This window comes from Nomascus leucogenys, chromosome 12 (assembly GCF_006542625.1).
Source record: "Nomascus leucogenys isolate Asia chromosome 12, Asia_NLE_v1, whole genome shotgun sequence".
In the NCBI taxonomy this organism is placed as follows: Eukaryota; Metazoa; Chordata; class Mammalia; order Primates; family Hylobatidae; genus Nomascus; species Nomascus leucogenys.
The window spans coordinates 47,795,166-47,848,421 of NC_044392.1; the positions used below are offsets into that span (position 1 = coordinate 47,795,166).

The window sequence follows — 53,256 nt, forward strand, 5'->3', positions numbered from 1 at the left end:
CCTGAGGAGGTGGGGGACCAGCTTAATGCCAGAGCCCCCTGCCACTTACAGGCTGGGGTAATTTATAGGTCTAGGTGGGGGTCTGGGCAGTATGGCTAGCTCACCGGGAGGATATTGATAAGATGTTCCTATGATCAGGTGGTTTGGACCTTTTTCCGGTGGGATGTGATAGCCTGTTTCTTGGACCTTTGCCCCGCAGGATACAATAGGGATGTTCCTTCAGTTGAGCCTTTGCCCGGCAGGCTATGATAAGGATGCTCTTGTGCCTTGTGGTCAGGTGGTTAGGCAGGATGTTTCTCATGGCCTGAATCCACATGGAATGTTTCACTCTGACCAGGGTCTGCAAAATGGCAGGGGGCTTACAAAATGGTGCAGCTTGGACTAACACCCACCATCCTGTCGAATGGGTTTGCTGGGAGGATTTACTGTCAATTCTGTTAGCCTGATAAGGGAGGTTGCTTTCTCGGAGGCCACATACACAGACAGTGCTGGGAAGTGACCCATGCGTACCCCGAGAAATTTATCTGTTCAACCAAATTTCAAGTTGGCAATGATCATTCCTCATCTCGCCAAATTTTAAGACGAGGCCAGGCCGTGTAGGTTAAAACTGGAAAGCTGGAGAAAGCAGTGCGGCAGGGGAGGGGGGGGGTCTCCAGGAAGGCTCCCTGGCCAAGGAGGACTGTAGGATTCTGACTTACAGTCAGGACTGTTCCTGTTACAGTTGGCCCCAGTCTGAGGCCCAGGACAAAACTCTCACCCTGAGCACAGAGAATTGGTTTTCTGTTTCCCAAGCTTCCACACGGTGGCGCCACCGAGCACCCACCTCCCCTGGTCGTCGGGGGAGGTAGTACCACGTGGCTGGGTCCTTCGTGGTTCCTGCCCTTCTTTAGGTTGTGAGTCCCATGTCGGGCACCAATCTTGCACCTGTTAAAAAAAGAGATCTTCACCAAAAGCTTCTGAAAGGCAGAGGGCTTTTCTTACTTAATTTGTATTCTTTTCTCTCCAATGCTTACCAGAGGACACTGCATAAAATGGTGTATTGGGGATACAATTGTTAATCAAGTTAGTAGAAACAGGAAGAGATTAAAATAATTAAATCTTTAGTAATGGTGTGTTAAGTCAATCTTGATGTCTATACACATGGAATCCCTGTGATGATATGAAATGGATATTTGGTCTTTGTCCCTGTTCCTGACACTGAGCATCTGAAATCCTTGGAATCTCCTGAACCACAGGGGTGAGGGAGCATCTTTTGTTATTCATAACAATCCCCTTCCAGCCATACTGAGTGTGTGCTAATGAGGTGACTCTTGGTGGACCCCTAGATAGCTTCAGGATGGGGCTGGTTGCCAGAGGAAGCAACCATGTGATTAGAGGGCTGGAGCTTTCAGCCCCACGCTGGGCCTCCAGAGAGCGGCTGGGGAAGGACTTCAATCACCAGTGGCCAATTATTTAATCAACCATGCCTAAATAAAGTGACTGCCATAGAAACCCCAAACAATGGGGCTTAGAGAACTGTCGGGCTGCTGAGCGGTTGGGGTGCCAGAAGGATGGGCGCCTGGGGTGGGCCTGGAAGCTCCGTGCTGCCCCTCATAGATGGACCTGTGTGTCTCTTCCACGTGGCTTTTCCTCAGTTGTATTCTTTGTAATAAACCAGTAATCATGAGTAAAGTGCCTCCTGGAGTCCCGTGAACTCTCGTAGCAGATTATCTAACCTGAGGAGGGGGTTTGTAGGAACTTCCAATTTTAGCCAGTCAGAAGTATGGGCGGTCAGGTGCTGCGATTGGCATCTGAAATGGGGGCAGTTTTGTGGGGCTGAGGCTTCACCTTGTGGGGTGTGTGCTAACTCTGGGTAGTTAGGATCAGAACGGAATTGCACGATACCCCGATGGTGTTCAGAGTGTTGGAGAATTGGTTGGTGTGGGGATTTTAAAAAAAGGAAATATAACCCCCACACATTTGGCATCAAAACTCTTGTTAGTCAGAATGGTTCAGGAATTCCATATGATGTAGCTATTTGGAATCAATCACTCAAAAAATATTTAAGAATTGGGGAAATGTTTTAAACATAGTCCTAATTGAAAAAGCAGATGATAAAACAGCTGGGAAAGGGCAGGGCCGTGGCCCACAGGGTGGACGTGGAGTGGAGGTGGGGAGTGGGTTAATGTGACATGATTGCTCAGCATGAGACAAGGCCACGGAACTCAGGAAACAAAGCTTGTTTTGAGCAAGAGTCATGTCAGATTTTGACAGGAGGCAGGGCAGAGAGAAGATATCTTTACATAGGTGAAGCTGGCGTTCATGATAGTGTTCTCAGCCTTCACATTCACAGTCAATTAATTTTCAACAAGCCCGCCAAGCCAATTCAATGGAGAAAGAATAGTCTTTCCAACAAATGATGCTAGGACAAGTGGACAGCCACATGCAAAATAATGAAGCTGGACCCCTTCCTTCCTTCATACACACAAATTAACTCAAAATAGGTCACAGCCCTACACATAAGAGCTAAAACTAAAACTCTTAGAAGAAAATATAGAAGTAAATCTTCAAGACTGAGGTCTTGAATATCTTTGCATATGTTATTGAGGTTTTATGACTTTACTTTCCACAATTAGACCTACAATCCACTTGGAATTGTCATTTTGTCTGCTTGTGTGGTCTCGTTTCATGAGAATGAGCATCCAATTGATCCCATAAAATGTATTGAAAAGCTTGTGCTCAGCAGTGCCACTTTTGTCACAGAATAAATATACCATATATATATGTCAGGCCTCTGAGCCCAAGCTAAGCCATCATATCCCCTGTGACCTGCACGTACACATCCAGATGGCCTGTTCCTGCCTTAACTGATGACATTGTCTTGTGAAATTCCTTCTCCTGGCTCATCCTGGCTGAAAAGCTCCCCTACTGAGCACCTTGTGACCCCCACTCTGCCCGCCAGAGAACGACCCCCCTTTGACTGTAATTTTCCTTTACCTATCCAAATCCTATAAAACAGCCCCACCTCTATCTCCCTTCGCTGACTCTCTTTTCGGACTCAGCCCGCCTGCACCCAGGTGAAATAAACAGCCATGTTGCTCACACAAAGCCTGTTTGGTGGTCTCTTCACACGGACGCGCATGAAACCACACATGTGTGTCTTTTTCTCAGACCTCTATTTAGTTCTGTTGACAAATGTGACTGTCCTTGAACCAGCCCGGCAGTATCTTAGTTACTGGAGCTGTTATGATAAATCTTAACATCTAGTACTGTAGATCCTCCCATGTCTTTTCTTTTTCATGATTCTCTTGGCCATTCTTGGCCTGTCTATATACTTTTCAGAGTTAACTTGTCAATTTCTACAAAAATTCCAGCAAGGACTTTGGGATTGGGATTGCACTGAATCTACAGGTTACGTTTGGGAGAACTGTCAGCTTTACAATAGCATGTAAAGCTGCTATGAACATGGCATATCCCTTACTGAAAGCCTTTAAGTGGCTTCCCATCCTGCTTAAAGTCCAAATTTTGCAAAATCCTCATTGGCTTGTCCTCTGCCTGCCCCTCAGACCTCATCTCCTGTCTTTCTGGGCTCCATTTACACCACTCCAGCCCTTCTTTCTGCCCCACTGTCAGCCCAGGCTGGCTCCCACCTGAGCACCTCTATTCCAGCTCTTTGCTCTAACCATGGGGCCCTTCTCCTGCTCTCCCCAAGGTTGGATTCCCTGTTATTCGGGGACAAGGTAATGTAGTGGTTGAGAACGGGTATGTGGGGCCCATGGGCCTGGGGTGGAAACGCGCCTCTGCATTACTAGCTGTGTCCCCAGCATGCTCCTGTAATTGTCATTCCTTGGGCTTCTTCAGCAATTGTTAAGAAGATGAGATGAATGGGTGGATGTAAAGCCCATGGAGCAGTGCTCAGCAAAGAGGAAGAACTTAATACTGTTAATCATCTTCTCACTCTTCAGCAGCCTCCTGGTTCTGCAGAAGCAGCCTAGGGACTCCCTATGCTCGAATCCTATTCTTATTCTCTACACGGCAATAATGCACACTTTCTTTCTCCTTATCGCGTTTTCTGTGAGGATTCTAACGCATCTAGCAGCTCCCCCTTCAAGCACAGCCCATCTAACACACATTTCAGATACTCTTGAGGCTGTTGACTGGGATATCAGGTTGCTCTAATCCTAAAGATAAAAAAGGTCTGGAAAGAAGAAAATAGATATACGCTGGTGAGAACTGGCAAAAATCCTTCAATATTCCATCAGTATAACCCGATTCATCATCTCCAGTACCATATGAGATTTCTTTAATTTTTAAGGTAATTACTTGATCCTCTTCACCACCACCTCACTGCCCTCTTAGTCAGAAATTGAATATTATCCTTCTTGAAGTAGTTCCAATCCTTGAGGTGTCTAAAACCCTGGGTGCGGCCAGAGCGGGGATGGGGGTGCTTCAGGGCCAGTTTCAGGTAACCTCCTTTCTCAATTTCACCAGAAAGTGCTACTCCTTTGCTGTACTGGCTTCTGGATGTCACAGGACATTGTTTTCAGTGACTGGTCTGCACACTGGAAAGACATGAAGACTGTGTTTGTCAAGATCACCATCTTAGCCCTGGCCGTGGGTGGTTGGGTTGTGACATGGGAGATGCATGCTTGGCACCATGTTTATGGTTCTTTTCTAAGTACAGTACCCTGAAGTTTTGGCTAGATGTCTGTCTCCACCTACAGACTGCGAGTTTCTGGAAGGCAGAACGTTATTCAATTCATTTCCACCCCCTTTCTCCACAGCACCTAGCACAGTTGCACCGAGCACCTAACACGTGGCAAAATTCTGATAAACATTAAGGAAGAGTTGACATTAAAATGTATAAATAAAAGTAATTTAATGTCTAACAATAATGGATTCAAAAGACAAATTTTGATAAATGCAAACAGATGATCGCTATGTACTCGCTAAAAATCAGGCTAGCATTGATGAAGCATGTGAGATGTCCACAGCATAACATTAAGCAAAAAGTGCAGTCATAGCGCAGCTGTGCAAGGGATCATCACTGGGTATTGGCATGGTGTAGGGGGTTGTTTTGTCCCAGAGTGAACAAAAGGTAGGGTGAAAAGGAGTGCAGTCTGCCCCCCATCCCCAGCCAAAGGTCAGAAATGAAGTTTCTTCTGAACAACAAGCTGTTATCCAGCAATTGTCCAACAGTGAACCATATAGGTATACCAAATTTGTTAATTAGATAGTTTTAAGGTTTTGCTTTTATTTTTGTTTCTTGGTTATGGACATTGCAATGGTGGACATTTTCCTGATGATTGCTTTTAGTATCTGTTTAATTAATTGTTTTGAGAGAAATTGCCAGGGTAATGATGGCTGAACCAAAGAATTCAATACAATTTTTTGTGGCTCTAGCTTGGCAATGCTGAGAAATTCGAGCCATGTTTTTAGTTTAGAAACAGAAAAGTGTATTGATGAACCACTTGTTTGCTGGGGAAATCATTATGTTGAGTAGATGAAGGCTCACCCAGCAAACTGGAAAAGCTGTTGGCTTCAGTATCTACCTATGATTTTCTCTCCAACCTTCACGGATGCATAGATGGAGTCTCTGGTTTGATGACCTGCCCTTTGGCGTCCCCTTCTGGAAGATTCAATCATCAGCCTGTGCGGGCCCTCCCAAGGGAGCTGTGTGGGGTGAAATGGGGCCAAGTAGAAGGGGCCGGCTGGGAGAAGTCTTGTGTTGGGGTGAGTTGGTAGAGGGGACCCCACCTGTCATTCACTCAAGGGTCCAGGTAGCACCTGTAGGGATGTCGAGCCTGAAGGTCTGGCCCCCTCAGAGTAGGGTGACTTCCACATTGCAGTCGGTGATTTACTAATAAACAAATCTGGTTCTACCACTTCTCTTTCACCGCCCATCCATCACCCAACTGATTTAAAAAACCCTCTGTTAGCTTCCCCTCTTGTTTGTGTATCACAATCTTGCCCTGGCCATGGGTAGTGGGGGTCGTGAAGTGGGAGATGCATGTTTGGCACCAAGTCTTTGGTGCTTTTCTAAGTACAGTACCTTGGAGTTTTGGCTAGATGTCTGCCTCCACTGACAGACTATGAGCTGGATAGGATGAAGTCACAGCTGTAGCTTGGCACAGGGTCTTCCGGTCTTGTCTCCCTCCTGCCTCTCCAGCCTTGTTTCTTCTAACATCTCATTGTGCACCCTGTGGACTCCATCCCCTGAGCAGGCCACGCTGTTTTACACCCCCAGGCCTTTGCCTGTGCCATGTCCTCTGTCTAGAGTGCCTGGTCCTCCTTTCCTCCTTGCAACTCAAAATGTCTCTTCAAGTTGCAGCTGAAATATTACCTCCCTAAGGAAGTCCCCCTCAACTCCCCAGGCGGAAGGTGTTCCTTTCTGGGTGCCTGGAGCACCTGTCTGTGTCACTCAGTTGGCTTCCATGTGCCTAGTGACAGTGTGTGACTGTCCCCTCACACGTCCCCTGTGAGCTGGCCCTGTGTCTGATGCGTATTGCCTAGCAGAAGGCCTGGCACACTGTAGGTACTCAAGAATATTTGTTGAATGAATGAAGGAATGAATGTGCTTCATGACAGTGGAGTTTGGGGATTCGCTAATGGAGGGAGGACGCCCCCAGGGAGATGTAGTTAAGTGTGTGTCTGACCTCATCCAAGCCCTGGAGCTGAGAGGACAAGCTCTGAGGTAGGGAGACAGATAATGGGACCTTTTGTGATTCTTAGATGCTTCAGATCCTGCTCCAAGGGACGTGGGCCCCTGAAACTGGTTGTTAATCTTAGCAAGTTAAGTGTTGTGATGTCACCTCAGGAATGCAATTAAGGCTCATTCCTGCTCCTGAAGGACCTGTGAAGCATCACAACACTGGCTGCCATAATTGGAGGCGCTGAGGATGGGTGGCATGTGGGGCTTGGTGGTGGGTTCGCGGCTCACACGGGTGCCTCCTGCCTGAGCGCTGGGGAATCTCTGGGATCAACTACAGGCTGGATCTGTGGATTTGGATCCTCACCCCAACAGTGACAGGTCAGTGCCTCTTCCAAGAGAATTGTGGGGGTGAGGGTCTGTGTTGGGTCTGTGCAGCTTCTAAAAATCAGCGGTGGGGACAGCTTACCTGTTTTGGAGAACACGTACAGTGTGGATGGGCATCTCAACAGCACAATCGTGGCCCAAGACGGGTGTAGGACCTGAACTGAAAGCATGCCTTTGGGCTTGTTCCCAAAGACATGGGTTTGAACGAAGCTCCAAGTGAATCAGTTGTGTGATCTTGGGGAAATTACTTATCCTCTCTGGGTTTCATTTCCCCCTTAGGAAAATGGGGGTAAAGATGCCTACTTCCTATGGCCCGCATGAGGGTTACGTGGGATATGGGATAATTTGTATAAAGTGCTTACCTGGTGCCTGGCTGGCTCCATGAGCGGTGGAAGCAGCAGTTGTCCTGATTCCTATCTGCAGAGTCCAGGGAGCACCGCTGACCTGACAGGGTGATCTTGTCTCATCTCCACAGGAAGTGGGGAGTGGGAGGTCACAGGCATCAGAGCACCAGAGAGGAGCTGCACAGAGGCTCCGGGAGGGCCATGGGATGTGAGGGCTGAAGGGATGGTGCTGATGGCACGGGGACTCCCTTTGGAAAGGGTGGCACAGTGTGGTGGCAGCAGGAAGAGAGATGGGATCCATGTGCTGCCTGTGCATTCAACTGGGAAAGAAAACAATGGCTCAAGAGGAGGGCCCAGTTTTCTGCCTCGTGTGGTTATTCTAATATTCTGTTTGTCGCACAAGAGAGTTTATGGTAGTGCGGATTCTGCCTTTTTGAGGGTTTAAAAAGATTTCTCTTGGAAAGCAACACAAACACTGGCTTGCTTCAGAGTCTTTAGTTTCTCCTTATTCTTGACTTGAGGCATCTGCTAAATTGGGGTAGGTTGGAGGGAGGAGGATGCAGCTCCTGTGCCCAGGAAGCCCTCAGTCCCAGCGAACGGATAGAGTCCTGTCTTGAGAATTTTCAGGAAAGCTTCTTGCAGGGCAGCGACTTTGAGTCACGTTTGCAAGGGGTCAGATGAGTGCAGGGACCCTGGGGGCCTGAGACAGGGTGCGGGAATGTGGGCAGGTACAAGAGGGTGGAAAGTTCTTGGAGGAAGCACCATCTGTGGACTGGCTGGGACAAGGTGCTGTTCTCTTCTCCCAGATTCTCCATCCACTGCCCCTGGCTGCTGCACCCCTGCACCTCCAGGTCTGCCCGTCTGCCTGGGGCCAGGGCCCAGCAGTCATGACAGACACCCCAGTGGAGGAATCCCTCTTCCAAATCATCCACTGCTTCCACCAGTATGCAGCTCGGCAAGGCGATATGGAGACCCTGTCCCTGCAGGAGTTGCAGGCCCTGCTCATGGACAATGTGCCCCGCTTCATGGACAGCTTGGTGTGCAGGGTCTGGGATCAGGGTGGGGGGTGAAGTGGGGCCAGGGCACCGGTACAGGGTGGATTCTGGGGTGGCAAGTGAGTGTTGAAAGCAAATGCTGAAGTTATTACAGAGGGTGCTATCTCCCATGAGAATCTTTTTTTTTTTTTTTTTTTTTTTTTGGAGATGGAGCCTGACTCTGTCACCCAGGCTGGAATGCAGTGGCACAGTCTCTGCTCACTGCAACCTCCGCTTCCTAGGTTCAAGTGATTCTCGCGCCTCAGCCTCCTGAGTAGCTGGGATTATAGGCAGATGCCATCACGCCTGGCTGATTTTTGTATTTTTAGTAGAGATGGGGTTTCACCATGTTGGCAAGGCTGGTCTCGAACTCCTGGCCTCAAGCAATCCACCTGTCTCAGCCTCCCAAGGTGCCAGGATTACAGTTGTGAGCAACCGTGCCCGGCCCTGAGAATCTTCAATTCATGGGACGGCGGGATCTTTGGCCACAGTGTGGTGGCCCCAGCACAGCTGGGTTTCTTGTCCTTCCCTCTCGCAGAATTCCCTGCCTGGCCTCACTCCAGCCCAAACTTAGCTAATTTCCTGGAACTCAGTCCTAACCCCAAATCTGTTTATGCCTCGGCCCATCCTGCTTCCTGAGTATAGGCCCTCCACCTCCCCTTTGCCCACAGGCCCATCCAGGCAGCGCCTCTGCCCCTCAGCCCATGCCACCTTCCAAGCCCTTTGAGCTCAGCCCCATCTCCTGGGCTGCACAAGCCTGGCCCTCCTGCCCCCATGCCTGGGAGAAGGATAGCAGGGGCTGCGGTGGCCCCCCTAACCAGGGTGGGAGTATGGTGGGGTGGGGTTAGGAAACATTACTTCCCCTTCGACCTCTTGTCCCCAGAGTGTCTCAGACCTGGACAGGCCCAGCTCCCAAATCCAGGCTTAGACAGCCCTCAGGCCCTGCCCATCTTCTTTGTCATCAGACCTAGACCCATGATTACTGGGCTCCTTGGGGCCTGCAAGTGTGTCTGTGGGGTGCTGCTTTCTATCCATGCCCCGGGGTGTCTGGACTGTCATCTCCAGAGGACTTCTGGTCCATCCTCACTCAAGGCCACTCCATCCGCGAAAAGGCTCTTCTTCAGTCACTTCCCATCTCCCCAGCCTTGCCTCTGCTTACTGGAGTGTTACTCTGAGGGTTGTAGAGAGGGATGGAGCGAAGGGGAAGTGATTGTGGGTGGTCCTGTTTCCAGGAAACCTTGTCCTTTCCAGGGCAAACTGTACCAGGATGGCCCGGACCCTGCACTCATGGGGGTCACAGCCCCACCGGGGTACGGGGCCCTTGCGGGGACAGAACCTGGATACAGAAGGCAGCCCTGGGGAAGGTGGGCCGAGGTGAGGGAAGCTGGGAGAGCCTGTCCCAGGCAGGAAGCCTCCAGCTCCTCTCTGGGTAACTAGCTTTGTGGAACAGTTAAGATCACAGGAGCAGGTGGTGGGGGTGGGCCCTGAGGGGAGAGAGAGGCTGCAAACCTGTCCACAGCTGCTTCCCCCGGATGGTTTCTAGGGCTTCACACTGGTCCTCATGCCCACCAGCCAAATCTTGCTGAAAGCTGCCTCGCCCGCCCTGCCCAGTGCTCCCGATGCCCACCTTGTCTCTTACCGCTCTGTCCCCGTGCTGTGCTCTGGCCCTTGACTTTCTTCATGCTGTTCCTTCCACCTCAAATGCCTCTTTCCTCTCCTCTACCATCCCCATTTCTCAGGCCTCAGGGCCATATCTGGGCCACTTGCCTCGGAACAACCTGGACAGCTCTAGGGCTCCTGGCTTTGTCCTTTCCCTTGTTCTGCACTCTATGTGGGCCCAGCACGCAGGGGGTCAGAGGTTCGCGTGCTGTGCATCTGCCTGGGAATTGCTCCTGACGCAGGCAAATGCACAGGCATGCAAACCTCTGACCCCCTGGGCACCAGCCTTGCAGCAGCGCTGGGGATACAGACTCAAGGGCCAGGTTGACTCTGCTCTTGGGGAGCTCCCAGTGTGGAGGACGAAGGCACTGCCCTGCCTTGAGGAAGCCCTGGCTGGGGTGTTCCTCCAGAGGAGCCTCCAGTTCAGCTGTGAAGAGAAGTATAAACAGCTGCTGCCGGTGGATGCGAAGTCATCTGGGATGCCAGTGCTGCTTGGGCACTGCAGACAGTACACCATCAATGGTGCCCAGTTTACCTCCTTTGTCTGCACACATGCAGCTAGCTCCAGGCTCGGTTATGGGGGCACCCACTATGCCCCTGTCTCTTGAGCCTGACTTTGCAGGTTTTAGAGTCCTAGTCACTGACTATTGGAGTGAGGAGTCATTTCCTGTAAGCCCTTGCAGGCAAGGCCAGGCCACAGTTGCCCCATCCCCTCCCAGTGGGTGGTGGGGAGCCTGGCAGGTGGGCTGCATGCCTGGGTGGGTGGTTGATGCTCTGCCCACTTCTCAGGGCCGGAAGGAGCCGTACTATATCACAGACTTGTTCCAGGCCGCAGACAAGAACAAGGACAACCAGATCTGCTTCGACGAGTTCCTCTACATCTTGGGCAAGCTGGTGAAGGACTACCACCTGCAGTACCACCGGCAGCTGTGTGCCCGCTACTGTGCCCAACACAGCCTCTACTAGAGGGACCTCAGGCAGCCTCCTGCCCACCGGAGCTGGACCCAGGAGGAGGCGGGACCTGGCTATCAGGAGCTGAATGGAGAACAAAGCTGTGTGTGTCTATGTGTGTCCCTGTGTGTGTGTGCACATGTGTGTACATGTCTGTGGAAAGGACAGCAGTGTGAGAGAGAGTAAAGCAATTTCATACAGATTTCCAAGGATTTGTCAGTATATGGTTCTGGGCTTCACCTACAATCCAGAAAAAGATGTTTCGGTCCCAACCTGGGAAAGATCCATTTTAGATGAATGAAATAGCCCTTGCCTCCGGGGAGCCCCTGTCTGAGGGGAAGAAACAGCTTCTATCTCCAGGGAGCCCCTGTCTGAGGGGGAGACACAGGTTATTCCTCTAGGGAGTTTATATCGGATGGGGAGACATCACCTCTGATTCCAGGGGGCCCTATCTGATGGGGGACAGTCCCCACCCTCAGTGTTCAGCCTGAGAAGGAAGAGTCTCCTCTTTTGGGGAGACAGAGCGCAAGGCCTCGCCCGTGGTCACTCACTCACCCACCACACAGGTGGTAGCACGGGGGTGAGGGTAGGGGTGAACTAACATGCCGTTCCGACAGCATCCCTGCTCTGAAAGAGAGCCCCAAGAATCAGTGAGCAAGGGTGGGGCTGAGCCTGGGAAGAGACCAGGATCGGGAGGCAGGTGCATTTCTAGCAGAGGGAACACCAGTAGAAAATCATAAAGTATGTCTGGGAGCAACAGAAAGGTTGCTTGGAAATTGGTGTTCATGGAGAAAACAGTAGGAAGTCAGCTTGAATGGGTAGGTTAGGACCAGAGTCTGGAAGTCCCTGAAAACTAAGCACTGGAATTTGGACTTTATCCTTTCGGTAAGGGATGCTGAGTTGTTAAGTGTAGGGAAGGGGCGAGGGCCCTGGGACCAGCTCTGTGCTTCAGGAAACTAGTGGTAGGGGTTTGGGGTGGAGGAAGACAGATCAGACCTGCACAGCCTGGCTGGAGGCTGTGAAGAGGAGGTAAACAGCTTCATGAGGACGGAAGGGAGGGAGGAGGCATCAGAAAAGGCAGAATGTCAAAGCCCAGACCTGGGCGCAGACTGAGGGAGAGGAGGATCCAGAATGAGGTGGAGGTTTCAGGTGCTGGCGATTGGCATGGGAACTCGGTGCCTGGATGGGAGCCAGTCTGCAGGGAATATTGTGTGCTGGGTTTGCACATGCTGAGTCAGACACTGACAGGAGCTGAGCCAACAATCCAGCCTGGCAGAACCACAGACACCTGTTAAGGGAAGAGCAATGAGTAGAACCTGGGTGACAGTCAACCCAGGAAGGCTTCCTGGAGGAGAGAAGGGTTGGGTCTGTTTTCTTCTACAACATGATGATGGATGTGAAGGTTACTCCTGACCCAGGGCTATTCATGAACCACTGATCTGAGTCCTCCGGTGTCCCTGACCCCACCCACCTGAGACCTGTCCCTGCCCTTGCTCTGTTTCTTTTTCCTCTTCCTCTCCCCTGGGACCCTAAGAATCTAATGCAGAATCCCTCAGGGAGGGTCTCCTCTGCTTTCAGGAAATGCCAGAGCCCACTTTAGAGGGTTGTCTTTTCTGAGGGTTGGTCTGGGAACCGGTGTCCTGAGCTTACTGAGATAGAAATCATGGATTTTGAAAGAGTGATGGGAGGTGATATACCACCTGTGCACAGGACTGCAGGGTCACTTAAGAAAATTGGTCTGGTTCCCTCCCCACCTGGTCCTTTGCGCCAAACATGGTGGGTTGTCCCTGGAGCTGAGCTGGAGACCTTGTTTCTCATCAGTCACGCTCTGGGGCAGAATTTGCCCCTGCTGCTCCGGGCCTGGCCTGCTGTCCCTCCCATGCTTGCCATCAGCTTAGTTTGCCTTTCAGGACCTAGCTGGGCCCTCTCCTCCTCGGGAGATGTCTGCACCCCATTCCCCTTTGCGTTCTTTCCTGTGGAGGGGCATCTTCTGCCACACTGTGCTTGTTTCGTACTCTCCACCGAGACAGGACCTCAGTGTCCCCATAAACGCTCAGCAGGTGTGTGGGGAAGGAATGCAGAATTGGGGCCTGTGGGGCTGGAATTGATGACCTAGGTCTGTGCTCCTTTCCGCAGGCCCCTGGCTGTGTCTAGAGGCATGAAGATCATCGCCCGAGTTACTTGGGCCGCTCTTCTTGCAGGCCCAGGGGAGAAATACCTGTCTCACCTGAGAAGTGCTGGGCTCCACAGGCATTGAGTACAAAGCAGGGGCGCCCAGCCTGAGCCCTCCCTGCCCCTCTCCTGCCCCCTTCTGGGGGTGTCTTCACCAGCTCTGCCTGCTCTGTCCTCATTTCCTTGGCCTCAGGGATGGGCCTGTCAGGTCTGTTGGGAAACACCCAGGGACTGAGCCCTTTCCTGTAAGCATGACCAGGTTCCGCTCCCTCTGGGTTGCCCCATGTCCGCCAGGCTGCTTACAGCTTCTGCCTTTCCCCGGATGTGCTTACCCAAGTCCTGATACCTTTTGCTGCAAGTTCAGTTCAGCCTGGCTCCTGCTGTCCCCAAAGCACCCAAAGCTGTCCAGGGGCGCAGTTTTTGGGGAGGGGGCGACATTTCACGATCTTGCCGGTCAGCCTGTACATGATGTGGGAAGGAGGTCACCACTCAGGACTCCCTCACTGGACCTGGGGAAGGACCTGAAGTAATGCCCTGTGCCTCAGTTTCCCCATCTGTCAAATAGGGATAATTATACTTGTAATGTCCACATCACAAGGTTGCTGGGAATATCAAATGAGTCAGTGGATGCAAAATACTTTGAAAACATGATGTGGTGCTTTGAGGCAGGTGCTATTATGCCGGTCACATAGGATAGTACGTGGTGAATAATAGGTATTAACCAAGGGTGGATCCTTGGTTGAAAACTTGTCATGTCAGAAATGGAGTTGTTTTCCTAGATGGAGCTTGATTCATCTTTTGTCAAGGAAGTTAGACTGCATTTGTTTGATGAATTTATACCCTGCCTTCTTCCAGAAATGATTTAAGATGGCTGAGTGTGATAAAGGGAATTTCTGCCTTGGATAAGGGAAGGGCCAAACTTAATTTTGTATTCGTTTATCCCCTCAGTAAGTATTAATCGAACACATAGTAGGTGCCAGGCCCTAGGGTTGTGAAAAGAAATGTGATTTCTTTTCTAAAGGGTCTCCTGGTCCCAAAGAAAAGACAGAAAATAAACAAGTGAATCATAACATAGCAGGGCAAATGCTGTGATGGTTAAGGATTTGGGTAGCGTGGAGGAGAGAAGAATTAACTCTGCCCTGATGGGGTGAGGGCAGGTGGATCAGGGATGGACTTGGAGCAGATGATGCCTGAGCTGGATCAGGAATGGTGAGGAGGACACTATGGGGACAAAAGGCATTACAGGCAGGAATAGGAAGTGGATGCTGTCACATCACATCATGAGTCACTCAATCATTTGACGTGCTGAATTACTATGTCTCTCTGTGGGGCTCAGTTTCCTCATCTGTACAATGGGCATTATAATAGTACATACGTCATTGGATTAGTGTGAGAATTAAGTGATCAATGCAAATAAAGCACTTAGAATAGTTCCCGGACATGGGAAAAGCTCAGTGAGTGTTAACTAGTATTTTGCCATGATTTGCTGTGATCGGTGATTGTGGCTGCTGTTATTGTGTGTGCTGGGCACTGTGCTGGGTCCCCAGTGGCTCACATCCAGAGAGAGCTGGATTTATTTTGGAGGATGAAAGCCTCCCTGCTATGTTTATGCAATGGCTCAGGCCCTTGTGCAATGCAGAGGGACCCCAAGCAGCCTCCATCTCCCAGGGCACGGTGGATCCCCAGCTTCACAGAACAGGAGAGCTGTGGAGGAGTGTGGGCAGCAGGGTAGGAATGGATTTAGCCCTTGGCAGCAACACATGTCCCCACAAAACATTTTCTTCATCCATTCATGTGTTGAGGGACACTTGGATTGCTTCCACCTTTTGGCTCTTGTAAATAATGCTGCTATGAACATGAATGTACAAACATCTGTCTGAATCCCTGCATTCAAATCTTTTGCATATCTATCCAGGAGCAGAATGATGGATCATATGGTAATTCTGTGTTTATTTGAGGAACAAACTTGCAGTTTTCCATAACAGCTGCACTATTTTACATTCCCACTAACAGTGCATTAGGCTTCCGATTCTCTTTGCCCTCACCAACACTTGTTATTTTCTGGATTTTAAAAGAAGTCGTAGTCATCCTTGTGGGTGTCAGGTGGTATCTCATTGTCGTTTTGCTTCATGTTTTCCTAAAGATTAGTAATTTTCATGTGCTTATTGACCATTTGTATATCTTCTTTGGAGAAGTGTCTATTTGAGTCTTTTCCCCATTTTTTGATTGGTTTGTTTGTTTTTTGTTGTTGAGTTGTAGGGATTCTTTATATTCTGGATATTAATCCCTTATCAGATATTTGTTTTATAAATATTTTCTTTGTAATAACAGAAACACACCACAGTCTTCAGGGTTGGAAGCCAGTTAATCTGAGTAGCATTTTGTTAGTGGTGGGGAGAGGATTTCTTCCTCCTGAAATCCTGGGGAATTGGCCACCTCCTCTTCTCCTCTTAGGCATGAAGCACGTCTGGCTTCTCCAAAGAACTCTTCCCCTCCACTACCTCAGAGTTAGCTTCCTGTCTTCTGCCAGTGATCCTGGGGTCCCAGACACGATAATTAACCGAGAGAGGGTGAAAGGCTCCCTGCTGTGTTTATGCAATGGCTCATGCCCTTGTGCAGTGCTGAGGGACCCCAAGCAGCCTCCATCTCCCAGGGCAAGGTCCATCCCCAGCTTCACAGAACAGGAGAGCTGTGGAGGAGTGTGGGCAGCAGGGTAGGAATGGATATAGCCCTTGGCAACAACACATTTCCCCATAAAGCACCCACCCACCCAAAAGAACAATAACGATAGTTTTAGTTTTTAGTAATGAGAACAATAGTTTTCATTACTAAAAGCTATCAGCCAGGACAAGTGTTCTCTACCCTTTTGTGGTCTTTGGACACTTTGAAACTCTGATAGAAGCCATGGAGGAATGTTCTCATTGAGTGCATGCACTCAAAATGATGCATTCAACTTCAATTCAATTTCAGGAGTGTATAGACTGACCACCAATGCAGGGGATGAGCAATTGCAATAGTGGAGAGGGAATGGGAGTGGGAATCTGGCTGGATCAAGCAAGTGGATGCCAGCAGCCCAGAAAAAGAGCCCCCCTACCTGCTTTTTCCTTCTGGGCACTATTGGCCAGCAAATGCGTTCCTCTTTCCGCTTCTCCTACATCCCCACCCAAAATTTTCATTCTGCACAGTGATTGCCACATTCACCTCATTGAGAAACCAGAGACTGTAGCAACTCTGGCAGGGAGCAGCTGTCTCTGATGGCCTGAAGCTATGGGCAGCTGGCCAAGCCTAACCACTATAAAAAGGAGCTGCCTCTCAGCCCTGCATGTCTCTTGTCAGCTGTCTTTCAGAAGACCTGGTAAGTGGGACTGTCTGGGTTGGCCCCACACTTTGGGCTTCTCTTGGGGAGGGTCAGAGAAGTGGAGTAGCCTTCCTGAGAGAGGAGAGAGAAAGCTCAGGGAGGTCTGGAGCAAAGATACTCCTGGAGATGGGGAGTGAGGCAGGGATAAGGAAGGAGAGCATCCTCCAGCACCTTCCAGTGGGTAAGGGCACATTGTCTCCTAGGCTGGACCTTTCTTCAGCAGAGGGTGGGGTGGTAAGGAAAGTCTACAGGCCCCGTGTGTGTGCACATGCCTCTGTGTGAATGGACCCTTCCCCTTCCCACACCTGTATCCCTATCATCCCACCCTTCCACCAGAGCCATAGCCATCTGCTGGTTTGGTTATTTGGAGAGTGCAGGCCAGGACAAGGCCATCGCTTGGGGCATGAGTCCTCTGAGTACTGCCCTGGGCAGATGCAAATTCCCTGCCATGGGATTCCCCAGAGGGTTCTGTTTTTCAGGTGGGGCAAGTGCGTGGGCATCATGTTGACCGAGCTGGAGAAAGCCTTGAACTCCATCATCGATGTCTACCACAAGTATTCCCTGATAAAGGGGAATTACCATGCCGTCTACAGGGATGACCTGAAGAAATTGCTAGAGACCGAGTGTCCTCAGTATATCAGGGTGAGGAGGGGCTGGGTGTGGTGGGGGCTCTTTGCCTGGTCCTGGGGCTGCCCTGGGCCAGCGGTCCTCCCTGCCGCCCTTCATAGATGGCTATGCCTCGGCTCTCTCTGAGATCTTTAAACTCTGGCTTCTTCCTCCTCAATCTTGACAGAAAAAGGGTGCAGACGCCTGGTTCAAAGAGTTGGATATCAACACTGATGGTGCAGTTAACTTCCAGGAGTTTCTCATTCTGGTGGTAAAGATGGGCGTGGCAGCCCACAAAAAAAGCCACGAAGAAAGCCACAAAGATTAGCTGAGTTACTGGGCCCAGAGGCTGGGCCCCTGGACATGTACCTGCAGAAAAATAAAGTCATCAATACCTCACGCCTCTCTCGTTCATGCTTTTGTGAAATGAGGTTCCTCGGTGTGGAGGGAGGATTGGAAAACCCAAAGGAAGAAATCTATGTTATCCCACCTTACCTCTCACAAGCCTTTCCTGCTTTATCCCTCAGCTGGCCTCTGCCCCACATTCCCTTCCAGCCCCTCCATCTTGAGCCATTGGATTTGAGGCTTAAGGATTCCAAAAAGTCCATGACACTGTAGCTGATGATTTTACTAGTGGTTCTGAAATGGGTCAGGGATTTGGGAACAGGGTGGCATAAGAACAACTGATACTGTTCTCTAAGCTAAATTTTAGCTTCCAGCTAAATGTCTTAGGTGTGGCTCTTGGGAAATTAGGGAGATAGCTACATAGAAGTGTGTGTGTGTGTGTGTGTGTGTGTGTGTGTGTCTGTGTGTGTGTGTGAGAGAGAGAGAGAGACAGACAGAAAGAGAGAGCGAGAGAGGGAGAGAGGGAGAGGCTGATTCTGTGTGTGGTGTGATGTAGGTGGACAATGTTCAGAGTCCTCCATTAATAGGATAATCCCCACACCTGTCCCCATACCTGTAGTTTGTCCTTGGGGATTTTGAAAATTTTTCCTCCCTCTCCACTCCCAACCTCCCAACTCAATTAAATGATAAAGGAATAGGCAAATAGGAAAATAAATTAGTAAAACTTAAGTCAAAGAATAGGTTATTCATATGCTGCCCTATGGGATTCTATGCTTTGGTGATCAGAGAATTATCTAAAAAATACTTCCCAAGGGCTGGTACAAGGGGAAGGCCAGAAGATGAATGGTTCTTCTCTGAGATGGGCATTTTAAAAAAGAAGAAAATGAAGGGGAACCTTTTGACAAAAACGTCACCCCAAACTGGATTTTCATGCTGTGGTGTGGGGAATTTTCTGTTGTCCTCACTTAGGCGCTGGGGCAATGGCGTTAGTGATGGGCAAAAAGGTAGGAAGCTGTCGCCAGAATCACTAAACCAGAATTCTTAACTTGCCTGTCTATACATCTCTGAAATTGGGTTGAAGTTCTGTGCATCATTTTGAGTGATGCACTGAGAACATTCCTCCATGGCTTCCATCAGAGTCTCAAAAAGGCCCAATACCTCAAAAAGGTTAAGAACACTTGTCCTGCTTACTGGTTTTTAGTAACAAAAGGCAGAGTATTTCTCTCTGTCTCTCTCTCTCTCTCTTTTTTTTTTTTTCTTTTTGAGACACAGGGTCTTGCTCTGTCACCTGGACTAGAGTACAATGGCGTGATCATGGCTCACTGTAGCCTCGAACGCCTGGGCTCAAGTAATCCTCCCACCTCAGCCTCTTTAGTAGCTGGGACTACAGGCACGAGCCACTGCCCTTGGCTAATTTTTAAATTATTTTTTTTGTAGAGATGGAGACTTCCTATATTGTCCAGGCTAGTCTCAAACTCCTGGACTCAAGCGATCCTCCTACCTTGGCCTCCCAAAGTGCTGAGATTACAGGTGTGATCCACACCACACCTGGCCAAAAGTTGGAGTATTTTTATTGCTACTGTTGTGTTGGGTGGGTGGGTGGATGCTTTGTGGGGACATGTGTTGTTGCCAAGGGCTAAATCAGTTCCTACCCTGCTGCCCACGGTCCTCCACAGCTCTCCTGCTCTGTGAAGCTGAGGATACACCCTGGCCTGGAAGATGGAAGCTGCTTGATGTCCCTCTGCACTGCACAGGGGCCCCAGCCATTGCCTAAGCACAGTCTACGGTGGCTGAACAAAAGACCTTATTTCAATGGAAAAGATTTTCCGGTTTATTCCTCCACTAGGGAACCAGAACAATTTTGATTGGATCCAGAACCCAGCCCATTTTCTGTCCTCCTGCCTGGGGGAATTCAGTCTAAATTCAAATGGGCTGAAGAGGGGAGAAAAAGCTACCAACACTTATGGTGGGGTATGGTGGGCTCTGTGCACATGTGTGTGTGTGTGTCAGGGTGGGAGTGCAACCTATCCCAGTGCTTTTGATTCCCCTTGGAAGTGCACTGTTGGACTTGCTGTCAATTGATTCTCTGCGGGGGGAGTTACTAAATACAGCAGGGAGCCTTCCACCCTCTCTGGGATAATTATTGTGCTTGGAAACCCAGGATCATCAGCTGAAGAGAGGAAGCTAACTCTGGGGTAGCGGAGGGGAGGGGTTCTTTGGAGAAGCTAGACATGCTTCATGCCCAAGAGGAGAAGAGGAGGTGACCAATTCCCTAGGATTTCAGGAGGAGCAAACCCTTTTCCTACCATTAGCAAAATGCCACTCAGATTAACTGGTTTCCAGTGCTGAAGATTACTCAGTTCAGGTCACTGGGCTTTTTCTTGTAGTAGGCCTTAATCATATAAAATGTAAATGAACAGAGAAAGGTAATAGTTTAAGCCCTTATTCACCAATGTTTTTAATTACCAGTCAATTTTATTTGTTATCAGCTAACATATTAGTGAAAATGATTGGCAGCCAGCTGAAAGTTAAGATTGGGATCTAAGATGGGATGGGGAAATCTAGTCATCAGAATATGGAGATGGGCTTCTGCTGGGGCAAGGAGGAAGGCCTAGGCATTAAATTACTTTCTTCTCAGTTTTGCTGAAGGATATCTATCCATCCCCACAAGCCAGTGCTTCTGCTTAAGTCAGGAGTGTGGAACACACTCCACACTGCAGAAACTGAGATTATGGAGCTCTGAGAGACACCACAGTGATCTTGCTATAATTTTCTCCAACATATAGTGCAAAGGTGAGCAGCTGACCCGAATGTGGCCCAGGCTAAAAAAGGTGGGAAAGGTTCCAGAGTTCACCAAACCACATCTCAGGTCAACTCAATATTTAGGGGACCTCACAAGAGAAAAGATAGTAACAGGAGTACAAAAAAGGAGCAAGCACCCCGATTCTGCCTTTCAGCTATCCACATTGGTGGTGGTGGTGGTGGTGGTGGGGTGTGTGTGTGTGCGTCAGGGTGGTGAGGGGCAACCTATCCCAGGGCCTTTGATCCCCCTTGAAAGTGCACTATTGGACTTGCTGTCAATGGATTCTTTTGGGGAGAGTTACTATTCTCAGTTGTCTGCCATTACTTGGAAGTCTAATAAGTCTTCTTTTTCTGAGCCCACTAGAAGAGGAAGGTGGCCCATAGTGCCCTTTGGAGTTTTACCATAAGTGATGGGTACCGGTTGTGAAGAATTGGGTCAATAGTTGATTCTTGAGTGCACAGTTGGGCAGGGGAGGTGGCCCAGCTGTCACTGGCCATCTGGAGAAGAGAAGTGAGAGAGGAAGGCCTTGGAAGCTTCCCAGAGGACGCAGGCTTGGAGATGATGATTTACAAACAAGACCGTGCCCATTACCGAAACCACTGACTGGGCAGAATCAGACAGGACTTGTGGCCCAGAGCAAGGTGATTTTGTTTCCTGTTTCCCCAGCTGCAAAAGAAGAACAAGGGAGTGGGAAGTTTAGAAATAAGTAGTTTAGCAGGAAATCGCATGCAACATTTGAGCCCACGAAGGAGAGCTTGGCTCACCAATTGAAGCAGATCCGGCCACTATGATTTCTGGGTCCTATAAGGATGGCCTGTTTGACGTCTTGCTTCTCCTTCCAAGTTCTTCGCCCAAGTGTCCTGACTTCAGATGTGTTCCTGGTGGTTGTGACAAAAGTCTTAAAGGGCATGGAGAGAATCTGGACTTGGGCAGTTGGTCTACAGTGGCTGAGCAAAAGGCCTTATTCCAATGGAAAAGATTTTCCTGTTTATCCCTCCACTTGGGAACCAGAACAATTTTGATTGGGTCCAGAACCCAGCCCATTTTCTGCCCTCCTGCCTGGGGGAATTCAGTCTAAATTCAAATGGGCTGAAGAGGGGAGGGAAAGCTACCAGCACTTACTGGGCTCCGGCTATGTGTCAGTGTGAAAGAAAAAAAAAATCATCTCAAACCTGGAAAAAGGCAAACTAGTGATTGCTTATATTTTTGATCTCATGCTAGAGTCTGTCTGAATAAAAGCAGGTCCTTGCTACTAGACCTCATCTGACACTTTTGAGAAAAGTGATTGGAAAAGCATGTTTGATAGCAATTCATAATAGATGATGTAGACAGTTTACCTCTGCTGGATAGGGCAATATGGCTTTATAGGCTGGTCAAGACGTTAAACCCAAAACTGCTATGGTTTGTTTTTGTCACCCTATGAAAAGTCGAAAGACTTGTATCTAGTCTTGTGTCTAAATTAAGAATCTTAGACATTACTTTCTAACTGTCTTTCATATTCTTAATATCCTTCAAACCAGTTCAAAAAAGTCTTCCTTGCTGGTTCTCTCATTAATGAATTGAAACAAAAATTTTGACACAGGCCATTGATTTTGTTAATGATTTTGCTTTTTAGCTCAAGACATTGTGGTAACTTATCTCATTTCTCATAACAACCCTATGAGAGAGGTAACTACTATTTCCATTTTGTACATGAGTAGACTCAGAAACTTGACAAAGCTTATGAATCTGGCAAGTGGCAGAGGTAGAATCAGATCTCTACTGTCTCCAAGCAAGAGACCCCAATTAAAACATGAAGGTACTCTCTTGTAGCCGTTTTCCACCCTGGGTGTGGATGGGACAGCCATTCCTCCCCTGCCTGCCTGGCCTCTTTCTCCTCATCCCCTATAGGGTCTCTGCTGTCCAGAGTGAGGAGTAGGGAGAGGAGGTACCAGATGAGCTTCTCTCTTGGGCCACTCTTCGTTGCCCAGGACTTTACCTGGCACACCTCAGGGCCTGAAGGACTGGTAGTTTTTTCCTGGTGTGAGCAATCCTCTAGGCAAAGATAATCTCCCTACCTATAGAGCAAGAGGATTGGCATTTTGATTGCCCTAAACTCTTAGGGGTTGCCCCAGTAACAATTCTGTCTTCTTCCCTGGGCGGAGGAGTTTCCTTCCAGTCTTAGGAGATTTGGAAATTCTCCTGTGATCTAAAACACTGCTGAATCAGCCACCCATGTACTCAGGGCATCTCCATGCTGGAATAGTCCATCTGTGGCCTGTTGCCAATTTGACTGGGGCCCCAACAGCCATCGGTGGTTCTGATTGGAGAGTGATGGCCTCGTGCAGGTTACCTAGAACAAAGACATAAAATCAGACAGATTTTAAACATCGTCAATGGTATGGGAAAGCAGGCACATCATACAATTTACCTTGCCACCTAACTCATGGCTAAATCTGACACAGGCTTTGTACACTTGAACTATAGACTTTTATAATGACAGCTCCCTGACCAGAGTTACAAGTGCTCCCCTGGCTAGTATATTCCTTTGTGGGATATACTGCAGAATACCTGTCACCCTTAGATAGAGCATGCTGTTTTGGAATTTGTGGTCCTCAAGTGTTTGTGCAAAATGACACTCTAAGCTGGAAGGGCTTCTGACATCGCAGGGTTGCCTGACATACTCTGCCAGGAAGGCATTCTGATAGCTGATTCCATTTTGCTGTCTGTGTCCTCCTACCTGGCATAGGTGTACATGCCCTGGGAAAAATGGTACCCAACTTGTCACTGACTATGTCAGTGATAACTAATGCTACCACCTGGACTATTTAGGACCAGTGAGACTCACTGAACTCATTAGTTAAGCTGGTGATGAACACCTGAACAGCCTCTGATCATCTGCTGGCAGAGCAGAGTGGCCTTTGGTTGTTGCCAACACCTCCTGCAGTACCTGAGTGAACACCTCAGGGATTGTACAGACACAGGGGAAGGGATCCACAGGCAGACCCAGCCCTTTGGTTTCAAACAGTGAGGCCATCTGAAGGATCCTTCTTTGGCCTCTTTGTAAAAAAAAATTATTTTAGATTCAGGGTATACATGTGCAGGTTTGTTACATGGGTATATTGCATGATGCTGAGGCTTGGGCTGCTAATGATCTCATTGCCCAAATAGTGAACATAGTACCTGTTAGGTAGCTTTTCAACCCTGACGCCCCTCCTGCCCTCCCTCCTTTTGGAATCCCTGGTGTCTCCCACTCCCATCTTTATGTCTGTGTGTACTCAGTGTTTAGCTCTCACTTATAAGTGAGAAATTCTTGTCCTATGCCCACTTTCTAAGGGGGTTATTTGTTTTCTTCTTGTTAAGTTGTTTGAATTCCTTATAGATTCTGGGTATTAGCCCTTTGTCAGATGCACAGTTTGTGAATATTGTCTCCCATTCTGTAGATTGTCTGTTTACTCTGTTATTAGTTTCTTTCACTGTGTGGAAGCTTTTTAGTTTAGTTAGGTCCCGTATCAATTTTCATTTTTGTTGCATTGCTTTTGAGGACTTAATCATAAATTCTTTGCCTAGAACATGTCTAGAAGAGTATTTCCTAGGTTTTCTTCCAGGATTTTAATAGTTTAAGGTCTTAACATTTAAGTCTTTAATGCATCTTGAGTTAATTTTTGTATATGGTGAGAGGTAGGGGCCCAGTTTCATTCTTCTGCATATGGTTAGCCAGTTTCCCCAGCACCATTTATTGAATAAGATTTCCTTTCCCCATTGTTTATTTTTGCCAGCCTTGTTCAAGGTCAGTTGGTTGTAGGTATGTGGCTTTATTTCAGTGGTCTCCATGCTGTTCCATTGGTCTATGTGTCTATTTTTGTACCAATACCATGCTGTTTTGGTTACTGTAGCCTTGTAGTGTAGTTTGAAATTGGGTCATGTGGTACCTCTTGTTATATTCTTTTTTGCTTAAGATTGCTTTGGCTATTTGTGCTCTTTTTGCTTCTATATGAATTTTGGACTAGTTTTGTAAAGTTGTGTGAAAAATGACGTTGGTAATTTGATAGGAATAGCATTGAATCTATAGATTGCTTTGGGCAATGTGGACGTATTAACTATATCAATTCTTCCAATCCATGAGCATGGCATGCTTTTTCATTTGTTTGTGTCATCTATGATTTCTTGTAGCAGTGTTTTGTAGTTCTTTTTGTAGAGGTCTTTCACCTCACTGGTTAGATGTTTTCTTAGGTATTTTATTTCTTTTGTGTGGCTGTTGTAAATGGAATTGCATCTTTGATTTGATTCTCAGCTTGAATATTATTGGCATATAGAAATGCTACTGATTTTTCTATGTTGATTTTGTTTTCTGAGATTTGCTTAAGTTGTTTATCAGGTCTAGGAGTCTTTTGGCAGAATCTTTAGAGTTTTCTGGACATAGAATCATATTGTTAGTGAAGTGAGGTAATTTCCTCTTTTCCAATTTGGGTTCCTTTTATCTCTTTCTCATGTCTAATTGCTCTGCCTAGGACTTTTAATACTATGTTGAATAGGAATAGTGAGAGTAGACATCCTTGTCTTGTTCTAGTTCTTAGGCAGAATGCACCTAACTTATGCTTATTCAGTATGATGTCAACTGTGGGTTTGTCATAGATGGCGCTTATTATTTTGAGGTATGTTTCTTTGATGTCTAGTTTATTGAGAGCTTTTATCATGAAGAAATGTTGAATTTTTACTGAATGCTTTCTGCATTGATTGAGATGATCATATAGTTTTTGTTTTTAATTTTGTTTATGTGGTGAATCACATGTATTTATTTGCATATGTTGAACCATCCCTGCATTCTAGGAATAAAGCCCACTTATTTGGGAAATCAACTTTTTGATATGCTGCCGTATTTGGTTTTCTAGTATTTTGTTGAAGAGTTTTACGTCTATGCTCATCATGGATATTGGTCTGTAGTTTTCTTTTTTTTGTTGTGCCTTTGCCAAATTTTGATATCATGAGGATACTGGTTTCATACAATGAGTTAGGGAAGAGCCCCTCCTTGATTTTTTGCAATAGTTTCTTTAGGATTGATACCAGCTCTTCTTTGTAGATCTAGTAGAATTTGACTATGAATCCATCTGATAGGGGGTTTGTTGTTGTTGTTGCTATTATTGTTGGTAGGTCTTTTATTGCTGATTCAATTTCATTACTTGTTATTGGTCTGTTCGGAAATTCTATTTCTTCTTGACTCAGTCTTGGGAGGTTGTGTGTTTCCAGGAATGTATTGATTTCCTCTAGATTTTCTAGTTTGTATGCATAGAAAAGTTCATATTTCTGAGGATCTCTTGTATTTCTGTGGAATCAGTTGTAATGTCACCTTTGCCATTTCTGATTGTGTTTATTTTGATCTCTTCTCGTTTTCTTTGTTAATCTAGCTAATGGTCTATCAATCTTGTTTATCCTTTCAAAAAAGCAAGTTTTCATTTCACTGATCCTTTGTATGGCTTTCTGGGTCTCAATTCATTTAGTTCTGCCCTTATTTTAGTTACTTCTTTTCTTCTGCTAGCTTTGAGCTTAGTTTTTCTTGTTTTTCTAATTACTTTATGTGGAGGTTGGGTTGTTAATTTGAGATATTTCTATTAATATCTTCTTTATATATATATATTTTTATTATACTTTAAGTTCTAAGGTACATGTGCACAAAGTGCAGGTTTGTTACATATGTATACATGTGCCATGTTGGTGTGCTGCATCCATTAGCTCGTCATTTACATTAGGTATATCTCCTAATGCTATCTCTCCCCTCTCCTCCCACCCCACTTGATATAGACATTTAGCGCTATAAAATTCCCTCTTGGGAGGATAGAGGAGCGAGGCTGGCGGGCGCACAGGTGAGCAGGCCGGAAGCCAGAGCAGCCGAGGAGTCTGCAGCAGCTGCGCGGCGGACCCTGGGCGAGGATGTCAACGCTCCTGGAAACTTGGGCGCGAGCTCGCGCCTCTGCGCCAGGAGCGATGACAATGCTCGCACCCTGGTAGCGCCCTGGGTGCGGTGTTACTCCAACAGCTGCTGCCTGTGCTTCCATGTCCGCACCGGCACGATCCTGCTAGGTGTCTGGTACCTGATCATCAATGCCGTGGTACTCTTGATTTTGTTGAGTGCCCTAGCTGATCCGGATCAGTATCACTTTTCAAGTTCTGAACTGGGAGGTGATTTTGAGTTCATGGATGATGCCAATACGTGCATTGCCACTGCGATTTCTATTCTCATGATACTGATATGTGCTACGGCTAATGGCGAAGCATACAGGCAACATGCATTCTGGATCATCCCATTCTTCTGTTACCACATCTTTTTTTTTTTTTTTTTTTTTTTGAGATGGAGTCTCGCTCTATCGCCCAGGCTGGAGTGCAGTGGCGCGATCTCGGTTCACTGCAAGCTCCACTTCCCGGGTTCACGCCATTCTCCTGCCTCAGCCTCTCCGAGTAACTGGGACTACAGGCGCCAGCCACCATGCCCGGCTAATTTTTTGTATTTTTAGCAGAGACAGGGTTTCACGGTAGTCTCGATCTCCTGACCTCGTGATCCGCCCGCCTCGGCCTCCCAAAGTGCTGGGATTACAAGCGTGAGCCACTGCGCCCGGCCCTGTTACCAGATCTTTGATTTTGCTCTGAACACCTTGGTTGCAATCACTGTGCTCGTTTATCCAAACTCCATTCAGGAATGCATACGACAACTGCCTCCTAATTTTCCCTACAGAGATGATGTCATGTCAGTGAATCCTACCTGTTTGGTCCTTATTATTCTTCTGTTTATTAGCACTATCTTAACTTTTAAGGGTTACTTGATTAGCTGTGTTTGGAATTGCTACCGATAGATCAATGGCAGGAACACCTCCGATGTCCTGGTTTATGTTACCAGCAATGACACTACGGTGCTCCTACCCTGGTATGATGATACCACTGTGAATGGTGCTGCCAAGGAGCCGCCGCCACACTAAGTGTCTGCCTAAGCTTTTGAGTGGGCGGAGCTGGGGGCAGCAGCTTGACTTTTCAGATATCTGAGCAATAGTTCTGTTATTTCACTTTTCAGGTGAGCTCTCTGAGCTTGTTTGTTGCTGAAATGCTACTTTTTAAAATTTAGATGTTAGGTTGAAACCTGTAGTTTTCCTCAACATATGCTTTGCTAGAACACCGTGATAGATTGGCTGTAGAATACTTTCTGTAGGATTGGGGGTGTAACAGGCTTTACTAACCCTCCCTAGGAATGGAAACTTCCCCCAAATCTAGATGGACCTAGAGTCAGAGAAGTCTGCTTTCGTACCTGTGGGACCCCAAAGTTGGGCAGTTAGTCACATGTTTCTGTCTGTTGCCTCTCTTTTGAAAGTGTAAAATAAAACCAAAAATAGACAACTTTTCTTAAACCTTTCCAATGTAGAGAACAAAATCTTATGAAAACAGGAATGCCAATTCTGTAATCATTGTTCTAATTAAGTAAATAGAAGTCCTTATGTATGTGTTTCAAGAATTTCCCCCATAACATCCTTTATGACTTAAGTTCAATGACAGTTTGCGTTTGGTGGTAAAGGATTTTCTCCATGGCCTGACTTAAAACCATTGGAAAGCACCAGGCAGTGGGAGCAGTCACCACCTGATGTCTGTTCTCCTGCATCTCGTGTCCAGGGTCATGGGGCGGCCTGCCTCACCTATGTTAGAGGGTGAAACAGATGTGTTTGGCGCTGCATGGGATCTGGTGCTCCTCTTCTGGATTCACATCCCCACCCAGGGCCTGCTTTTACTGAGTGTTCTGCCCTAGCCTGGTTCAAGGAAGTCATGCAACTGACTTTGTCAAGTGGAATTGGGATATATTTGTTATATATTTGCCTAAAAACATGGAAAGGGCTTTCCACCTTCTTACTCTGCAAGGTACATTCCACTGCTTTGAACTTCCAAGTATGCCTAGTCACCTTTTAAAATGTAAAAGTTTTCAGAAAAATTAGGATTGCTTTCCTTTTATGTGCTTATTATCTTGACTACCTAAATTGCAAGGGATTTGTATATACTCATATGTTCAAAAGTCAGCAACTCTCCTGTTGGTTCATTATTGAATGTGCTGTGAATGAAGTCTTTTGCAATTAAAATGAGATTCGCCCACATCCAAGATGAAAAAAAAAATTCCCTCTTAACACTACTTTTGCTACATTCCAGATGTTTTGATATGTTGTGTTGTGTCTCTATTTTTGTATGTTTTAAAGAATTTTTTGACTTCTGCCTTAATTTTGTTGTTTAACCAAAAGTCAGGAACAAGTTGTTTAGTTTCCATCCATTTGTGTGGTTTTGAGAATTCCTCTTGGTATTAATTTCTATTTTTATTCCACTGTGGTCCAAGATTCTTGGTATGATTTTGATTTTTTTGAATTTATTGAGATTTACCTTATGACTGAGCATGTGGTTGATCTTAGAGTATGTTCCGTGTGCCGATGAAAATAATATATATTCTCTGGTTGTTGGGTGCATTGTTCTATAGATGTCTATGAAGTCTAATTGGTCAAGTGTCAAATTTAAGTCCATAATTTCTTTGTTAGTTTTCTGCCTTGATGATTTGTCTACTGATGTCAGTCGGGTGTTGTCCCCTGCTATTATTGTGTGGCTGCCAAAATCTTTTCTTAGATCTAGAAGTACTTATTTTATAAATCTTGGTGCTCCAATGTTGGGTGTGTATTTAAATTTTCTTGTTAAATCGAACCCTTTATCACTATGTAATGCCCTTCTTTATCCTTTTTTACTGTTGTTGGCTTACAGTCTATCAGATCTGATTCAAGAATAGCAACCTCTGCTCTTTTTTGTTTTCTGTTTGCATGATAGATCTTTCTCCATCCCTTTACTTTGAACCTACAGGTGTCATTACATGTGAGACAGGTGTCTTGAAGACAGCAGAAGCATGGGTCTTGTTTTTAAATCGAATTTGCCACTGTATGTGTTTTAAGTGCAGTGTTTAGGCCATTCACATTGGAGGTTAATATTTGTATGTGAGGCTGTGTTCCTGCTTTTTTTATTTCTTTTTTTTTTGAGACGGAGTCTCGCTCTGCCGCCCAGGCTGGAGTGCAGTGGTGCAATCTTGGTTCACTGCAAGCTCAGCCTTGTGGGTTCATGCCATTCTCCTGCCTCAGCCTCCTGAGTAGCTGGGACTACAGGTGCCTGCCACCATGCCTGGCTAATTTTTTGTATTTTTAGTAGAGATGGGGTTTCACCATCTTAGCCAGGATGGTCTCGATCTCCTGACCTTGTGATCCGCCTTTAGCAACCTCTTGCCTGGATGGCTGGGATCCTGGGCTAGTCCCTTCTCCAGGCAGATGTGAAAGAAAAAAAACAAACAAACTCAGGATCCCAAACTTACTAAGCCAGAGGGAAAAGTCAAGCTGGGAAATGGGTAATGCAAACCCACTCCACCCCGCACCCCCCGACCCCTGCCAACCCCCGCCGAGGTTGGTTTCTAAATAAGATAGCTACAAAGATAAAAAGCCATATACTAACATCACAATTTGCCCACAAGGAAATTCCTTGTGACCCTCAAGATCTTTACCCTAAAACAGTTCTATTGAATTTCACCCTGGCAGTGTAATTGATAGCTTATCTTCACAGGTGTGGGACAAAGGGCAGAACATAAAGTCATCCCTCTGCTCACCCAACACAAATCCATATCTGATTGCTTCCTCTGCCCTATTTTTGTTATCTTATGTAAAAATGCAGATTCACTGAGCCAGGTGAAGGCATAAGTGACTATTTCCTCTACTCCCTCCCACATGAAAATTGTGTATTCAGTGAAAGATTGATCAAAGACTCAAAAGGATGCAATCACTTGTCTCTTATCTACTGACGCATTTAAAAAATATTTCTTCCTCTTCCCCAAATATCCACTGTTTCTCCTTCAAATATTGAAGCCCTCAAAATCATCTTTGGAGAAAGGCGTATACCTACCTCCTGGTCATGCACCCTTAACTTTGGCCAAATAAACTTCCTAAAATGATTGAGACTCGCCTTGGTCATTTTCATTGATTTACACAAGCCTGATCATCCTGCTGTGGTGGTGTCCTCCTGGGCCTAGTGAAACAAATACTGTCAGTGGCTTAACAATGTTGCACTGAGATTGTGTCAGTCAAGGTGACACATGGATCTGAGAGACAAACTTTTTCCTCCAGGTCCAGGGAGGTCGGTGGGCACATGAAATGAACTAGCTTTGCTAAGGGGGATATCTGTGTTGTCGGGTAGGTGGCAGCACAGGTTCTGGCATGGCCTTTGTTGCTCAGCAATCTTATTGACCTCTAGGCATAAACCAAGGGCAGAGTGCTTTTGGATGTCCCTCAGATTTGGTGTGACATGGGGAATGTACAGATGAGACTTAATCCATTTTGGGCAGGTTTCTGAGTCTTGAAGGACCACCTCTCCATGAATCCTGGGCATCTGTTGTCCCTTGCTGCCTCTCTGTGAGTAATAAAGTTGCTTTACTAAAACTCTCATGAATGTTCTGTCTTACTGAACTCATGAACATGGTAAAGTAACCTAGGCATGGTGAACTTGCTTCACACACAATGATTACCTTACTCCAGCTTTCTAGGTCTTTGTAACAGCCAAGTTAGAAAGGTGGGAAAGCAAAGGGGAGGCATAGTAGTATTGCTCTCTCCTTTTTTGAAAACCTTGGAATCTATTTTGAAAACTGATCCTCTGCTCCAGTGATGAACTTTGCATCCCAGAATGACTTAGGAGGAGGTCTCCCTTCTTGTCTCCTTAGCTGCATAAAGATCTTTAAGTTGATATTCCATTTGCCAAAACTGAGGAGCTGGTAACCTCATCTGTTAAAACAAGACACTCAGGCTGTAAAATTTGTTCTCCTAGTCTTTTATTAGGGAGCAGTGGAGTAGAGCTAAACCTGAAGGCTGGGCCCTGGCTCAGGGCTAAAAAATGTGCAGGGCACCCCTGTGTGGGTGGGTGGGGTGGGGGTGATTTTGTTTCAGGCTGAGCAGGAGGGTAAAATTTGGGCTGGGTACAATCTGGGCTGCTCCTGTGGCAGCCTAAGCCACAGGTTTGAAGCTTCTATTGAGCAACAGAGTACTTTACATAAATTGCCTCAAGATGAATCAGAGATTTCTTCACCCAAGGGCTAAGATGAAGCCTCAACTGATTATAAAACCTTCCTTGGCTCAGTGCCCTTCACCACTGCTGGCTTTTTGCTGTAGCTCCACATTCCTGTGCATTGAGGGGTAAGTGCCTTTTCCTTGGATCGGTTCTTAGGTGGTCCACAGGGTAGTGACTGCAGGTGGCCACTTTGAAATCACAAGGTGTTGGAAACCGCAACCCTCTACTCGCTTGAGCACCTCTGGGGTGATATTGCATTTTGGGCCCAAGTAGATCAGCTCTTGTTGCGCTATGTAGACTCAGCCCCGTGACTTAAGAATGGCTAAGCAGGCCAGGCACGGTGGCTCACACCTGTAATCCCAACACTTTGGGAGGCCGAGGCGGGCGGATTACGAGGTCAGGAGATCGAGACCATCCTGGCTAACATGGTGAAACCCTGTCTCTACTAAAAAAATACAAAAAATTAGCCAGGCGTGGTGGCGGGCGCCTGTAGTCCCAGCTACTCGGGAGGCTGGGGCAGGAGAATGGTGTGAACCCGGGAGGCGGAGCTTGCAGTGAGCCGAGATAGCGCCACTGCACTCCAGCCTGGGAGGCAGAGCGAGACTCTGTCTCAAAACAAAACAAAACAAAACAAACCCAAAAACCAACAACAACAAAAAAAGAATGGCTAAGCAGGGGTGGGCTATGGACCATTTGTAGGGGACATGTGGCCATAGTGCCATCACCTGAGGAAAGTAAACAGCCTGGATAATCACAGAACCCTTCCCAAGGGACCTTGAGTAAGCAATACCCTCCAAGTTATGCACCCCAGTGGATGAGGTGGTATGGAACATGGTCAACTGAGGCTGATTCTTTTAGACGTTAGACAGTATTACATGTTTTCTCCTCCCCATCCTATCCACAGATGAGAAGTTCACCATGGATCAAACAGAGCAGAGAGACCACAAAATAGATACGGAGGATGTCATGCTTTCTTTAGGCCCTTGATTCAGAAAGAGAGGGGAGAGTGGAGGTTGAGGGGTGGGGGAGAAACTGCCGCTAGACTTCCCTTGTTTCCTTGAAGGTTAACATTAGGCTGGGAAGATGACACAACTTGAAGAGTATCTGGAGGGAATTGTCAATATCTTTCACCAATACTCAGTTCGGAAGGGGCATTTTGACACCCTCTCTAAGGGTGAGCTGAAGCAGCTGCTGACAAAGGAGCTTGCAAACACCATCAAGGTATGTGATGCCCCTCTCACTGCAAACTTGCCCATGATCCTGCACTGAGGGGAGTGGCAAGGCCTGGTGGAGGATGGTGGGACAAGGACTGGGGTTGGGTTGGCCCGAGTTTGAGCTCCCAAAAGATGCTCTCCCCACTGCTGTGGGAGAGGGCCTTTGCTTCCCTCTCTCAATAACTCACTTAAGGCTCTAGTCAGTTCCTCTCTCTGAGTCTGTTTCCTCATATGTAAAACGGAGAGAGGCAGGGCACGGGAGGGGTTGAATGAGTGAGCAGAAGAGTACCTTCCAGGTCAAGCCTTGTTAATTCCAGGGTGGTTCATGACCATTGTGTCCTCTGTTTTGTTACATTGGATTCTCCAGCACAGTGTTGGCTAATGAGTTAATGTGCCTGGGCCTCCATAACCCGAGCTCTGAGGGATAAGAGGCCTATGAAAGGGTCTTGTGTGGAGGTTCTGAACTCAGGTCTCTGTTATCCTTTTTTCCTAGAATACCAAAAATAACGCTGTCATTAATGAAATATTCCAAGGCCTGGATGCTAATCAAGATGAACAGGTCGACTTTCAGGAATTCATATCCCTGGCAGCCATTGCGCTGAAGGCTGCCCATGACCACACCCATAAATAGTAGGTAGCTCTCTGAAGGCCTTTTACCCAGCAATGTCCTCAACAAGGGTCCTTTCTTTCCCTCACCAAAACCCAGCCTTGCCTGTGGGGAGTAAGAGTTAATAAACACACTCATGAAATGTTCTGAATAGTGTCTGTGAACTTTTTTCTTTCCATGCCTGTGGTTCCCAAACTTGACCACACCTTACCCCTGCTCTTCTGGCAGTCTAATTTAGATCCCTTAGAACTTCTGCCCCATTTGTTCATTTGATCACCAATTATTTGTTTATTGAATTATTTATTGAATGTCCACCATTCATTCATTCATTCACTCACTCAACAAATGTTCACTGAGCATCAGAGACCAAAGACACAAAGTCCTTGTCCTCTTAGAGCTTGCATATTATTGGGGAGAGGATAGAAAATAAATAAATAGACAAGCAAATAAAAATATATTGTATGGCTGGCCATCGTGGCATATGCCTTTAGTTCCAGTACTCAGGAGGCTGGGGTGAGAGGATTGCTTGAGTCCAAGAGTTTGAGGCTGTAGTGTGCTATGATTGTGCTTGTGAATAGCTATTGCATTCCAGCCTGGGCAACATAGCAAGATCCTGTCTTTAAACATATATATATATATATATACACACACACACACACATACATATACATATATATGTATATATATGATATAATATGATATGATATGACATGATGTGATCATATTGATACAACAGTAGTTAATGATAAGTTATATGAAGAAAACTAAAGTAGAGAAGTAGAGTTGGGGTGGAAAGGGAAGGAAGGTGATGTTGGTTTAGATGGGGTGGTCAAGGCATACATTCGAGCAGAAATCTGAAAGAAATGAAGAAGAGTGACTTGCAGCTATCTAGGGGCCAAGAGTTCCTGGCAGTGAGTAGCCAAGGCTCTTGGTGGGCACATACGTGACCTGCTCAAAGAGTAGCACAGAAGCCAGTATACCTGGAGTACAGTGACTGAAATGGGGAGTGGTGGGGAATATGGGCCTATAGGTATCAGGAAGCAGATAACAGCAGCTTGTGGACCATGGGGAGGACTTTGGACTTTATTCTAAATGTGCTAAGGAGACACTTGGGGAGTTTTGACCAGGGGAGCGAAATGATTCCATTTATGCTTTGAATGATTACTTTGGCTGCTTTTGTGGAGAACAGATTGTAGAGCACAGGCAAGCATGGAAGCTAAGAGATAAGCTAAGAAGAGAGTCCCCAGGGCAACCCTGTCCAAGAGAAGTATAATATGTGTAACTTAAACTTTACTAGAAACCATGTTTAAAAAAGTAAAAATAAAGGGGAATTAATTTTAACAACACATTTTGTTAACCTAATAGATCCAAAATGTTATCACTTCAGCTATATAAAATTATTGTTGAGATAGTTTACATTCTTTTCTTTCATTTAAGACTTTGAAATCCAAAGATTCACATATGACCATGTTTCAAGTGCTCAGTAGTCATGTATAGATCGTGGCAACCATATTGGACCCTGAAGCCCTAGATCGTTTCAGAGATGGAATGAGGCTGGACTAGGGTGGTGGTAATGGTGGTGACAAGGGGTGGTCAGATTATCAATACATTTTGAAGGTGGAAATTGAAAAATCAAGGATTACTCCAAAGGTTTTCCCCTAAGACACTGGGCTGGATGCTAGGGATACAGAGATGAAAGAACAAGTCCTTGGCTTAGATGTTCATCTCTGGTTGGGGAAGGCCTGAATCAGGAGGAATCTCTATGCCATGTCATATATGTTTTGGCAGAAGTAAGTATAGGATGTTGTGGGAGAATAGAGAGTGACCCAGCTTTGGGGGTGGGCTGGGCACAGTTAGGCTACCTGAAAGAGTGGACACATGGTTATAAAATTTGGGGCAGAACTTTGAAAAGGGGAAAATGATATAGATATCCCATGTCTGTGGGCATGGGATAGTAAGAAACACTCTCTTTGGTTTTCTTAAAGAAGAAAAGGGACAGAAAGGAGTTGGGAAGAACAAGGAGCAAGGGACCAGGGAGAAGAGTATCATGCCCTGTCCAACATAGGGTCAGGGGAGACTTCCCTGACTAGACTCTCCACACTAGTCCAGGCCAGGTTCTTTGTTTAACACTCCCGTAGGACCATGCTGCTCTTCTTTGGTGCTCTTGTCTTCTTTTGTGATTCTGGATCCATGGCCATGATTATTTGCTTAATATTCATCTTCTCTGATAGACTAGGTTGTTAAAGAGCAGGTGCTGAATCACTGTGAATCACTAGCACAAGCACAGTGCCTGGAAAGAGGTGGTTGTTTGCTATGGATTGAATATTTGTGCTCCTGTTGAGATTCATATTGAAACTTAATCCCCAATGCGAGTATTAAGAGGTCGGGGTTTAGGAGGTGATTAGGCCATGATGCCTCCACCCTTTCAAGTGTGTTGGTGCATTATGAAAGGGCTTGAGGAGGCAAATTTTCCCCTTTTAAACCTTCCACCATGTGAGGACACAGTACTCCTCCCCTCTGGAGGAAGCAGCAACAAGGCGCTGTTTTGGAAGCAGACAGCAGCCCTCACCAGGCACTTGAGCCTGCCAGCACCTTGATCTTGGACTTCCCAGCCTCCAGAACTGTGGGAAATAAATTTGTGTTGTTTATAAATTATCTATTCTATGATATTTTGTTATAGTGGCGTGAGGACACTAAGACAATGTTTGATAAACATTTCTTAAATGAATAAATGTGTGGAAATCGATAAGTCTGTTGACTTGACTCTCTATAACTGGCCCCAGGGAAAATATGAAGAAGCATGGCCTCAGGGACAGCTGTTGGGCCCTGGTGAGAAGTGCAATTCAATCTGATCAGTGGAAGTCACTGGAAACCTCCCTGTCCTCCAACCCCTGACTCCTCCAACCAACCACTAAAGTCAGGTCTGGCACTGATGGGGAGCATGAAATCAGAAAACAGCCCCAGTCCCTGTTTAGTGGGACCATCAAGATACACACAGAAGAGGCAGCAGGGGCACAGCCTTGGGCTCTGGTAGACCCTCCCGTGGCTGCTCCCTCTGTAGTGGGATATTTTAAAAAATAAGAGAGACCGATGGGGTTGAGGAGGATACTTATTAATTATTTAGGTGCACCGGTCTAGTCGGATTAACATCCAAAGGACTGAGCCTTGAAGTATGAAATCAGCGGGAGTCACTGGAAAGTCATTTCCACCTTCAAAATGTATTGATAATCTGACCACCCCTTGTCACCACCATTATCACCACCCTAGTCCAGCCCCATTCCATTTCTGAAATGATCTAGGGCTTCAGGGTCCAATATGGTTGCCATGATCTATACATGACTACTGAGGACTTAAAACATGGTCATATGTGTGAGATGTACTAGAACTGTAACACACTGGATTTCAATTAATTGAGACATGCGTTACATCATTTCTTACTTTTCAAGGAAAAACATGTTTTATGACTTGAGTTTATTTGTCTAGTGACCTTGCAGCTGTGTAGCTAGAGAAAGAGGTCTTCATAATGCCTGGGAAAGGAGGAGAGATAAGGCTTACTAGCTACAGAAAAACAGGCAGTTAATTTTTAAAGGACTCCAGCTCTTTCTCCTTCTCCGGGGGAATTGGGTTTTCTTACATACAACTGAGTTTCTGCTTACACATTCTTTAATTTCTTTTAATTCCTGTTCCACCTCTGGATCTTCTTGAGCAGCAGGGGCAGGCCAGGTGGCAAAATTAAAGAAGTTTAGAAAGATTAGATACCCTGCTGGAGGTTAGGCAAGACAGATGTAAGGAAAAGTGGGAAGGGGGGCTTTTTACTGCAGGAGAGTGGGTTTGGCTTTTGGCTTATTTACTGTGAAGCCACGCAGAGACAGTGTATGGGAAGCTGGGATTCAGGACAAGTGACAAATGATGAGTCCTGGGCACACAGTCTTGGGGTGAAGGTTTGTTGACCACCCCCACCAGAGGAAACAACTGCAGTTGTGTGGAAAGTGTGCAAGAAAGTAGAAGCCTGTAGATGGGGTTGAGGGCAGAGTCTGAAGATGGGGGTGAAGTGGGATTGGCAGAAGAGGAAGGAATGTGTGACCCAGGGAAGGGAGTCCTGGAATGGCCCAAGCCTGGAAGGCTTCCATCACCAAATGTGAATGAGAATGTGAGAGCATTTGGGGAAAGCCTTCCCTCACTGCATGACCTTGGCCAAATCACTTTCCCTCTCTGGTCTTTGTTTTCTTTATTTTTGAAGAATTCAAAGGAATTTTAAACATCTATTTTGGAAAGTTTTAGACTAGGTGAATACTCAGGTGTCACCCAGTGTTAGTGCTCTGAGAGACTTCAGTTGGATAGAGAGGAACTTTGCCCAGGGTCTAGAAGAAGAACATCACTTAGTGAGAGGGTAGGAAGGAGGATGTCCCTTGGTGCTAAAGAGTAGTGGTCGAGAGTGTGAGGCTAGAAGTTATGCTTCTGTGTTCAAATCCTAGCATTGCCACTTACTAACTGTGAGACCTTGAATAAGTTAGAATCTTTAAACCTCAATTTCCCCACCAGTAGCATGGGAATAACCACAGCACCCCTCTCCCAGAGTTGGTGAGGGGATTAGGTCATCTCCTTTTTTTCCTTTTTTCCTTTTTTTTTTTTTGAGATGGAGTCTTGCTCTGTCGCCCAGGCTGGAGTGCAGTGGCGCGATCTCAGCTCACTGCAAGCCCTGCCTCCCAGATTCACGCCGTTCTCCTGCCTCAGCCTCCTGGGTAGATGAGACTACAGGTGCCCACCACCACGCCAGGCTAATTTTTTTTGTATTTTTATTAGAGACGGGGTTTCACCGTGTTAGCCAGGATGGTCTCGATCTCCTGACCTCGTGATCTGCCCGCCTTGGCGTCCCAAAGTGCTGGGATTACAAGCGTGAGCCACGCGACCGGCCAGGATTAGGTCATCTCATAGCACATGGAAAGCACTTGGCACAGTATCTGATGCAGAATAAGCACTCAACAAACATTAGCAATAACAGTAAGATAATAATTCAGACAGGAGGTAACGATTGTAGCTGACCCACACTGCCACAACACAATAGGTATAGATTATTATTTTTTTTTTTTTTTTATTATTATACTTTAGGGTTTTAGGGTACATGTGCACAATGTGCAGGTTTGTTACATATGTATCCATGTGCCATGTTGATTTTTAAGGGGTGGCTTGGATAGTTAAAGTTGACAAGTGTAAGATAAGGAACCAAGGGAATTTATGCAATATCTTCCTCTAAAGGCCTTTGAACTAGACTAAGCTGTTCTGCAAACTAGGCCACTCCCTTGATGCACTCACCTTGATTTGGGACCACTTCTGATATATATAGTAGTATTAGAATCTGTTAAAAAAAAAACCAAACAAAAAAACCAACAACTAACTGATGAGAACAAAAGCCCAGCACATTTGCTATTGTGAAAACATTCACCAGCTGTAATTTTGTTTCAAAATAGCCCACTGAACCACAAATTGAACTTAAATCATGGCTAGAAAAATTTTAAGGGCTGCTAACCTTGGTCAAAATCCATCAGTCAGCGGCACATAAGGACGATGACAAGGGCCCTTGACTTGGAATCAAATGAATTAGACTCCCAGCTCAACTGCTTGGCTCTGTGAGTTTGGGCGGATGGCTTCCCTTCTCTGAGCCTCAGTTTTTTCATGTATATAGTGTGCTGTTTGCACAAGTGATCTCCAGTCCCTTCATGAATACACAGAGACTAGACCCTGTGACTGTGGCTGGTGTCATGGAACAAGCAAATGAACACAAGTGCTGTTAGATCCACAGAGCTCAGGGATTGGCCCTGTTGTTTCTGGAGGCCCTGTCTCACTGTCACCCTCTGTCCACCCCCAGAGGCCCTATTCTCCAGCCACTCCAGGACAGTCTCTAGTTTCTCCATGGCTTTCAAACTTCTTGGGTTTTGCTCCTGCTGTCCTCTTGTTCTCTTTGTCTGAAGTGCCTTTTCACCCCTTCATTCACAAACATTTTTTTATGTCTGCTCTGTTGCAGACACTAGGCTACCTGGGCCCTTCTCTGGCTCTAGAACACCTGCTTATACACCATGGCCCGACTCAACCGTCACATCCTCCAGGGAGCTCACCTGTTCATATCTTCCTCATGAATTTCCATCAAGAGTAGACTTTAGGCCCCTTCCAATTTGGGGCTGACTCCCTCTTCTGCTCTCTGGCTGCTGCTGGAATGATGAGCCTGACAAAGCTGTCTGGGAAAAGGCATTACTGAGTGATAAAGGACACCAATAACACTCTTTTGGGTGCTATATGTGCAATACTTTGCCCTCAGGAGGGTATTTCGGGCAGGCTTCCAGTACACCACAAGCCAAGCCATGCCAGCCTGTGCATCAGGCTCTTGGAGCTCAGGAGAAGGATCTGGGCTCAACAAAATGGCTATCAGAAGCCCCTGATGTGAGAATGGCTAGGTCTCATCATTTTGACTTGGCCAACACAAGAAGCCTTTCAAGTTAAGATAAAGCAAACTAAAAATCTGGAGGGCAAGAGCCCTTACTTCCTATGTTTCTCTGATTTCTCTTATTGCCTAACACAGCACTGGGCACGTGAAAGTACAATCCTTGCCCTTTCAAAACTCAGCTTGGGCATTAGTCCAAGCAAGCTTTCCTTCTCCCTCCTTCCCTCTACCCCTGCCCCCAGCTCCCCTCTACCCCCTCCCCCACACCACAGCCAATAAGACTGCAAAAAGTGCCTTCTGTACTCTCAGGGCATCTTGTGCTTATCATCTGCCTTTGCTTGTCTTTTGCCCACAGCATTGTATTGTAGAGAAAATATCTGTTTGGTAATTGTGCCCCCACTGGACTGAGGGCTCTGTGAAGGCAGGGAATCTAGTACACTACTTGACATAAGACCAGGCTCAGCAGCCTCCTAACTGGTCCTCATGCTTCTACTCTGGGGTTCTCCAGGCTACCCTCCACACAGCCGCCGAATATTCTCCTCCAGATACATCATATCACATCACCTGCCTGATTAAACCCCTCCAAAGGCTCTCCAATGTGTTTGGGGTGAAATCTTTGTGGAGATGGCTTCTTGTCATCCAGGCCTCATTTCCAGCGTTGCTTCCTTGCCTGGCTGCCGGCCCACAAAGCAGTCCTATTAGCACTTCCCCTTTATTTTCTTGGCGCAACTCATCACCATCTAAAATGATCTGGGCTATCTATTTCTTGACTTGCCTCTTGTCTGACTCTCCCCTAGACGCAGTTTTGTTGACCCGGCACCTATAACAGTGCTCTGCATTTAGTTCTCACTCAACGAGTATTTACAGACTGAACAGCTGATGAATGTTGGCTTCTTTGCATGGAGCTGTTTCCTACTGGAGGGAATGAACACCTGCAGTAGAACGCGAGGGCCATGCTTGAGGCAGTGCTGGGAGAGCGGGAGGGCCTGGCAGCAAATGAGCCACACCACAGCGGGTTTTGGAGGCCTTGCCCCCAGGGTGGGCTCCTCTCCCTGGACCCTGGTGATATTTGAAGACAGTTGTCATGGCTCCCTTTCTTACCTTTTCCAGACTTGATTCCCCAAGACCTTCAACAATTTTCCCTTGTGATTGTCTCCTTTCGTTATTAGGAGTAGACTCGAAATTGGGACATCCTGTGTTTTGAGGGAGCCATTTCTGGTTAGATATGACCCCTAGTTACTTCACAAAGGCTAGATATGACCCCTAGTTGCTTCTCTGAAAGCACCCAGCCACATAGAACTGGCTGTCCCTCAGGGGCTCCCTTTCCCTGTCTCCTCTGTCTGGGAGTGGATCTCTGAAGACAGGGGTGGTCTAATCATCCAGGGACTGAGTGTCGTCTTGGGATAGAGAAACTGTTTCAGGTCAGAGCCCCAAGGGGCAATAGGACTTGAGAAACTAGTTGTTTCAGTCCTGCTGTCACTTTGGTAATCGGAGTGTCAAAATCCATGACAAAGGGCTTTCTAAAATATTGTTTTAAGCAACTGCTGGAAGAGGGGGCAGTGTATTGGGGTTGGATTATGGAGCTTACTTCAGAGCAGGGCTGCATCAGCGTTGTGTAAGGTTGGCTCACCGGGCTGGTGAAAGCTGAGATCTTCCTTCCTGGAAAGGTCTTGGCAAACAGCATGAAATGATCTTATTTATCATGTTGCAGTCACACCTCGCCTAATTGAGGTGAAGCTTGGGGTAGTTTGAGGCTCTAGCTTTACTTTTTCTGAGAAGCACTGCTTGGACTCTTAAGTGCTCACCTGTGCTATTGCAACAGACTCCCCACAGGCCATGTGCCTGGGGTCTCACTCCCACCCCAAACCCATCCCATAAAACACAGATAGAGAAACTTCTATGAAATGTAAATGTGATTATATCATTGCCCTCCCTGAAGCCTTCGGGGCTCTGCCCCTGTTCTGCTGAATGCAGTGTGAGCTCCTAGGCCTGGTACCTACCCTGTTCTCCTCTGTCTCTCTTACCTGTCCCCGCCACGCCCCCAGTGCTCCTCATTCCCCCTCAAACCCCACGCCTGCCCATTTCCAGGCCTTTGCATACACGGTCTCCTGAAGCACCTTCATGTTTATCCCGGGATGTCTACAGGTACCAGCCTTGATGTCACACTGATACTCACCCCTCCATGGAGGTGGCCCCAGTGAAGGGCATCATTCCCACCTCAAAGTCCCACCAAATTACATCCCACTGAAGTCTTTTAGCTGGACCTCCCTGGCCTCTCATTTTCCACATCAGATTAATTTGAGGAGCTGTCTTGTCTCCCTGCAGGCCCGAGAACTCCTTGACAACATGGACAAGCTTTATTTATCATGAAGGCCCCTCAGAGCATTATACTGTGCCTGACACATAGTAAGTCTGCAGTTAATGTCTGTTGACTGAATGAAGGGACATACAAGTGAATGGACAAGTGAATTCATTTCTCCCCCAAGTTCTGGAGCCATCCCACCACCACCCAGGCCCCAGACCACATTGAGAGCACTGTCAAATGTCTGGGAAGGGTTTAGCAGCTTAGACCACTTCTGATCCTTCCTCATTCCTCCCAGAAAGGCATCTAGCAGTTCAGGTTCCACTGCTAACACCAGACTGGAGGGCAACTCATTGTTGCAGGAATTGTTGGATAGTCATCTGAAGACAGGTTGTCTCTGGTTCTTTAGTCACCATGGTGCTGGGAAAGTCCCCAAAGGTCATGTTTCCCCAAAGGACTCATTAGTCACAGAGTTAGCTACTAATCCTCACTTGGAGTGGGAATCTGAACCTTGCCATGGACATGGACAGGCTTGCTCTATCTGAGAAAAGAAGCCCACTCTGCTCTACTCAACAGAATGAGTTTTTTGTTTTTGAAATGAAAGAGGCTAATGGGAATGAAGAGGTTAAGTCACCTTGATGAGTTCTGTTCAACTACGTTTAAAGAAAATTCCACAGGGTGCAAGTGGCTTGTTGTCAGACCTTCACCCGGGGTCTGAAACAATTGCCTACATGCAGACTGAGTTACTAGAGACAAGGCAAATGGAAGAATCCTTGGTACCTGAGGAGGTCTCTGGGTCATCCTACTACTCAGCTGCTCTGCTCTCTGCCAGCCCCAGGTCTCCAGACAGCTGGCACCCCCCCATCCCAGTTCCTGAGAGCCACTCCTACCTCACACTTACATTTAAGCAAAGCACCCATTTCTGCTCTAGAACCATCCTATCTTCACTTTGTGGATGAACAAGAGGATGGTCCATGCTGGGATCTTGATTGTGGGGAAAATCAGCCATAGTCCCTGCTTTCAGGGGTTCATAGTCTTGGCAAATGAGTATTTGCAATTCAGTATTTGAAGTGCAATGGTGGAATTATCAGAGTTCTGTGGGCCTGGAGAAGAAAGTCCCTATCTTCTTGAGAAGGGTGGATGGTGAGGAAGCAGTAACACTGGCTCTGAGGCTTGATGGATCCTAAGGGACTTACAAGAGACACCAGGATGGAGCACAGCATTTTTGGTGCAAAGGTGAAGAGGCTGGAGAAGGCCTGGATGTAATTTAGGGAGGGTGTTTTGAAGAAGCGGAGAAATAAACATGTGGATGGGAGGATGATGATAAGGGGTTGGATTTGTTCTCTGTCCTCAAAGGGGAGGAAAAGTAGGACTAATGCTGGGTGGGCATGAGGAGATGGATTTTGGCTCAGTATAACGAGGGACATTCCAAGTGCCACTCCCAAAGGAGGAAACTCTCCTTTCCTGGAGGAATTCAGGCAGGGTTGGTTCAGTCACTTGGCAGGGATGTTGGCAAGAATCACTCTAGAGTGTGGGTGGGGCAGATTGGATTAAGTCCATAGTTTTCACACTTTTTTCAAGAAAAATCTCTTCCTTCAAATCAAATTGGTCTGACTGAACAGGGGGGTGGAGGGGCCCTCAGATTCCATCAACTTGCTGCTCCTTACCTTCAGGGTTGAGATTCTGTAATGCTAATGCAGAAGCCTTCCATTTGCAGGTTTTGATCTCCTCTTGCCTTTTTTTCCCCACATCATCCCTTGAGAAGAGAGCATAGGACAGGTGAGAAATTTAGGCCATTATACAGGCAATATTTGCTGAGAACCTTCTATGTAGCAGCCACTGCTCTAGGTGCTGGGAATAAATCAGAAAAAAAACAGATGGACTTTGCTCTCTTGGAGTTATCAGTCTGGAGGGGTAGGCAGAGTCATAAACATATTTAGGCACATTGTGATAAGTAGTGGTGGGCAGAGGGCCTAGGGGGAGCACTCACCACCCTACTGGAAGCATCTGGTCTAAGGCCCTCCAATCCCCAGGATGCTTCTCTCTCCACAGTACCAAGCTGTGTTCAGAAGGGAGTGAAGACAGTGACTCCTCCCTGAATGTGAGCATGGGAGCAGAAGGGCTGTCAGAAGATGAGTGTCCCCAGCTGTCAGTTCTCCAAGTCAGGCACAGAAGGGACTGATGAGGGCTTCTAGACTCTGCTGCCTAAGCTCTCAGCCTGAGATGGTTCCTGGAAACATCCTCATACCCTCGAGTGGGAGCCCTTAAAACCCTGCACCCAGAGCGGAGCCCCCAGGCCCTTAGAGCAGGAGTCTGCAATAGGCAGGTTGGGGGCACAACCATAGCCAGGCTGTGAGGGGAGGGCTGAAATCCAACACTGGCAGCTCTATATCTTCCTGCTCTGCACTGGGGAAGGGGTTGGGGAGGTGCAGCCAGTGGGGCAGATATGATTCAAGCTACTTTTCGTACTGCACTATTTTGAGCAACTCTGTCATTTGTGTGACTTTGGACTAGTCTCTTCTCCATATTATGCCTTGGTTTCTTCACTTATGAAAAGGGAGAGTAGATGACTGCTAGTCTTCCCAGCTTCCCCAGATCCTAATTCTGTGAGTCTTCTTTCTGCTGAAAGGACAGGGGTCAGAGGACCTTGATCTGGACTCTGGTTTTTGGAAGGCCAAACCCCACTGGTTATAAACTAGGAAAGGGACTTTATAGCCAAAGGGCAGGAAGATGGCAGAGGAGTCCCTGAACTGAGCACTTGGATCTGGGGCAGTTTGAACGGGGAGCAGCAGCAGTAGCCCTGAGGCAGCTGGGGCCAGGCCTGGTAGTAGGCTTTGCAGAGAGAAGCAGATACTTGTGCTGGCCCCAGCTCTCAGCTACCCACCAGAAAGGATAGCTGGCCCTCAAAGCTTAAAATCAGAATCTTCAGACCCCCAGGCTTTCTGGACCCAGAGCACAGGCTCCTCCTGGTAGTCACTGAGTCTTTTAGCTGCAGAGCCAGGACTGGAGCTCGTTTCTTCACTCTGCCATTCTGTTGAGACCAGGGTGGGCATAGGGCTAAGCTCCCAGGCTCCCACTTGTGTGAGCACTCCCGTCGATTAGGGTGGCAGGTCTGTTAAGAGAGACCCAATTGCTCTCTTGGATCCAGAAAAAGTCTGAGAGTAAACACACCGGATCTGTCCCTGTTTCCACTGCCTGAGTGCCAGTATTCCTCCCCAGAAATGGCACTGTCTAGGTCCATTTCTGGAAGACTTTCAGAGGAATAGAATTCTATTAGGAGAGAGAGGGCTGCGTAGACAGTGATGGGTGAAGACAGGGTTGGGGCTGGTTGGTGAGGTAGCTGGCATATCAAGGGGTAGGGATATGCCCTTTTGCTTTCTACAGTGTACAGTGACAAGGGCCATTTGTCAGGCTGGACAGGCTGGACAGGGTGTCTGAGATGGGGCAGGGAGCCTGGGATCTGAGCAGTGGGGCCTGAAGTCAGAGGTGAGGACATGGTCAGGGAGGTGAGCCCAAGGGGCCCAGCACAGACCCATGTTTTGCTGCTTCTCATTTTGTTAATACTGAACGAGGGGCCTGAGTCACAGATAAGGACAGGGCTGTCTAATGCCCAGAGCCCTGGGAAGGAAGGGTTGGAGAAGACGTGGAAGAAGCACACAGAGCACTGACTTGGAGGAAGAGACTTTATTTGGCCCCAGCCCCTAAGCCCATAGCCAAGACAGTTTGGCATAACAGGCCCCAGGCCCTGGTTGGGTAGAGGCAGGGTGGCCTGGCCTCCTGATTAGTGGCTGTGGCCGTGGCCACCATGACTGTGGCCGTGGCCGTGGCCACCGTGATCTTGGCCACTGTGGTCTTAGGCCTCCCCGAGGCCTGGCTTATGGTGGTGGCCGGGGCCCTCGTCACCCTCGTGCATCTTCTCGTGGGAGGCCCAGGTTAGCCTCGCCATCAGCATGATGAACTCCTCGAAGCTCAGCTGCTTGTCTGCGTTTGTGTCCAGGTCCTCCATGATGTGCTCTATGACCTTTTCTTTCTTATTCTCCTTCTGTGGGTGGGGAGAGAAGGCTGTGAGAGCTGGGTGTGGCCAGAGGTGGGGACTGGGAGCACAGTAAATGACCAGCTGGCAACTGTACAGGGAAGCCTCACCCTGGGGCTGGATTTAAAAATTAAAAATGACCATGGGCTGAGTGCCTACAATGGAGCAGACACTGAGCACACCCCAAACGCTCTCCAGTTTATTCCCTCCATGACCCTGTGACTTGGGTGCTGATTCTGTATTTATAGAAGAGGAAGCTGAGTTCCAGGGTCTTGCCCTGGTCATGGCATGAGTAAGCCTGGAAATGTCACCTCATTTGGTCCTTATAACAACTTTAACAGCTAGGAATGGTATCTTCCTGGAAGAAGACTCGAAACCAGTCGTAGAGAGGGTCATTAGTTTTCATAGCTTGACTACTCAGGGCATGCAAATTCAGATCTGACTTAGAGGCCAGTTCCACCCCGCTACCCCTCTGCACTTCACTTCTTCCCCTGCCCTCCCTTTCCTTCCCTCTGGAGGTTACCAATTAGTGAAACTTAGTTCAACCAACACAATGGGGAAACACCTAGAAAAACTAGATGTGGGCAGGGGAGATGGAGGGTCAGAGAGCAGAGTATGTGCTCCGCTAACCTTCAAGGGTGTGATAAAGTATAAAAGGGGAGATGGCCAGACAGGGTGGCTCATGCTTGTAATCCCAGCACTTTGGGAGGCCGAGGCAGGCAGGTCACCTAAGGTCGAGTTCAAGACCAGCCTGACCAACATGGAGAAACCTTGTCTCTACAAAAAATATAAAATTAGCCAGGCGTGGTGGTGCATGCCTGTAATCCCAGCTATTCAGGAGGCTGAAGCAGGAGAATCGCTTGAACCTGGGAGATGGAGGTTGTGGTGAGCCGAGATTGTGCCATTGCAATCCAGCCTGGGCAACAAGAGCAAAACTCCGTCTCAAAAAAAAAAAAAAAAAAAAATGGAGAGACATCAGGGGAGGTGGAAGACTCAGGTGGGGTCCAAGAGAGCACTAGCTGGTTCCAGCTCTGCCACCCTCTGGCTGAGTCACCTCGCTAAGTCCCCTCCCAGAACCTGTGGGGCACCCAGCCAACGCGAGCACTCTCCTGTGCAGCCCATCCATGAGGCTCTGCTTCCTTTCCCACAGCATCGCTTTGCTTCTGGCGGGGAATGTCAGGTGGGGGGTGAAGCAGGCATAGGGGGTCACACGGAGGATAGCTTTGCCATGCAGCCTCTCTGCTGGGCCCTCTCTTGCCTACCCCATCCAGCATCCTGCCCGCCTGAGGCCCCCACCTATGGAGAGCTGTCAGAGCCCCTAACTCTGAAGGCTGCAATTCTCCACCTTACCAAGGTGGAGGGAGGGGTACTGGGAGGGCTGGGGACCTACCCCAGGATGTCTGGCTCCAGGAGTGGAACTGAGACTGAGACCCATGTGTTCTACCCTTCTTAATGCAGGCCTCTGTTTCCCGACTTTCCCCAAATTTGAAAAGAAAACAAAAAGGCTGTTGGAAGTGCTCAGCCTGTTTCTTAGAACTGCCTAATCATTTTTGGAGCAGGGGAAAAACCTCCCAGTTCCCTGAGTGCTGTGCAGGTGCTCTCCATGTGCTATTTATGCATTCATTTTCCACCGCAGACCCTTAGGATTAGAAAAGCCCTCCAAGTCTTCCACCCCAAGTTCCCGCCCGAGGCTTAGCGTCTCCTCAGCTTTGTGCCAAGTGTCATCCTCAGGGGCTTCCCTCCCCAACATTCGGGGCTCAGCTCAAATGTTACCTCCTCAAAGAGGCCCTTCTCACGTACCCTAACTGGTCACTCCCCCCTGCCCAGCCCCATTGCCCACAGCGCACTCTATCTCATTTTCCTCCCCCCTGCCCAGCCCCATTGCCCACAGTACACTCTATCTCATTTTCTTCCAGGCACTTATTGGCATTTGGCTTTATCTGTGCTCTTTATTGGCCAACAACTTTATTGTGTGTCCCCCTCCACTGGAATAGTGGGCTCCCCATTTACCACTACATCCCTCTGCCCAGAACAGGGCCCAATAAATAGCAGGTGTTCAATTGAACAATTTCTTGACCCTGTCGTCCTGTGTAACTGTGAGCACCTGCCCTATATAACAGGACACCCGCTATGTCTTGGGGCTGGGCTCCAGGAGCTCAAATCTTCCCCTTGATTGCTGTAGGCCATACTCCCACCCTCCCTTGTCAACCCAAACTGCTGTGAGGCTGGGTCAGACCTGCCAGAGTCCAGCCCTACCTTGAGAAAGTTTTGCAGGTCTTTTTGCACCAGCTCTTTGAACTCCCCCTGGTTCAGGGTGTCTGGGTGCCCCAGCTTCACAGAGTATTGGTGGAAGGTGTTGATGATGGTCTCTATGTTGCGTTCCAGCTGCGACATTTTGCAAGTCATCTTCTTGCACTCTGTCTGCGTAATGGAAAACCAAGAGTTGGTACACTTAGAAGAAAATGCTGTCAAGCTTCTTGGACACTTCCTACTAAGCACTCACAGAAATAGTGGGGGAAGTGCAAAATGAAAAGAAAGTACAGGCTGCAACTTAACTGGGAGATGGCCTGTCACACACATGTACAAAATGATTTTTTAGAATATCTACAGAGTGCCAAAAAGCAAAGCATGTGAGGGCAGGAGACCCCAGGGGAACATGACCTAAGAAAATGTGAAAGAAGCTTTAAAGTTGGCAGGGCCAATCAAGGAGGGCTTCCAGGAGGAGGATTTGGAAGGAAGTTGGGTCAGGGAAGGAAAGAAGGAATTGGCAGGCAGGCTTCTGCCTGGGGAAGCTGGCAGCTCACTTACCAAAGCCGAGGAGCCACACAGAGTGTTTGCCAGAGCTGTGCAGGCTCGGCATTTATAGGCAGCTCCTGACTGGGGCACTTGGCCTTTTGGCCCTGTCTCAGGAAGATTGCTTCACAGGTGAGCAGTGTGGTAATACTGCCAGGAAGGGGGCTGGGGTGGGGCAGGAAATGTTCACAGAGGGCCTTTTGCTTTTTTGTGAAATTCCCAGCCCTGGCCTGAAACTGGTTTGGGAGGAAGCTGGTTGTTTAGTTCATTTCCCTTCTGTCCTAAGCCCTTGCTCTACCCAAGTGAGCCTGCTGCTCCTCTGGCACCATTCACCTCCCCCCGTCCCCTTTGAGGTTGAAGCAGGCTGAGGACCTATGGGGGCCTGACCCTCTCGGCTGCCCCCCATGGGCAGTCTGCCCCTTCCTTTTAGTCCAACAAGGATTGTCTGAGTCCTCCCCAATGCTTGCCTGGCTCTGTGATACTTAGGATGGTGAGGGGTTGGTGTGGGATTCTTAGATTCACAGGGTGAGAGTTGGGGTTAGAAGGGTTCTCAGAGGTGGGCAACTCTCTTGCATTGTAGATGAAGAAACTGACACCCGGAGATGGACCTGAGCAAGGTCACCTAGCTGGTCGCTGACTTGGCAGGAAGGGGACCCAGCTATTCTGGTTCCTGGTTAAGGGCAATTCTGATGATACCTCCCTCTTGCAGTCTGAGTGAGAAAGCCTCAGGGCGAATATGTTTCTAGCATCTCTCAGCATCATTTTTCTAAATCCTGCTCCCAGCAAGGGTTCCAGGAACTTATAACTTGGGAGACAACTGTGTTTACGTAGCCTCCTGCTGGGCGAGACGTGTCCTTCCCCTGCTACAAACCTCCAGTGGTTCCCCATTGCCTATGGAGAAAGCTTGGCTTAGCCCTGCACACAAAGCCCTCTTGAAATGGCCCTGCCTGTCTGGCCAGCTTCCCTTTCACTACCTCCCTGCCCACTGTGGGAACACAGGGCCCACCTCCCACCTTGCCACCCCAGGAGCGCCCTTCCCCCACTCCACAGTGATATCCTGCCCACCCCCACGGCTCAGTTCTAATGCACTCTCTTCCAAGGAGACTGCTCTGTGCTTCCCATTTGGAAACAGTTTCTGTCTTCCTAACAATGATTCTTATACCACTTCTGGCTCTCAACACTTGCTTTCCTGGAGTAAAATTATTTACATATTTTGCCTCTGTCCAACAATTGGCTGTAGATCCTCAAAGGTAGGTTCTCATTCATGTTTGCGTTCTCCTATGCACACAGCCCAGGGCTTGGCACGAGGGACACCCTCGGATTTGCTGATTGATCCTTGCTGAAGTCCTTGCTGGCATCCTTTCCCCTCACCCCTGGAAGCCAGTATGGAAGATCCACCCTGGGACTCCCTGTTGCTTGCTGCCCCCTCTCTCTATCAGGAAAGATGGTTCTCTTCTGCCTGCACTGGTTCTTTCGTTCTGTCTCTGTGAAGCCTTCCTTTATTGCCCCAGCCCCTCCTGATTGCTTTGTCCTCTGAAAGCCTGAGGCAATCTCTGTGTGTGCTAAGCATTGGCCCTAAGCATGGCCTGCCTCACACTGCTGAGATGCACCTGGAGTAGTGGTTAAGACTTCAGATTGTCTGTGTGACCTTAGGCAATTTACTTCTCTGTGCCTTACTTTTCTTATCAATAAAATAGGATAATATCAGGACTTATGTTGAGGATTGCGACAATACATGGAAAGTTGGGAAGAGCTCAGTAAATAAAAGGTATTGTTACTAATAATCTTTTCATTCATTTATGCAACACATATTTGTTGAGCACCTACTGAGTGCCAGATATGAATGCTAGATGCTGGGAGAACTTGAAGAGTGAGTCGCAATACAAAGGGGAGACATAATCTTATATCTTGTCTTCCAAATTACATTTTAAACTCTTGGTAGCTAAGACAGGGCTTGGCACAGTGCTAAGCACACAGCAAGCATTTAACAAATGAATGAGTGCTTGAATGCATGAGTCGTCTATGAATGAATGAACGGTGCAGACACAGCTCAGGAATGCATGAGGTAGATTTCTTATCCAAGTCCGCCTTCCATTGTTTAAGCTAATGGAGGAAACCCAGCCAGCAGCCAGCAGCCAGCAGCTGACCCTGTGTGCCAACGCAGCCTGTTAGCCTGTTCTGCAGTCCCTGCGCAGCCCCGGGCGCCCTTCCTGTGTGCTCCCATGGCGCCCTCTACTGCCTCTGTCAAAGCACTTCTCCCCCTGGACCAAGGATCTCCAACTCACCCTTGCAGGGACCAGACCCAAGGTGAAGCTGGCGGGGCACGAGAACATCAACGGCAGCAGTAGGGCAACTTGTGGCCACTGATATGGGGCCTCAGGGTTGGGGACACTGGACAGTGGTGGCAACTGTAGGGAATGAGAACGTTCCTAACTTGAAGGGACAGCCAGTGTCAGGCCAGGGCTGCCACGTGGGAAAGTAGACCAGATGTTCTTGGACCTCCTGAGGGCCCAGGACATCTGAAGCTTCATGTGAAAATTCCTGTTTAACACAATTCGTCCATTAATTTAAAATAAAACCAAAAAAACATGACAATGAAGCAGGGTGTGTGTTAATCAAACCCTGAGTGATGGTGTGCAGCAGGCATCTCTGCTTTTTCATGGAGCTCTCAACTTTCAGGTCGACTTTCTGACTCCTCCACACCACTGTGGCTCCTCTAGGCAGGGATGCTGCCTGCTCACCTCTGAAGTCTTAACACTGGGCAAGGGCTGGCTCAGTAGGCACTGGATGAACGCTTGTTGATTGAATAAATTCAGGAGTGCATGAATCAATGATGAAGTGAGTGAATGTGACATAAACACTGGCCTGTCACCCTCTGTTCTGTGACTTTCTGCAGAGCCACTGACTATGGTCATTTAGTGCTGATTCAGAATGAAAGTAAAATAGGGAGTGGGGGGAGAGAAGGCTCAGCAATGGGTGGGAATGAGCAGCCCATCAGGGTTTCAAAACAGACGGGAATCTGCACTTGGGGGATCTGATGCTGACAGTGGGCCCCCATCTTAGAAGGCCACTGCAGGCCCCCAGATTCCAGGCTAGCCCAGGCGCAGGTGAGGCCAGGGCTGAGCCATTCTGGTTCTGACTGGAGCAGACAATTCCTGGCATGATCAGTAGGTGGCCGACACCCACCTGCCTCCTCCCTGCCAGCCGAGGCCAGAGGTTGGACTGAGGGATGGTGGGATGGGGGTCTTCCCCTCTGGGTACTGATTTTTAGGGAAATTCAGAGCCTCCTGCTAGGGCATGAAGTGGGTGGGCCAATTTTCCTGGCTCTGTACAATGACTCGAGGTTTTCACTGGGAGAAAAGGGCGTGGCTTTTTGGGTTAAAAAACAAATAAGTGGCCGGGTGCGGCGGCTCACGCCTGTAATCCCAGCACTTTGGGAGCACGAGGAGGGTGGATCATAAGGTCAGGAGTTCGAGACCAGCATGGCCAACATGGTGAAACCTCCATCTTTACTAAAGATACAAATAATTATCCGGGTGTGGTGGTGCGCACCTGTAATCCCAGCTACTCGGGAGGCTGAGGCAGGAGAACTGCTTAAACCTGGGAGGCAGAGGTTGCAGTGAGCCAAGATCGCGCCATTGCACTCCGGCCTGGGTGACAGGGTGAGACTCCATTTCAAACGAACAACCAAGCAAGCAAGCAAGCAAACAAGCAGGCAGAGTTTCCTGCCGCTACCATCAAATCATTGTGCTCTTTCCCAGATGCCTGGGACCCACTGTGGGTCTGTCTTTCCCTTCTCTGCAGCTCCCACTGTGGCCTTTCAGGGAGCTTTGCCCCTCCTGTGTTGTAATGGGGGTGTTACAGCAGGCACACAGTGGGACCCGGACTGAGGGACTGAGCTGGGTTTTAGTCCTTAGCTTTCCCAGACTTGCTGGTGGTCTTTAGAAGTGATTTCCATGTTCGGGCCTCCATTTTCTTATCCATTACATGAGGAGATTGGGACAGCTGACCCTTAGGTCATTTCTAGCACAGATTCCAAGTTTTGATGGACTCTTGCTGGGCTTCATGACCACCACTAGCCTCATGGCCCCTGGGCACTGTCTCCTGGCTTACTTGCTCCACCTGCAGGTGAAGTCAGGTCCCTCTCCTCACAGGGACTCTGATGCCTGAGGCCCAGCCCCATTCAGGCTGCGCACAGCCTGCTGCCTATTCCTCCACTCCCTGTCTTCCTCCTTGCTGGGAGTCCCAGGTGCTCTTCCTTGGAGATCTCTGGATATGGGTCTCCTAACCACAAGCCCCCTAACATCCCCCATTTCCCCAGTGCTCATTCTAGACTCTAGGGCATTAGGATGACTTACAGAAGCTATCCACGGGTAGCTTCAGACCATTGTTCTACCATGTTTGGGCTCAGTCCGCACCAAGCTTTGACCACCCCTGGCATCCTTGTGGGCTCCATTGACTGGCCATCCTGAGGTCTCTGAGGCCCCCTGCTGAGAGCAGCCCCA

At 47.8% G+C, this 53,256-nt stretch overlaps 4 protein-coding genes and 1 pseudogene across 6 annotated transcripts; 4 read left to right on the top strand and 1 right to left on the bottom strand.

Annotated features, from left to right (window-relative positions):
• The first annotated feature begins 8,246 nt into the window (after nucleotides 1–8,246).
• Nucleotides 8,247–11,018, top strand: LOC101179466 (protein S100-A15A). Its single transcript, XM_004089898.1, has 2 exons — nucleotides 8,247–8,396; nucleotides 10,842–11,018. The coding sequence occupies exons 1-2, from the start codon at nucleotides 8,247–8,249 to the stop codon at nucleotides 11,016–11,018; spliced, it is 327 nt and encodes a 108-aa protein (XP_004089946.1).
• A 5,364-nt stretch (nucleotides 11,019–16,382) lies between these two features.
• Nucleotides 16,383–17,538, top strand: S100A8 (S100 calcium binding protein A8). 3 transcript variants are annotated; one of them, XM_030824499.1, is made up of 3 exons: nucleotides 16,383–16,530; nucleotides 16,996–17,175; nucleotides 17,327–17,538. In XM_030824499.1, the coding sequence occupies exons 1-3, from the start codon at nucleotides 16,498–16,500 to the stop codon at nucleotides 17,465–17,467; spliced, it is 354 nt and encodes a 117-aa protein (XP_030680359.1). In that variant the 5' UTR covers nucleotides 16,383–16,497; the 3' UTR covers nucleotides 17,468–17,538. The 3 variants fall into 3 exon arrangements, with proteins under 3 accessions (XP_030680359.1, XP_003259340.1, XP_003259342.1); XM_003259292.4 differs by having other exon boundaries at nucleotides 16,497–16,530; nucleotides 17,013–17,175; XM_003259294.3 differs by lacking the exon at nucleotides 16,383–16,530 and adding an exon at nucleotides 16,595–16,714 and having other exon boundaries at nucleotides 17,013–17,175.
• A 3,536-nt stretch (nucleotides 17,539–21,074) lies between these two features.
• LOC115837568 lies at nucleotides 21,075–27,246 on the top strand (annotated as a pseudogene).
• A 5,203-nt stretch (nucleotides 27,247–32,449) lies between these two features.
• On the top strand, nucleotides 32,450–33,266 carry S100A12 (S100 calcium binding protein A12). The gene is made up of 2 exons (XM_030823236.1): nucleotides 32,450–32,587; nucleotides 33,074–33,266. The coding sequence occupies exons 1-2, from the start codon at nucleotides 32,450–32,452 to the stop codon at nucleotides 33,209–33,211; spliced, it is 276 nt and encodes a 91-aa protein (XP_030679096.1). The 3' UTR covers nucleotides 33,212–33,266.
• Nucleotides 33,267–45,590: 12,324 nt separating this feature from the next.
• Nucleotides 45,591–48,867, bottom strand: S100A9 (S100 calcium binding protein A9). The gene is made up of 3 exons (XM_003259290.2): nucleotides 48,767–48,867; nucleotides 48,215–48,379; nucleotides 45,591–45,967 (listed from the first exon to the last, which is right to left on the bottom strand). Exons 2-3 carry the CDS (start codon nucleotides 48,362–48,364, stop codon nucleotides 45,779–45,781), a joined length of 339 nt encoding a protein of 112 aa, XP_003259338.1. The 5' UTR covers nucleotides 48,365–48,379; nucleotides 48,767–48,867; the 3' UTR covers nucleotides 45,591–45,778.
• Nucleotides 48,868–53,256: the final 4,389 nt, after the last annotated feature.

Bases quoted from the DNA above. Each gene is read 5' to 3' on its own strand.
- LOC101179466 (XM_004089898.1), top strand. From the start codon at position 8,247: ATGACAGACACCCCAGTGGAGGAATCCCTCTTCCAAATCATCCACTGC. The intron at 8,397-10,841 runs GTGTGCAGGGTC...CCCACTTCTCAG, and splicing joins CCCGCTTCATGGACAGCTTG to GGCCGGAAGGAGCCGTACTA.
- S100A8 (XM_030824499.1), top strand. From the start codon at position 16,498: ATGTCTCTTGTCAGCTGTCTTTCAGAAGACCTG. The intron at 16,531-16,995 runs GTAAGTGGGACT...GGGATTCCCCAG, and splicing joins GCTGTCTTTCAGAAGACCTG to AGGGTTCTGTTTTTCAGGTG. The intron at 17,176-17,326 runs GTGAGGAGGGGC...CAATCTTGACAG, and splicing joins AGTGTCCTCAGTATATCAGG to AAAAAGGGTGCAGACGCCTG.
- S100A12 (XM_030823236.1), top strand. From the start codon at position 32,450: ATGACACAACTTGAAGAGTATCTGGAGGGAATTGTCAATATCTTTCAC. The intron at 32,588-33,073 runs GTATGTGATGCC...CTTTTTTCCTAG, and splicing joins AGCTTGCAAACACCATCAAG to AATACCAAAAATAACGCTGT.
- S100A9 (XM_003259290.2), bottom strand. From the start codon at position 48,364: ATGACTTGCAAAATGTCGCAGCTGGAACGCAACATAGAGACCATCATC. The intron at 45,968-48,214 runs GTAGGGCTGGAC...CCCCACCCACAG, and splicing joins ACCTGCAAAACTTTCTCAAG to AAGGAGAATAAGAAAGAAAA.